General features: G+C 39.8%; 2 protein-coding genes across 4 annotated transcripts; one reads left to right on the top strand and one right to left on the bottom strand.

Moving 5' to 3' along the window:
- Positions 1 to 364: 364 nt before the first annotated feature.
- LOC311067172 (uncharacterized protein) lies at positions 365 to 17,567 on the top strand. 2 transcript variants are annotated; one of them, XM_084088841.1, is made up of 9 exons: positions 375 to 546; positions 723 to 817; positions 1,466 to 1,541; positions 2,003 to 2,032; positions 2,130 to 2,350; positions 6,217 to 6,349; positions 7,744 to 7,858; positions 8,578 to 8,817; positions 14,948 to 17,567. In XM_084088841.1, exons 2-9 carry the CDS (start codon positions 746 to 748, stop codon positions 15,003 to 15,005), a joined length of 945 nt encoding a protein of 314 aa, XP_083944967.1. In that variant the 5' UTR covers positions 375 to 546; positions 723 to 745; the 3' UTR covers positions 15,006 to 17,567. The 2 variants fall into 2 exon arrangements, with proteins under 2 accessions (XP_083944968.1, XP_083944967.1); XM_084088842.1 differs by lacking the exon at positions 2,003 to 2,032 and having other exon boundaries at positions 365 to 546.
- A 1,772-nt stretch (positions 17,568 to 19,339) lies between these two features.
- zc3h12aa (zinc finger CCCH-type containing 12Aa) lies at positions 19,340 to 32,471 on the bottom strand. Of its 2 annotated transcripts, XR_014603188.1 has the most exons (7): positions 32,347 to 32,471; positions 30,133 to 30,566; positions 28,184 to 28,323; positions 25,002 to 25,236; positions 24,799 to 24,905; positions 21,045 to 22,151; positions 19,340 to 20,915 (listed from the first exon to the last, which is right to left on the bottom strand). XR_014603188.1 is itself a non-coding variant. In XM_084088840.1 (6 exons), the coding sequence occupies exons 2-6, from the start codon at positions 30,474 to 30,476 to the stop codon at positions 21,265 to 21,267; spliced, it is 1,713 nt and encodes a 570-aa protein (XP_083944966.1). In that variant the 5' UTR covers positions 30,477 to 30,566; positions 32,347 to 32,471; the 3' UTR covers positions 19,340 to 21,264. The 2 variants fall into 2 exon arrangements, 1 of the variants encoding a protein (XP_083944966.1); XM_084088840.1 differs by having other exon boundaries at positions 19,340 to 22,151.
- Between the last annotated feature and the right edge of the window lie 28,477 nt (positions 32,472 to 60,948).

Genomic DNA, 60,948 nt, shown 5'->3' with positions numbered 1-60,948 from the left:
TTTCAAATAATCATCTTGTTGTAACTACATAAATGATAAACAACTCATTAATCCATGGTTTCCCCCAGACTGTGAATGACATATAAGCATCAGTTTGCTTCATAGTGTTTATGTGACATGGATCACACCTGTAAACTAATCTTTTAACATCACTATAGTACATTTGCATTTTAAAATTGCCTGCTGTTTATAGTGATTGAATCACCAGTGATAGTGTCCAAGACTTGCAGTTTGTTACTTTTATTTTTGTTTTTGTTTTAAGGGGTAATCTAAATATTATATTATAACAGATATATGGACTTGGGAAAAATAGGACCAGGAACCAAAATTAGTATGATGGGACGCAAGAGGAGCACGTAACCCTGTCACTAATCAGATTACACAGGATTATGTCTCTAGGCTCGATGCCTCTGCTGAAGTCTTGGTCTGTGAACATGCCATCGGATGACCAACTGAAGAGAAACAAACCAACACACACTTTTATATCCACTGAAGTTCAACAGGAATCTTTATTCAGACACCGAACCATTCAACTGTTGTATCAAGGTATTTACCTGCTTCAATGTTTTTACAGAAGTAAATAGCAGAATAGATTCCTCTCAAAGCCACAGCGGTTGGCAGTCATTAAACGGTTGCCGTTCATGAGTCTTAAAACCTGAGTCAGAATTTAAGGATGTAATATACAGAATTATTCTTGAATTAATTCCATGTGTGTATTGCAGGCACCATGTGAAATCTCCATAAAATGGCTACGTGTGTGTGGTCAGCAGTCGCCTGGACTCTCAAGGGCCTGTTGTGCACATGGAGATTTTTCTGGGTGATTGTGTACTCTTCAGTTAAAGAAGACCTATTATGCCCTTCTTTAAAGTCTTGATGTTGTTTTCAGGCTCTACTAGAACAGGTTTTCCTGCTTGAATGTTGATTATTCTCCTCATATTCTCCATTGTTGCGGCTCCTCTCTTCCCAGTCTGTCAGTAACGCTCTGTTTAGTTCCTGTCTCTATGAAGCCCCTCCTTCTGAAAAGCACACTGTGCTCTGATTGGTCGGCTGGATCAGTGTGTTGTGATTGGTCGAGCGGTTCGAGTGTGTTTGGGAAACGTCCCGCCACTTACCATAACCACCAGTTTCAACTGGGGCCCCGCCCCTTTATTCTGCGTATGAATTATTTAAATGAGGAATATTGTGACGTGTTTGTTCCCAGAAGAAAACTCAAGACTACAATTGAGGCGTTTAAAAAAATATTAGAGATATATATATATAAGAGAAAATAAAATATATCTGCTGGAGGAACTTTGTAACTTTGTAGAGCTTTTTCATGCTCAAACAGCAACATTACACACTAAAGAAAACATGGAAAAAAGCATTATAGGTCCTCTTTAATGCTAAAGTAAATACATTGTATAATTTTAGCTTATTCCAGTTATTACTGGTAAATTGAATCAAATGTTATTTGTTTGTACTGTAGGTCAGCCCATATTGTGCTCTAAAATCTGCCCCATGGACGGAGCATGCAGCTGATACTGACCATAAACTGACCACAGGTAAATCCAAACATCAAGGATAGAGCAGTCTTGATAAATTTTTTATATGCAAAATCTGCTGATTGTTTTACAATTGTAAGGTAAATGTTTTAACTCTACCAATACATCATAACATGTGGATAAGGTATCTGTAAATGCAAGACACATGTTATGTGCATACCTGTCCAATAGATGGCAGGCTAGTTTTGTATGAAAAATAGTCTGACAAAATCACATTGCAGAACTCATAAATTAAGGGGCCTTAAAGGAAAAATTAACATTCTGTCATTGATTCCTTGGACCTCATCTCTTACAAAACCTCTATGACTTTCTTTCTTCTGTGGAACATTATATTGTGAAGACAATTGTGAAGACATTATATTGTGTATGTTTTTGTCCATCCAAAACAACACTGACATTCATTGTATATTGAGGATTTTTTTTTATTTTTATTTTAAATACTGATTTTTGTGTTCCACAAGGAAACCATAGAGGTTTCATACGACATGCAAGTGAGACATTTTTTTTTCTTTAATTTTTTAGGTGAACTATCCTATTAAGAGTTTGATTTGCATTTGTCAAAATATTAAGCCTTTCATAAATCTGTAGTTGTCCAAGGTGTCAAGCATCTCGCAGGGACAGATGTAAACACAGCCTCTGAGAAGAAGGCCAGAGCAGAAAACTGTGTTCAGCGTGAGCGCCTGCACAAGAGACTGTCAAAGGCTGAAGGGGAGATCCAGGAGCTGAAGACAGAGATTGCAAATCAGAGAGCATCATGGGAGATGCGGTTTGTGGAGCTGCGAAGGAGACAATGTGATCTGAGAGACCAGGTATGTGTGTCTGATAATATTTCAGAAATGAATCTAACTCACAAATCCCTGTGACACCTGATTGCTGCTTTGATCGCCTGGCCCTTCGTTTAAATGCTAAATGTTGTACGCATGCTTTTTTGATAATGAGTATACTGTAACTGCTTCATTAGGTAATTGATGGGGTTGGCAACTGGAACTAGCAATGTTCAAAGGTTGCAGTAAATACTCTCCTCCTATTAATGTTGTGTCTAAGAGGCAAACTTCTACAAATGCACAGGTCTCACGTTATATTAGTCTTTATATGTAGTCTTTAGTCTTTTACGTCTTTATATGTACTAACATTTAAATCAATCATTTGATACAATCCACTTATTGTGTACATGCATGGTTTTACATTGTACTTATCTCTAGAAGAGGGAACGAGTATTGCGTAAGTTGCTTACGCTACGGGAAAGTTGTCTTTTCTCGAGATCTGAAGCCAAAAATTATCCTTAATTTTGTATTTATTGTCAACGCAGTGCGGCAGCCAGCAGACCATAGCAGGCTGTGTAAGCGTGCTCATTGGCTGTCCTGCAGCAACTGCAGCAGCCTACCAGTGAGCCCTGCGTGACGTCACGCCCAATGACTGGGCAGAACATACATATCACTTAAACTGATAACAGTTTAGCCTGCAAGGCGGGAACTTTCAGGTTATAAAATCTCAAGAATGTAGAGGGGGAGGCCCAGCCTGCCGCCATACAAATGTTGTGAATAGAAATCCCGCTGGACCAAGCTCACGACGAGGCCAAGCCTCTAGTGGAATGGGCTCTGATGCCCATAGGGCACTGCAGGTGTTTGGACGCATAAGCTGCTGCAATAGCGTCCACTATCCATCTGGACAGGCTCTATTTCGAGGCGGCGAGACCCCTGGTGCGCCCACCAAACGAAACAAAGAGTTGCTCAGAATGCCTGAAGGCGGCGGAGCGTGTGATGTAAACTCTCAGCGCCCTGACGGGGCATAAGAGGTTATCACTGTCCTCGCTATCGGATGCTGGCAGAGCAGTCAGGGAGATGATCTGTGCCCTAAAGGGAGTGCCAATCGCTTTGGGGACGTAACCGTGTCTCGGTTTGAGGATGACTTTGGAGTCATTTGGTCCAAACTCAAGACATGCGGGGCTAACAGACAGTGCGTGTAGATCCCCCATGCGTTTTACTGACGACAGAGCTGTCAGAAAAACGGTTTTGAGCGAAAGGTATTTCAGATCCACGGATTCTAACGGTTCAAAGGGAAACGCTTTCAGGGCCTCTAGGACCAGAGAAAGATCCCAAATAGGAACCGAGGGGGGCCGCGGGGGGTTCATCCTCCTGGCTCCTCTAAGGAAGCGGATGATAAGCTCGTTCCTTCCTGTTGCACGGCTGCGCGTCGTCTCCGCAAACGCTGCAATAGCCGCAACATACACTTGAGCGTGGAGGGGGGCCTGCCCTTGTCCAACAGCTCTTGTAGGAAGGAGAGCACCCGTGAAACCCCACATGTGCGTGGATCCAGACTCTTAGTAGCGCACCATTTAGAGAACACTGACCATTTAGACGCGTAGAGCCTTCTCGTGGAAGGAGCTCTAGACTGCGTGATTGTGTTTACGACCCCTTCTGGCAAATCAACGGATATCCGTTGATTATCCACGCATGCAGAGACCAGCGCTCTGGATGGGGATGCCAGATTGATCCACCGGCTTGAGAGAGAAGATCTTTCCTCACCGGGATCGGCCATGGGGCTGAGTGCGACAGCCTCACTAGCTCTGGGTACCAGATTTGGTTTTCCCATCGCGGGGCTATGAGGAGCACTGAGTGGCGCGTTTCCCTGATCCTCTAGATTACCTGTGGTAACAGCGAGATCGGAGGGAAAGCATACAGTGGGCAGCTGGGCCAGGTTTGGGCCAGCATGTCCTTGCTCTTTGAGAAAAACGTCGGGCAGTGGGCATTGTCTTTTGACGCAAAAAGGTCGACTTCCTCCCTGCCGAACAGGCGCCACAGTAGCTGGACTGTCTGGGGGTGCAGGGACCATTCTCCCGGGGGAATGTTGTCTCTGGACAGTCAGTCTGGGTCGACGTTCAGGTGGCCCGGCACGTGCGCGGCTCTCAGCGAGCGCAACGAGTGATGAGCCCACACGAGAAGGCGTTCTGTCAGTTTGCAGAGATTCCTGGATCTGACACCGCCCTGTCGGTTCATGTAAGACACCAAGGACATGTTGTCCGAGTGGACTAGCACATGGTGGTCCCGTATATGCGGGAGGAAGCGCTTGAGCGCGTTCTCGACCGCTATCATCTCCAAACAGTTTATGTGGAGGCATTTCTCCTGGTCTGACCACAGGCCAAAGACCGGTTTGCCCTCGAAAAGAGTGCCCCAACCTAAGTTGGATGCGTCCGTCGAGATAACTTTTCGGTGCGAGACGGCTCCCATTGTCACTCCCCGCTGGTACCAGTCGGCCGCTAACCAGGGTCTCAGTGCTGAAACGCAGCTCTGAGTCACTCTGATTCGTATGCCGCCGGACGCCCAAGCTCGGTGAGGTACTCGAGCGTTCAACCAGCGTTATAGCGGGCGCATATGCAGTAGACCCAGCTGAAGCACTGCTGCAGCTGATGCCATGCAACCCAGCATCCTCTGAAATGTTTTTACAGGTGCGGCGCTGCCCAACTGGAAAGACGCGGCCAGGTGTCGGATACGGCGCGCATGCTGTGTCGACAGCCGGGCCGTCATTGCCACAGAGTCCAGTTCCAAACCCAGAAAAGAGGTTGACTGACTGGGCAGTAATGAGCTCTTGGTCCAGTTGACCGTGAGACCCAGGCTTTCCAGGTGGCTGAGAAGCACTGTACTGTGAGAGATAAGTTCTTCCTCTGACTGTGCTAGAACCAATCGTCCACATAGTTCAAAATCCACATGCCCTGACCCCTCAGGGGAGCGAGAGCCGTGTCCATGCACTTGAATGTGCGGGGTGCTAAAGACAGGCCGAACGGCAGGACGGTGTACTGAAATACTTGACCGTCGAAGGCGAATCTCAAGAATGGCCTGTGACGGGGTATTATCTGGATCTGAAAGTAAGCGTCTTTCAGATCGAGGGAAATAAACCAGTCCCTCGGGCGAATCTGCGCGAGGATCTGTCTGGTTGTGAGCATTTTGAACGGTCTTTTCATACGAGCTTTGTTCAAACATCTCAGATCAATCTGAGAGCTTCATCCTTGGGCACGAGGAAATAACGGCCGTAAAAGCCTGAATCGCTCAGAGAAGGGGGTACCGGTTCTATAGCCCCTTTGCACAGAAGTTTCGCTATTTCTGCACGAAGTAGGTGTGCTACTTCCCCATTCACTCTCGTCTCGGTTTGCGCTTGAAAGCGCGGGGACGGCGAACGAACTGCAATGAATAGCCCTCTCTTACTGTGCTCAGCACCCATTCTGACGCACCCGGAATAGCTTCCCACGCTTTCACATTTCACAGAATGGCCTCCGGGCTCTGATTGCCGCGTTCCGCGGACTCGAGAACCTGATTCGGAGGCGTGGGCGCAGCGCGCGCGCTCTCGGTGCTTGAATACGGCGGCTCACATGCAGCGATCGCTGGCTGGTTTACACACAATGTCCCGGTGGCATATGACGGGGAACATATTGTGCAAGGAACGGCGCCGGGGTGAAGTGTTTGTCTGTATGTGTGAGCGCTCGAGGGCGGGCACAGGACTTACATTTGACCGGTAGCGAAAGGCCGTGTAACAAGCTATTTAGCTGTATCAAAATAAAAAATTAATTAAAGCTAAATTATTTAGGACTAAATCCATAAAATGCCATGATGGGAACCCCTAAAAGGTTGTATATACAGTATATGAAGCGCCTGATTTCAATTGTGTGATGTGATCTTTTCAGTTGAGCGCTGAGATTCTGGTGAGGTCTGGATTGCTGTACAGAGACACCGATTCAGATGATACAAACGAGGTCTTCGTAGAGTCTGGGTTGGAGAACGGACTGGATTCTGAGGAGAAGGAACATGAATGTTCTAGTAAGAGTTTCGTGTTTCTTTGGTGGACTGGATGTCAAAACTGTCCTGGTGTTACACCGTGTCCTAACCAGACGAGATGGGATACGATTCAAATGACAAGCATTTTAGTCTCTCCACCCCAGATCATGTGACATGACTACCAGACGCCAATCAGAAGAGTGTGTGGGCGGAGCCTCTCTGCAAGCGCACTGCATATTAATATTACACCATTTTAATATTATTAAAATTACTTACCGAGTGACAGAAGCAATCTTTGTCGAACTTGTTTGCTCACATTGAGTGAGCTTGAATGTTCTTGTTTCCTTTAATTTAATTTAAAGGTGACATATTATGCCCCTTTTCACAAGATGTAATATAAATCTATGGTGTCTTCATAATGTGTCTTTGAAATTTCAGCTCAAAATTCCCCTCAGATCATTTATTATAGCTTGTCAAATTTGCCCCTTTTTGGGTGTGAGCAAAAACGTGCCGTTTTTGTGTGTGTCCCTTTAAATGCAAATGAGCTGTTGCTCCGCCCCCGTTCAGAAGAGGGCGAAGCCTTTACTCTGGCAATAACAAAACAGGCCAATCTCACTCATCCAAAATCTCAGAAATAACAGTAGCGAGTGCAGCCTTACGGAGAGACTCAGGAAGAGTTTCACTTTTAGACGTTTCTGAATGTTAGTGGACACATTTATGTAGCTGATGTGGAGTTACATTGATCTCATTGACTTGCATGTACATGTTTAACTTTTACACAAGTGTCCACAGTTCCTGAGGTCTTTATAAGACAGCGGTGACATGTTCTGGTCAATAGTGTTCAGTGCTCGTCTGTGCTCAACCACAGAACAGTTTCAGGCTTTGCTGGATCTTCTGCCATTGCGTTAGAACTGGTCTCTGTTGTCGCTCGCGAAACCAAATGTCGGCTGGTGTGTGTAAGTGTGCAGATTAAGGGCCGGTAATATTATAATAAGATCCTCTTCATACGTCAGAAGGGGAGCGAAATCTGATCGGCTTATTTTTTGACATGCTTGCAGAGAAAGGCTCACCAGAACAAAGTTACTGGGTTTCAGTTTTCACGTTTTCTGGGTTGGTAGAAGATGATAGCACTTAAACACGGTAAGTCAAATTTTCATGATATGTCCCCTTTAACATCTGAAGTGAATTACCCATTGTTGCTCTCAGTATGGCTATAACTGTCACACAAAATTATATTCAAAATCACATTAGATGCCTTTAACATTAAATAAAGCACAATGTTGTTGTTTCAGCCGGCTGGTAAGGACAAAAACTCTGATTAACATGGAAAAGGCGCATTTTATCGTGTGTCACCGGGTCATGTCTGGTTAGCACACGGTGTAAGGAAAATGGAAATGAATGAAAAAAATTGGACCATCTCTTCCACCTTTCCATAGGTGGTCTCAGTCTCAGACAGATTCACCAGCAGAAGGGACCTGACATGGGATTGCTTAGTCATGGTGTTACCGGCCCATCAGACTCCAGAGCCACTTCTGCCATGTCTAACATCAGGTCTGGTTTATAATGTTTTAAAGGTGCACTGTGTAATTTTTAGTGGCATCTAGTGGTGAGGATGTGAATTGCAGCCAACAGAAGTTACGGTGGCCGACAGAAAGTGATGTCGTCATCTGAGACAGCAGAGAGTAGCCAGTTAAGCAATGAAGTTTCTTTACAAAGATAAATTAAGAAATTATGTTTACTTAATTATTCAGTAAAATGATATGTTATTGCAAATAATATTGTTATTTGTTCATCATTGTGTCAGTGTTTTATTCACTGACTTTAGCTAGCTTCTTTGCACGAAGAACAACATAGTGACGAAACGCGTTTGTCCGTTTAGGGCCACCGTAGAAACATGGCGGCGCAAAATGGCTATTTTAATGTAAGGAGACCTGCAATGTATGTAGACAGAAACGAAAAATTCTAAGGTAATGAAAACATAACGGTTCATTATGTAAGGTCTTTATACACCACTGAAAACATAGTTATGTACTGTATATGATATTGTATTTCTGTCAACAGATCCTCCTAAATCTTACACAATGCACCTCTAAGCTTGACATGTTCATTCTTCCATTGTCACAATCAAGTGTTCCAGAGAACTGTGTAATAAATTGACTCTGGAATGCAGTGATTGGCCAATTAGAATCAAGAATTCCTGTGTAACAATCAGTGATACATTTAAAGAGTTCTATTTGTGCAAGTGTCAGATGTTTTGACTCTTTCCTCAGTGTAAGGTCTTGGAGGAGTGGATGTGGACCTCATCGAGTGTTTGTTCCCCACTCTCCCCTGGATCTGAAGATCGGGCACAGGGTCCGAATCATGTTACCCTCGGGACGGATCAGCACTGGTACCTTACGCTACCTGGGCAACATGAGGGACTCTCCCGACCACCATCTCGGCGTAGAACTGGAGTCGGCGGATAACGGACAGCATGACGGCACCTGTGGAGGGCACTGCTACTTTGACTGGTATGAGACTGTTTTTGGCCTTCAGCCATTTGGATGATGGGAAACTTGGTTTTAAATTGATGAAAAGACTAGCTAATTACTGATGAAAGATGAAAAGATGAAAAAACTAGCCCCTCACCTGCGCACCACCGTGAGGAGCCGACACCGCAAGGACACAACAGGCAGACAGCCAAAATGGGATTTAATAAGAACAAATACTTTATTGATTTAAAAGGTCTATTAAAGAGCAGTCTTTGCTCCGTTGGCAACGGGACTCCAGAGGTGAGTATAAGGATGACTCTTCTTCGCGGGACTCAGTTAGAGAGTGGAGGATACATATGACTCACAGATTTAGCAGGTTCTTCACTAGCCTCAGACAGAGAATGGAGGATACGTATAACTCACAGCTTTAGCAGGCTCTTCACTGGACTCAGACAGATAATGGAGGATACGTATAACTCACAGCTTTAGCAGGCTCTTCCCTGGACTCAGACAGATAATGGAGGATACGTATAACTCACAGCTTTAGCAGGCTCTTCAGCTTTAGCAGGCTCTTCCCTGGACTCAGACAGATAATGGAGGATACGTATAACTCACAGCTTTAGCAGGCTCTTCAGCTTTAGCAGGCTCTTCACTGGACTCAGACGGAGAGGAGGATACGTATAACTCACAGCTTTAACAGGCTCTTCACTAGCCTCGGACACAGAATGGAGGGTACGTATAACTCACAGCTTTAGCAGGCTCTTCACTGGACTCAGATGGAGAGGAGGGTACGTATAACTCACAGCTTTAGCAGGCTCTTCACTGGACTCAGACGGAGAGGAGGGTACGTATAACTCACAGCTTTAGCAGGCTCTTCACTAGCCTCGGACACAGAATGGAGGGTACGTATAACTCACAGCTTTAGCAGGCTCTTCACTGGACTCAGATGGAGAGGAGGGTACGTATAACTCACAGCTTTAGCAGGCTCTTCAATAGCCTCGGACACAGAATGGAGGGTACGTATAACTCACAGCTTTGGCAGAGCAGAGGATAAGTATCTCACCAGCGTGGCTGTACACTCGCAGGGCTCAGACAGATTGATTTCCCACTCCAATGTTCTCATCAATGATTCAAAGGAAGAGATAGGAGAATAATCGATACTTCACCACAAAGAAATTCCTCTTCATGGATGATACCAGAGGGAATCGACGTGTTGGTGATCCAGGCCCACCACTGCCTCGGCAAACACCCCCAAACTCGTGTTCTGTCACAATCTTCACAAACAATCACACGTGAAAAGGGACATGAAAAGCACTGCAAATCACTGCACTCACAGAATTAAGGCTCTGGCGTGGGGCTCCGTCCGCCACTCACGCTGGAAACTCGGGGGAAATCAATGGTAAAGCATCAAACACATTCTAGAATAGCAAGCTTATCCAAGATGTCCATTTCAATGTCATTCCCTTCCAGACGTTCACTACAAGCATCAATTGCGCTATAATCCAGTTCCCAATGTCACTTATCTTCCTCTGCCGCCGACTTTCTCTCCACTCTCCCGTCGAACTCCAGCCTCCTAAGCGTACCCTTTGCCCGGCTTCCGGTCACTCGTCACGTCTGCTTCATAAATCCCGCTATGCCCCAACACAACGCAACATGACCCAACCCGTCCAAAAGACTCGACCGGGGCTCAACCCGCCACTTGGGTAATGTATTGCCTTTTTATCCTCCCTTCCATCAGCGCGTGTTCCGATCACAGCGCCCCATGTTCTCATCCCGCACCGGTTTCCATTAACTGTTGATGAGCCCCGTCATCGGCCGCTACACCCGGAACCGGAGACTCCCCGGGTCCCCCGGCCTAAGTCTTCCCTCCTGGAAACTCTGACTCGCATCAAACGTTCCGCTTCAAGTAATCTGTCACCCGTGACACTGTAAACATTCAAAGATGTTCACGTCTTCGGAATTATGTGTTTCTATAAGGAGACAATATCAACGTCAAAATGAATCTGCATCAGTCAGTTCTCTGGAAATTCTGAGCTTGCAAGTCGTAATTACGAGTTCTACGAGGACACGAATCTCATTATTACGGTAATTAGAACATGGTGACAAGATCATTTATAGATTATTGTCACCACTAGGGCCGAGGACAACCACCACTCCGGAGGAGCTACACCAAGAACACCAAGAGTCAGACAACGACGTGATATAAAGCTTGATTCTTTTTATTAAATATAAAAACATTTTAAAGGAATGTCACTGCCACAGAACTCTTCGTAAGGGCCACTCGTCTTAGCAGGGCTTCTGTGGAGGAAAACTCCAGTCGGCCACCAGTTGGTCTCTTCCTTGCTCGGAGCAATACAAGGGGGAGAGAAGGGATAAGGGACGAATACCTTCGTCTAAACGACAGCGGGGGCTGGGTAGCTCTGCTCACAGGACCACAATAGAAGGAGGGAAGAAGGGGCGGGAAACGGATTGGTCCAGAGGCCAGGACCTGTAGATGGCAGGCAGCAGACCAACGTAAGTGGTGGGCAGGACACAGGGGGACCACGGGTAAGAATCAGCGGACGGGAGGGTTTCTCTTCTAACAGGACAGCATCAGATCACTGAGTGTCACCTCTCTTTCACAGGACGACGGGGATGGGACAGAGAACCAGACCCTTTTCGTTGGGGAGCAGAAAGTAATAGGTGGTAGGCTGAGAACAAGGAGCTACAGGTGGGTGGCAGCAGACGATGGGCTTTCTCTTTTCACAGGACAGCGGCGACATGCAGTGGCGGATAACAGTTTCTCTGTATTCACAAAACAGCAATGGTGAGTTCAGAATACAGCAGTTAACAACTGAGTTTTCTTCCCACAGGACAGCAATGGCAGCACGCAGTGGCGGATAGCAGTTTCTCTATGTTCACAGAACAACAGTAGTGAGTACAGAATCCAACAGTTACAACTGAGTCTTCTTACCACAGAACAGCGATGGCAGGCAGCAGTGGCGGTTAGCAGTTTCTCTATGTTCACATTAATTCTTGGTTCCCCACCGGGCTGGACGATCTCCGACTGAGCTTTCAGAGTGCTGGTAACATCAAGCTTTCAAACACTCGTGCATGTATCAAACCACTTTAGATCTTCACACGTGCTCACCTCAATCGTCAGACACTGCAATGACACACCACTTAAAAGTGAAAAGGGTACCTTCACCTCAGCTCGTCGGGCCGGCAGATCCACTATGGTGATACGTTCAAAGGGAGACACCAAGTTCGATCAACATTCCGTAATTCAAAGCACACTCGTGCCTCCAAACTGCCGCCTCTGCCTCTCGTCTTCTCGTACCTCAATTTTGATCAATTCCGCTCTGCTTATCTGCACCTCTTCTCTTCAAACTGCCACTTCTCTCTTCTCAAGCCGCCGTGCACACTGAACCCCAGACCGCCACACACACTGAACTTTTCGACCGCCACACGCACTGAACTCCTTCTTTTCCAAACGCCACTCTCCTCCTCCGCTTCCGCTCTCTCTCGCCCGCTGCCTCCGTTCTGCCCCTCCGCTCTGCATCTCCTCTTCAACACGCCGCTTTTAAAATCCCCCGTTCCCAACACGCGCTCCAATAGCTGCTTGATTATCCGCTGCAGCTGTCGCTCATCAACATGGTCGGCCATGACAGGTCACCGGAACCGGCCTGGTGTTACACCGGAACTGTTTCCCCAAGGGAACCCGTTCCGTTTGTTATAGTTCCTATTCGTCACTCTGTGACATTATCATTTAAATATTATTAAATTATGTAAAGCGCTTTGAGTACCCAGAAAAGCGCTATATAAATGTAATGAATTAATTAATATGAATTAATTCAATATTTAAAGTTTCAATGAGGAGACTCATTATTTCATTTCACTCATTATTATCATTATTTTAGTATTATTAAAATACTTTTATAGGTTTTTCATAATATTTTGAATTAGTTTTTATTTTTGTATTTACCATTTCCATTTTAACTTTAAAGTTTTCTTTTTAATAATTCTGTTATTTCTTTTTTTTTGGTCATTTTTATTAGTTAAATATGTTTTATTTCAGTTTTAGTTTTAGTTATTTTAGTACATCAAGTTAAATTAGAAATGTTGCTTTGGCAACTAGATTAAATATTTGATTTTATTTCAGTTAACATTTATTTTATTTAAAGATGCAAAAATTATTGTTTTTATGGCTTTAGTTTTAGTTGTAGTCAACTATAAAAACCTTCTTTTAAAACCATAGTTCTCAACATTTTTCGGCCAACATTCATTATTTATATCCATCACCACTGCATCAAATTAAATGTAAACTATGGTCTTCCCTGAATATTAATGTTGATTATTTTTCTGTTTGTTATTATTATTATTATTATACCACTAAAAAAGAATGTCACTGAATGCCAAATAGCAAATTTGATTTGACTGTACAGTTGGAATATCATTACATCATTAGTTTCACAGGGAGCAAAAAAGCCATGTGAATATTTATGACTGAACACTGGAACTGTTTGGTAGCTTATCACAAACTGCAGTCAATCAGCAAACAGGAAGTTATCTTATTTATTATTCCAGGGGAAAAAGCTGAAGGGATTGTTTAGTGATGTCAGTATTGATATCATGTCTGGATGTCATTGTGAAAGCTAACAGAAACAAACACTGAATTAAAGACTCAGGTTTTTAGCAAACAGAACCCGTTCTCATCAGTGACGCTGTCTGTTCTAGCGCATGCAGACAGTCAACAGATGTTCAGGTCTGTTCTGATGTAATCCGTGTGATTGTGACAACAGTTTTGAAAAGTTGCGTCCAGCCAGTGTTACAATGTTGCAGACCATTCTCTTCTGCAAGTACAAGTTTCATCTCCTCTCGCCGAGAATCTTCGGTGTAAACTCGACCCACAAGAACACCTCTGTTCTCTGATTACCCCCGTTGAGAAATACTGTTTAAAGGGGTCATCGGATGCAAAATTCACTTTTAGGCCATGTGTCCACCAAAGCGTTTTTTCACGCGGAATTTTTTTTCCAATTGTTTTCAATGGGAGCACCACGTTTTTAAAGGGATACTCCACTTTTTTTGGAAATAGGCTCATTTTACAACTCCCCCAGAGTTAAACAGTTGAGTTTTACCATTTTCGAATCCATTCAGCCGATCTCCGGGTCTGGCGGTACCACTTTTAGCATAGCTTAGCATACATCATTGAATCGGACAGGACCATTAGCATCTCTCTCAAAAAAGTGACCAAAGAGTTTCGATATTTTTCCTATTTAAAACTTGACTCTTCTGTAGATACATCGTGTGCTAATGATATGAAATGATATGACGCAGCGTCTGAAAACTTAGTCCCGGTCACGTTGGAAGTTACCGAGCTGGGGACTATTTTCAGGCACTGCGTTATATCATTACGCCTGCTGGACTCATGGTACGGCAGCAAAGATTCTTGATTATTACGCAGGAAATAATCAAGAGAGTATAGTTTAGAGAGTATAGTTCCTAGCCATATCAGCCTAGAAAATCGCAACTTTTCCTTTTTCCGTCGGTCTTAGTACACGATGTAACTACAGAAGAGTCAAGTTTTAAATAGGAAAAAATCGAAACCCTTTGGTCATTTTTTTGAGAGAGAGATGCTAATGGTCCTGTCCGATTCAATGATGTATGCTAAGCTATGCTAAAAGTGGTACCGCCAGACCCGGAGATCGGCTGAATGGATTCGAAAACTGTAAAACTCAACTGTTTAACTCTGGGGGAGTTGTAAAATGAGCCTATTTCCAAAAAAAGTGGAGTATCCCTTTAAAGGGGTAATCGGATGCAAAATTCACTTTTAGGCCGTGTGTCCACCAAAGCGTTTTTTCATGCGGAATTTTTTTTCCAATTGATTTCAATGGGAGCGCCGCGTTTTTAAAACGCCATGAGTGTACGAGTTGCTCATTATCATTTAAAGAGACATGCACCGAAACGGGTCGCTGTGAACAGAGCTGTTTTTGAGGAGGTAAAAGGGTGTTGTTTTACACAACCATTGAGGAATTTTAACCAAAGTATGTGACAAACTTTACATGAAGACCCTAAAGAATCATCCCAACTTGTGGAAAATGGACATCCGATGACCCCTTTAAAGAAATACATGTCTTCATTGCTCTTCTTTTCTTCTGATATTTCTTTTTCATTTCCTCTTTCTCTTCAGTGACCCTGGACATGGAGCATTTGTAGCATTCAGTAAATTGTTGATGGCTTGGGAGTAAATCAGGGACACTTGAGTGAAGAACTGCAGTCGCACAACAGTTCGCCGTACGGATCCACTGCAGAGATGAGATATTTTCAATAGGATCTCTCCATTGGCTTTTGGGTTACTGCCGAATATAAGCTCTGTGACTAACAAAAATTTGTGATACTCGCATGTTTTGTTTATCATGATAATCTTCATGAATGAAAACAAGCGCAAACAAAATTGGCAGAGGTCAAAAGTTGAAAATGAACTACACCACAGTCACATGACTTCCACGTCACCATCATTACACTTCAACAACACCTTCAGTCTTTATCTAAAAACACTTTCCCTGAATGTTTGAGTTAGAGCGCGATTATAAACACAAAGAGGTCGTGAAAGTAGATGAGTTTATGACGTTCGATGACAATACAAAACAATATTTATTTATAAAGCACATTTAAAAACAACCAAGGCTGACCAAAGTGCTGTACAGAACAGAATCAGAAATATAAATGAAACTACCAATAAAGGAACACACAATAACACTTGTTAGCAACCGCCTTTTACAAGACAAGTAAAAGATTCAAAAATTACATTATTACATACACATTTATTATACGTCAAAGAATATAAAATGAAAATATCTTGAGACCTCAGGACGATGGAACAGGAAGTGTTAAAATGCAAACTTGTTTGTGGGTTTTGGCTCACAGAAATATGTCATCCCTGCAGCACTCAATTCACGTGTAGTCTAACCAGTACAGTAACTTCTTATTATCAAACTAGTGACCTTATTGAACTTCTATTAGTGTCCTCAAGTGAAATAGCAAAAACGATGACAGTTTTCCCGAACCCTCTCAAAAGCAGTCCCAGCCCACAATTGTGCAGTTGGATGCACAGAACAATGTTTTGGGCCAATCAATCTATAAGTAACTACTGTACCTGTCTTTGCTCATTTAGCTTTAATAGGAGACGACACACTTGCAGAGCAAAATCTTTTGGGAAAGAACAGGACTTCAGATGTTTTATGGGTTACTCTGAGACCTGTTACCAGAATCTGCCAGCCGGATCTCAGGAGGGGGTGATTTCTTATGAATTTATATGATATGGATAACGTATGGATTTTATAAGAAAAATGAACTGCTCTTCGTGTGTTGGTCAAAAATGACAAAATTCAATGAAATAAATGTACTATATTTTAGTTTGATAATGTTTTTTATTTAATATTTTGTATTTTTAGGGGATTTTATGGTACTAAATTATATTTATGCTGTATTTATAATCCATTTATTCACTTTTTGATTATAGACCTGAAAAATAAATATACAACTTAAACTGTTGTAAATCTTGAACGCTTTAGAGCGACAGACTTCAGTTTGATCTCTTTTCAAAGACGACACTTGGTATATTATTGCCTGAAGTGAAAAAGTTTTAAAAAGTGAAGTTAAAAAAAGTAACAGAATTTTACGTGTATTGTTATGAAAAGTGCACAAAAATACTATTTTCAATTTTTATATGAAATATATATTTTCAAAATCTCGTTTTACTCTAAAACTGCAAGAGAATCAAATCCATTAATTGGCTTTACAAGAACAAAGTTGTGTTCCAAATTTGAGGTTGATATCTCAAAAAATATGCTTTCAGTCAGATTGTGTTTGGCCGCAGTACCAAACGCTTCCACTAGATGAAATTCGTCTCCCATTCATTTCCAATGCGCTCAAGTTTTTTTTTTCAGGACCATTTAACCTTTTCAAATCATGTCCATGATTATTATTATTTTTTTTTCACATAGAAAGTGCCAAAACCTTTGCTAAGTTTCGTACCATTCAGACGAAGTAAAAAATTCTATTCAAAAGTAACCGAGGAGCGCCAGAGGGGGTCGACCCCTAATCGTCAGCGGGGCGTAAGCAGGTCGTACAAAAATTAGCCACCAATTCTGCAGAATTCTGTGATTTACTGATTTTTTTGGACATCAGCACATTCTCAACAGTAGCTTAAGAGAATGATCAAATCAGCCAAAAAATTGACATACAAGGAGAAGGCATGTGTATAAGTGTGATGCATGATAAGCGATGAACAAATTCTGTGGAATTTTGCAGCCACGTATGCCAGACAGGTCTACTTATTGCCAATATCCGCTAATGCAAATCAAAGAAACACCCTATTGAACCGGGACAAAGTTGACTTTTAAACAGTCATATGAGGCCATCAGCCACCTCTCATTTGCATTCTACTCTTTTAGGTTTAGGTTCAAAATACCCTGTATTTACTACAGCCAGCTATGATCTGCAGGATCTAAAGAGTTCCCTGTATGTCGAACGATGTGTTCTGATGTTTCATTGCTTTGGACCTTCATGGAAACTGAGAGGATGTTAAAAGGTTTAATTTTGTATTTTACCCTAGATAACCTATAATGCTCATGTTATCAAATGTTTGTTAAAGATGCAATAATGTGACACATCTTGCAAAAGTGTTTGCTTTGGCTTTTGCCTTTTTTGGTTATTTTAGTCACCTAACTTCCTCTTACTAAGAAAGGAAATAACATTCCTTTGGATTGACATAAAGTAATAAACAATGATCACATGGTTTACAAGGAGCTGCATGTTTTGCATATTTATAATGCACTTTTTGTTGCTTGTGAACTTCCTTCTTCCTTGTAGAGGCCGATGAATATATAGTCAGAAAGGGTGGGAAGGAAGGAGACCAAAAGCCAAATTTGACATTGAATGATATACACATGGATTCAACATTCAAATCAAACATATTGTTTTCTCTACATAATTTTTGTATATATTTAAATGTGAAAATGTCATTATTTATAAACTGCAAATAGCTTTTGGCAGTAAAAGCAAATTAGCAAAGGTTTTGCCCCACACACTGTGTATGCAGGCGGATCGTTTAACATCAGGTAGACAGAAATAAACAACTATTTGAAATCGGTATAAAAAAGCAAGGAAGTATAACTTAGTAGCAAGGAAGTATAAACTTTCTGTTGAATTTAAAGGTGTGTCTATAGTAATGGACTAAAATTAGAGCTCAAGTACATACTTAAGATGCCATAAACTTTGCCATCAATCACAATTAAAATGAAAACAGAAACTATTTGACACAAATGTTTTATTTCATGACAACATCATGGTTCCCCAGCATGTCAAAACATAGTCAACATGAAATACTCGTGTCTGTGGTATTACTTGTGGTATCTAAAACTGTTCAAACATATTTCAATAACTGTTCTTAAATTGTTGTGCATGCAGCTTTTTTTAGAGCTAACACCTATTTGTATATGCTTGCATGTTTTAAAACTTAATTTGTAAGATTGCATATAAAAGCTCAAGTTATAGTGAAACCAAAAAAGTGAACACGTGAACAACATTATATTGACTATTATTACTAAACTATTTATGGCACCACTGGTTGAATGCAGAGGACTTCTGAAATGAGGAGGCAAAGTCCGCTCTATTTCTGTCTTTCTTTTCTTTTTTAAAAATTACTGTGATTTTCACCCACCAATTTTGAAAAAACCCTGGATGGAAACGACGAGATGCGCATAAAGGCTAAAAATGTAAGCGCTCAATGAGGCGGATATTTTTTTATCCAGTAAGAAGATGTTTGAAACACATTTACCGAATAAATCCCTCGTCCCCATTTGACTATCCCTCATCAGAGGCTGTGATTGGATAACTGGACTAACCAGCGGACCAATGGCATCGCAGCATCTCAAATGTTGGTTTGGTGTTTCTGAAACGCTGGAGTCAAAGTTTAATTCATTAATAAAGGTTTAATTCCCTCCAGAAGCGTCTCACACGATTGTGTTCCCAAACACCAGCATCCGAACGCTAGAGAACATGACAGCGTTTACTGTGTTTCGTCTGACGCTCTGAGACAAACTCATTTATGATGGAGAGGAATGATGGAAGAGCCATATTGTAACAACTTCCATTTATATTATATATAAATGGACACAGCATTTTAATTTGTGACAGCAATGAGATGCACAAAAAAGAAAAAAAAGAAAAAAGCTAAGTACACATTTATCATTTTATTTTGATGAATGTTTATAGATATTTTGCACCAGTTTCCTAGGAAGTTATGATTTTGTTCTCTTGAACACATGGGATGGAAACGCTGCTTTATTCACAAATGTTTTTTATGTGATATTCCAATTTTGCACATAAGTTAAATTCACAATTTTGGATGGGAACAGCTACCGTCTCAAGATTTTCTCACACATATTTTTTTTTTACTCTTTTTCTATTTTTTATTATTGGTCAGTGTAATTATTGATAATTTCACCTTGGAGTATAGCACTTTAATTTGTGAGATCAATGAGATGATGTGCACCAAAAAAAAAAAAGAAGCCAAATACATATTTATCATTTTATTTTAATGATTGTTGAAGGGACAAGGAGCAGGAAGTACATCTTTATTCATTGCATTTGCCAAAGCAACTCTGAGAACTTAATTCCTCACATTAGTTCACATTAATGATTATAAGGCACTGGCAGGTAATAAACATGTTGCACGTTGCTACTTGGACACCTTGAACTAAACGTGACAAGCTGTTACAGCTGAGTATGATATTTTTAGAACTGAAACATTAAACAGAATGACAACAACATAATGCACACAAGCTCATGTTAATGGAACATCTTTGCAAACAGATGCTAAAATTAGACCGTCTCCTCTGAAGAGAAAACATGAAACTGGACAAACTCATGCTCAATGAAAGTTCAAATAGATACTAGCCATTCAAAGACACAAGTGTGATACAAATTACACAAAGAACTATATGCTAATTTGAAAATAGTGGATAAAACATCAGTATAATTATAATAATAATAATAATGATGTCATCATTATGTTGAATTGACACATCTAAAGCCTAATTTTTTTCTGATATATTTTTATGTCAAGGCTTTGACATCTTTTGACACGCATATAAACGTAAATCATGACTAATTAGTGCACAGAATTCACTATTCTCTTGTTTGAGAGCAGACGTTTGAATATTGAGATGACTAAAGTCAATTTTGCATAGCAGGAAATATGTGAGATGTCCTTTGTACATTCAAATTGTCAAAATCCACAAGCTGAACATTACATAACTGAACCAGATTGATAAGAAACGTAACATTAAAGCACAATGAAATATGATGTCCAGTACTGTGGCAAGATTCTGAAAATGCAATGTGTCGAGTCAAATTGTAGTGCTTGGCATGAGTACTATTATAAAAACGTATCAGGGGATTCCCATCCCTAACAACTAAAAGACAGAAGTACAATAAAAAGTCTGCAGGAGACAAGGAATCACATCTATTACTGTTTAAAGTGATTATGTGGTGGAGTAGAATTGAATGAACAATTAGCTGCAGACTTAAGAACAAAATTACTCTGAACATTGAAAACAGGGCTGGCCCTTAATGACTGTAATTACATACAACTACATTTACAGAATTCTCAAATTACATTTCAGCTTCTGTCCAAACCAAATCTGCAGCCTTTAAGACAAGGTACAGTTTGCTACACGTTAGGAGCAACAATTGATGCAATGTGCATCAACCTCTTTAAAAACAACTAGACACACATTTGACTTTGTAGTCATACGTAGTTACCACATGTACTATGTGATAAGTCATTTAGGTTTCTGAGACTTTAAGGAGCCCCAGTCTGAAACCTCAAAATAAAAAAAAACAAAAATAAAAAACCTCAAAAGATGAAAACACCAGAGTTATTTTTGGGCATTTTTTTTTCTGAGAGTAAGACCTATGTATGGGCAGGGTGTTCTTTATTTTTGCCATTTTGCCTTTAATGAGATAGGATAGTATAGAACATGGGTGTCCAATCCTGCTCATGGAGGGCCACTGACCTAGGGGTAACATGGTACACAGTTGTCACCTTTTAAGGCAGAGGTCTTAAACCCTACTCCTGGGGACCTGCTGTCCTGCAGAGTTTAGCTACAACTCCAATTAAACAGACCTGAACCAGCTAATCATGGTCTTACTGGGCATTCTAGAAACTTTCAGGTAGATGTGTTGTGGCAATTTGGAGCTAAACTCTGCAGGACAGTGGCCCTCCAGGACCGAGTTTGGACACCCCTGGTACAGAGAACTGACAGCAAGTGGGGGAGAAAGGAGGACAGGATCGGGAAAGATGAAAGACAGTCTGGACTCAAACTCGGGTTGCCGAAGATCCCATGCACTTCCCATGAAGTTATCGGCTCTGACGTGATTCTTTCTTTTGAGAGACTATTCATGCATTGCCTTTTTTGTGGTCCCAAAGTTTCAAAGAAATCAGAAGTCTCCCCTGGACTTGAGTTTGAGAATCTCTGCAGCCAGCTGTTGTGCATCTTTCAGCTGTGGGAACATTTCCATAACTTTGTTTACGTGATGTGGATTAAAAATTGCATGAAGCCTCTTCCTGACCTCCTCTCTTTCTTCCTGGAAAGCGCTGGACTGTGGCATGGCTGAGTGCTGCTGGCTTCCGTAGCCATTGGGAGACCTGTGCGAGCTAGGGCAGGGTAAAGGTTCGGGTAAACTGCTCGCCTGTGGTAAGTAGAGAGGGTAAGACCAGCCCCCATAAGCAGGAAGACTGTAACTCTGGATAGGGTTGGGAAGAGGTAGGGAGCTGTAGGCACTATAGTTGGGTTGAAAGTTGGAGTAAGGGCTCATGTTGTCGTAGTAGCGCTGGCCGCCTGCAGCTGTGGTAGGGATACCGGACAACGGCGGATGACTCGATCTCATCATATGCAAGTCGTCAATGCTCTGGGATGGCTCTGAAAAGCCAGAGTCGGAACTGAAAATGGACGAAGGGTTTGTTGGGAAAGGTGCTTGCAGACTGGTTCTGTCAACCAGAGGACTGGGCTGTCCCACTGGGGCCCTATTTAAAGGCTTTTTCATGGACAAAATATCATCCCAGTAATTGAGCATGACACCCCTGCTGTCAGAGCTCTCGGGCTCCAATTTGAGCTTCTGTTCAAGTTCTTGCTCCAAGGAGGGAGAGCTGGACCCAAACCCGGGGTCATTTCTTGGGCACATGCCTCTCCCGGTTATTCTGCTGTCCTCTTTAGATCCAGACAGTCTGGCATTCTCTCGAAGCTCGTCGGCTAGAGAGCGCTGTGACTGGTTAGTGCGCTCTGGGTGGTAGAACTTACACTTGATCCCATATGTGCACTTTTTTCCTGAAGAGTAAAAAGACAAAAGTGTTGTAAAGTCTATTTCAGGGTTCTTCAAATCCAACCCTTGATCAATTGACAGCCCTAGTATTTGACCTAACCCTATTAGAGGTCTTCAGTCCAGCTCCTGGAGACCCAATGCCAGACACAGTTTAGCTCTACTCCTAATCAAAGACACCCGAGCATGCTAATCAAGGTCTTGACAGCTACTAGGAAATTACAGGTAGGGGAGTTTGATCAGGATTTGAGCTAAACTTTGCAGAGCAGTGATTTGAGGAACCCTGGTTCTTCCATTCATTCAATTTGAATGTTGACATAAGCCACGTTTCCACCGCAGGAACTTTCCCTTTGGGCTGGTTCTCTGTGTGTTTACACCACAGGAACCAAGGTCTAAATTAAGTTCCGGGTAAATATTTCCCCCGCCGAAAGTCCCTGCTTGTGAGGTTGTACTTTTTCAAAGTTCAGGAACTTTCAGGGGTGGGACTTGGGCGCTGAACATGCTGATTGGTTGAGTTCATGCCGCATTTTGATTGGTTGACTACACCCAGCATTTTATTTCAACCACCATTTTTTTTTAATCTGTTGCGGCGCGTGCAGTACCAGTTGTTTGCTATTCGAATTAACAATGGAGTTTAAAAAATACGATCGATGGACCGACGACGAGGTTTAGGCTTTATTAAGCTTAAATTCAGAGGATGAAATCCAGCGGGAACTGTAAAGTAGCAAGCAGTCCTATGTCACCAGACTAATTTGCCTAATCTTGAAGGTACTTTAGACCGCGGTGGAAATGCAGTTTCCTGTTTGACCTGACAGCAACAGGTCTGGGGGGAAAAAAGTTCCCGGGACAAATTGTTCTAGGTAATTTCGGTGGTAATGCGGCTATAGAGGCCAGAGGTCTTCAATCTTGCTCCTGAAGCTCAATTCCAACCTACTCCAACACAGCAATATGGAGGTGGGTTTGATTTAAAGTTGGAGCTAAACTCTGCAGGACAGTAGGTCTCCAGGAGCTTGACTGAAGACCTCTGATATAGGGTTAGGTCAAATACTAAGGCTTTCAATTGATTAAAAATGTAGTGACTTAATGAATTACATAAAATGCAGATATTTTAACGGCACCTATTATGCTTTTTTAATTGAGCTTTCCTTTCCTTTCATGAAGTATAGCTGTTTGTGCATGTAAAGGATCTGCAAATTTACAAACCACAAAGTCCACACTAAAGGAGGTTAATCTATCCAAGAAAAAACACGTGCCTGAAATGTCTTGTTTGTAATCCTGCCATTATTTCTGCGACTTTGCAACGCCATCATGTTACACATTTGCAGAATTCCCACCTACTAGCTGCTTTGGCCCACCCTCAATAAACTATTGGGTGAGTGATTTCACGTCGAGGAGCAAAAACATTCAGAGCAGACTGGGCTTTTCGAAAAGGTGTGTAATATTAAAGATTACAATTAACAAAGGAGCCCAAATTTTTTGATTTAGTTGCTATTTATTTTTAGATAGAATAATGAACACTCAAAAAAACAAAGAAAAAAAATACTGTAAAATTGCACCTAGGTTTTGCATTAACTTATAAATCCAATTATAAAGTTAATTTTCTACTCCAATTCAATTTTAGAAATATAATAATTTACATAGTGGCTGTCTTAACCTGTTAGTAATGTCTTGATTATTTAATGCATGTTTAAATAGATTTGTCATGAAAACAAGTTAAGTAAATATAATGAATAGGCTATAGTGCATATACGAAATGCTTCTCTCTAGAGTTCAATCCTCTAGTGCAGTGGTTCCCAATTCCAGTCCTCGTGACCCACTGCTCTGCACATTTTGTATGTCTCTCTTATCTGACACACTCAGTTCAGTTCATGGAGTCTCTCCTAATGAGCTGATGATCTGGTTCAGGTGTGTTAAATAAGGGAGACATACAAAATGTGCAGAGCAGTGGGTCCCGAGGACTGGAATTGGGAACCACTGCACTAGTGAACTAACCTGCTGTCGACACTAAATGCCTGAGGTAAATGTAATGCAAACGTGAGCTATCAATAAAACAGCTTGAGAATAATATCTTTCTGCAGTAGAAACACTGGTTGAGAGATGTAAACATATCGATCAATCGTGTCTTCTTCTTCTGCGCTTTTTACTGTTAGCAAACAGTGTTGCATTACTGCGCACGTCCCCTTTTTGGATTGGAGTGTGGATCGCCTGTGACTGACTATATTCGTTGTGCGATCACATGGACCGAACCGTGACGTCCTGTTCGGGACGAATACATGTACCCCTACACTCCTAATATTGGTATAAGAAAAGCCTTCTGACTGGAAAAGTTTAATACTAGCACTGAAAACTATAGACTTAGAATAGTTGTTTTAGAAGTCAATATATTGTTTGTTTTGTTTCCATATCATTGAACAGATTTCAACTTCAAGATTATCACTGGCCTACAGAGTGTTACATTCGGCTTCAATGTCTGTGATGGCAGGAAAATCCCTTATTATGAAACATGTGATGAGTCATTGGGCATGATTGATGACATCCATTTATTATTGGGCTATATTTTTAGAATTAATTGCACACAACTGACACATTAACTTGACAGCCCAATAAACATATTTCAATCAGTGGTTTGTGGTTAAAAATTGAATAAATATTTACCATATGGACAGAGTTGGCGCTTGTGGTCAAGCAACAATGTATTTTTCCGAAGAAAATTATCCAAGTTGGGTCCGTGACGGCCGAGTGGGTCATCAGGTGGCATGAACCTGTGCAAGATGGAGTTATGATGGTTAGAATCATGGATAGGAATGAGAGGACAAGTTACCAAAAGTATTAGAAAAAATACTGATGTAATAACATACTTGTCATTTACAAAGGAGTACATAAGCAATCTCTCCTCAATGCAACGCTTCCACTCCGGACGTTCACTTTGCAGGTCACGATACGTGTCGTTGGACACTATAATGCCATCCAGTTCATGAGCTAACTTGATAATAAAGCGATCGTCATAGCAGACCACACGCTTTCCTCCAATCCTTCGTGAAGGTGTAAACACGAGAAACTTCTTCCTTTCCAGCTCTTCCAAAATATACTGATCTGGAAATAAAGAAATAAAGAAATGTTTAGGAATAGCTTAGGAATGGAGGCCGTATTTCTCATTGCCATGTAGGGTTGGGTATCGTTTGAATTTGAACAATTCCGATTCTTATCGATTCCTAATTTGGATTCCAATATGGTAAAAAAAACCTTAGATATCATTGACATTTAGTCTTATTGTAAAACATTTAATTGTAGCTGATTATCATGAACACAAATCTACAGGCTAGAGAACACGTACACAAGGAGCGTTTGCCTGTGGTTTAAAAATACCATAGAAGAACAACTAGCCTAACTTATATAAATGTCAAGCATTATTAACATTATTATTGTAAACACTCAGTAATTAAAAAAAGAACAAATAAAAAAAAAATGCAATCGCAACGAATAGATACAAGTGAACAAAGATACGATTGAAATAAACAGTGTTTTAAGATTTTAAAGTACTGAGGTAGAAACTTTAATCAAATGTACAGTAATACTGCTCTTTATAAATAAAATATACATTACAAATATAGTTACAAATTTTATTCAGTCAAGAACGAGTGAATTTTCTCTTTGTCTTTTGTCGTTTGATTAGTGTTATTATAGAGACGGCAGCAGGAGTATTAGTGTTATTATAGAGACGGCAGCAGGAGTATTAGTGTTATTATAGAGACGGCAGCAGGAGTATTAGTGTTATTATAGAGACGGCAGCAGGAGTATTAGTGTTATTATAGAGACGGCAGCAGGAGTATTAGTGTTATTATAGAGACGGCAGCAGGAGTATTAGTGTTATTATAGAGACGGCAGCAGGAGTATTAGTGTTATTATAGAGACGGCAGCAGGAGTATTAGTGTTATTATAGAGACGGCAGCAGGAGTATTAGTGTTATTATAGAGACGGCAGCAGGAGTATTAGTGTTATTATAGAGACGGCAGCAGGAGTATTAGTGTTATTATAGAGACGGCAGCAGGAGTATTAGTGTTATTATAGAGACGGCAGCAGGAGTATTAGTGTTATTATAGAGACGGCAGCAGGAGTATTAGGCTGCTGTCACTTTAGGTTTTGCCCAATATAATCACACATGCCTGCAGCTCTGAAAACAGCGCGCCAGTCGTCTCGCGCTTGAAAAGTCATATTGAAATGCTCACAAAGGAATCAAATTTTTTATTTTATAACAAGTACCCGAATCCTGACCTCAAGTATGGATTTTCGATTTCCAACCCTATTTGCCATAGGACATTATTTACCAATTGCTGACAGAATGATCACACCATAACACCCATCAAATCGAATGTACAACTTAAATACTTAAGTTAAATAACTTTAGTTTTTGCGTTTATTTATGACCCTGTATCACGATCTTGAGACTCATGTCCTGTTTCATTGTTACGTTGCATTTTCAACTGTGTACTTGTGTACAATGTGCATTAACTGAATGCTCAACAATACTGATTCTCTACATTACAGATACAAAACAAATGGTTATTTCCCTACATTAGCATTTAATATCCACCACAAGTGGCCATATCAAATTCTGCTTTGGGGAAGTTATAAACTATAAGATACCATATAACACAGGCTATCAGTTGTGAAACAGGAAAGAGGCACAGCACTAAACTGGATTAAAGATTCACAGTCAAACTGTGGGTAATAGGGAAAGCTCTTGAACTTCCTGGTGGGGAATTCCCAAGTGAGACCTGCAGGAAACTTAACTCTTCCTTATTATTCTAGTTTTGTTATTACTGTTCTCTTGCCCGAACTGACTTGAGGAATCTGAGCAGGGGCGTTCACAACAGAAGAGAGATAGTCCAGGGACATAAACAAGTAGATTATCATCAACTACAACAACACCCCAGTGCTGTTGAACAAAACATGAATGTTTCTAAAGTCCTAAAACAAAGGTCATATTGTTGTACTAGTGCCAAGATGTACAGAGGGACAAAAACTAATGAACAGGAAATTGTTACATTTTTACAAAACGTTGCAATAGTTGAAAATACAACCAGCTGAGATTTTTTGTGATGTAAAAACTTAACAGCATACTTTAATGTAGTTAAAGTAAATTAATGTATGCTTCAGCATTTTAAACAGCACTTAACAAAATGTAAAATAAGGACTTGAGTCTTTTGTATTAGCATTATTATTTACATGAACTGTCTGAACAAACCAATACATTTTGTTTGATTATTGCTTCAATACCTCTGTCTTTTTCTCCATACTTTTTCAGCAAAAATATAACAAAACTTAGTGAGGTTTACGCTTAAAACAAGGACAAAAAAAGAACAATTGCCAGTGGATAGTATAAATAAACTTAATTCAAGCTAACTTAATTGAAGTCATATGGTCTAAAAGTACATTTTCTCCCCAAAGGATGTCGAGACACACACACACACACACACACACACACACACACACACACACACACCTCAAAAGTTGGGGGTCAGTAAGATATTTTTTTATGTTTTTGAAAGAAATCTTTTCTTCTCACCAAGGCTTATCAAAACTACATAAAACAATAATATTGTGAAATATTACTCCAATGTAAAACTGCTGTTTTCTATGTGAATATATAGTAAAGTGTAATTTATTCCTGTGATCAAAGCTGAATTTTCAGCATCATTACTCCAGTCTTCAGTGTCACATGATCCTTCAGAAATCAGCATAATATGATGATTTGATGCTCAAGAAACATTTAAAATTATTATCAATGTTGAAAACATATATACATATATATATATATATATATATATATAAATCCTTTGTTACATTATAAATGTCTTGGCTATCACTTTTGATCAGTTCGATGCGTCCTTTATGAATATAATTGTGAATTTCTTTAGAAAAAAAAAACCCTCCCTGACCCCAAACCTTTAGTCTGCAGTTAGATAGACTGGTTTCTCGGAAAAGCGAAAACACCCGTGATGACTAATTTTTACCAAAGGTGCTGAGGGAGTGTCTCTACCTGAAATAGGGACATCAGGCCTGGGCTGCTCTTTTCTCCAGGAAGGCACAAACACAGTGATATTTCTGTGTCCTCGGTCAAGGAAGTAGTGGACTGCCAGCTCAATCCCTCGGCATGAAAACACTTCCTTGTTCCCATGACTGAAAGAGAACGAGAGAGAGAGAGAGAGAGAGAGAGAGAGAGAGAGAGAGAGAGAGAGAGAGAGAGAGAGAGAGAGACAAACAGAGAGAGACAGAGAGACAGACAGACAGAGAGAGAGAGAGAGAGAGAGAGAGCATTAGTCTGGCATATGGCACAAATCATTAAATATGCATGTCAAAAACTGCTGGTCTGTGCACGTTAAGTTCCCTCTGGGGTTTAGTAACGTACTGCTGCTTTTTCAGCATCTTGCACCATTAATGTCACGTTTCTAAGATGCCATATCAGATTAAAAAATCCTGTGTCCTGTGTGAACCTGTGTGCGTGTGTGTGTATGTATATATATATATATATATATATATATTTTTTTTTTATTATTTATTTTTTTTAATCGTGACAGCTCGAATAGTTTTAGCATGTTATTGAAAATGAAAATGTTAATGTATTTGGTCTTGATGGATTAGATCTGCTACATTTCTGCTGTTGATTATTGTTGCGATTATATGCTGCTGCTGCATAAATAGACAGATAAATCCCAGATCTATGCAGGTGGAGCTGGGGAGGTGGAGGGGTTCATTCAGAGGAACTCACTGCAGGACTAGCTTACAGCAAACACTGAACCAGACTATTTAAATGTTGAGCAAGAATCTCATTGGCTGCAGGATCAGCAGAGGCCAATCAGCTTGTGCCATGATGTAATGACGTGTTTGCTTGCAGATTGCATGTAAAGGACCAATCAGCCTGCGTCAAATTGAGTATCATGATTTAACTTATATCAGATTTGAATTCAGAAAACTCAATGAACCTAAAATGATTAATTTCAGCTCTGGAAATTGGAATAGCTTAAGGCAATAATGCAAGCAGAAGCAAGCTAAAACACAAGCTGATTTGCATAACCACAAAACAGAAAACTACAAGACAACTGGAAGGCGCACTGCAGTTACTGACAGATGCCTGTCAGAGATGTCTGAAAAAGAAAACCCGAGATGGATATGATGACAGAATTGTTTGCTTTGACATCTAACAATACATACAAAACTGCAATTTTCATTACGTCATGATACATGTTAACACATATGCAAATAATGTTATAACAAATAATGCATAAGCAACCTTACACATACAGTAATTGTAAAGTGTTGCAATTGACTATTAAATCTCTTTCATTCAAGGAAAAAATGTCTTCCACAGAATTCCCTACTGTGACCTTTGCAGAAAGCGTGACCAGAAATGTCGCTGAGTGAGTATGCCTAGTTTACTGGAAGTGAAAAGGTTAAATATAATTTGCATATTGCAGAACAGAAAGGCACAGACAAACAGGAAGTAAACTCCTTTTCAGAAGAAGCAGGTTTCGGGTTAATGCCCTAAGGCAACGTGAGCAATTCAGTATGGGAAGTGGTAACTAATATTACAATCAACAAACTACTTACTACTTTTGATCTGATTTATTAAACAATTACAAATAATGAAAATGCACTTTTGCAAGTGCATTTATGCAATTATTTGGATGAGATATTCCCTTTTTAAACAGTTACAGCGATCTGAGGTGGAGCGACATTTTAAATAAATGTGTAATAAAAGTAAAAGCCTTGCATAGTTTGGGAAAAGTTAATTCACAACCGCGGAGCACTTTTATCCTGAACTTCCCTTTGTAACCGCAACTTGTTGATACTTGTTAAACTGGCAAAGACTAAGAGAATTCTCTTCCTACAGAAAGTCTATTGAAATAAATAAATAAATAAATAAATCTGGCTCCATTAGATAATTCTCTTCCTACGGAAAGACTACTGAAAGCAGGAGCGACTCCTCACCTCATGGCCACGTTACTGCCATCAATCACTATAGGCTTCAGGTCACTTTCGGGTTCATTGTTGTCCTCCAGCGTTGATCCCGGTCCCCTGGATGAGCTTCTTCCACACTGGGGCAAACCATCATCACTGTCGGAGCTGGAGGAGGGCACAGCCTTCGCCCCGGACCGCACCAGTTCTCCCAGTACAGCGTTGGTGTCCGTCCCCAGTCCCAGCTTCCTCAGCGCGGCCTTCACCTCTTCAGGAGAGTAACCCAGCTTACGGAAGAAGTCCACCTTCATCTGCAGGTCGTGTGTGTCTCGGCTCAGGGCCGCGGGTGGATGATGGAAACACCTCGACTGCTGCATGCTGGCGTATGACGGGTGTGTGTTTCAGTGGGAGAGCTCCTGTGTCGTCCATGTGCTGCAAACACATGTTGCTCTTGCTTCTGAATCAGGCTGAAACATCAACACATAAATGCTCTTTAAAATGCATGCTATGAATTGTAATTAAACATGTTATAGTTACATAAATCATCTTATATTTGTATTTATTATTGATGACTTGAAAGAATGAATGTATGAATGGAGAATATCTAGTTTAGGCCTATATATATATATATATATCATCAATAATTAAATGGATTTTTTAAAATCACAATGGTCCAGTGCATGCAAAATACACATATTAAATATAAATATGTAATAATTACATAAATGACTTTTACAGTTGATACAAAAGTTGATTGTACTTAATTTTGTGCAGCACTGACTTGCTATTTTGCTCATTTTATTTATATACGTTCACTATACATGTAGTGTCTTTGTCTTTGTTGATGTGGCTTGGACAGCCTGACGTGTGTATAGTGGAATATATTCATTGCTGAATCTGCCTCTAAGACAGAGTGAGACAGATTGAGAGTTAATTGTGTTATTATTATAATTATTATTAATTTCAATACTCACTTGTTACTTGGCAATAAATAAAATAAAATTAACTGAATATCTTGAAAGTGTTTTCAAACTTTCCTTTTGTTTCAAAGAACTGCATAATTATCATGTATGTATATATATATATATATATATATATATATATATATATATATATATATATATATATATATATATATATATACACACACACACACACACACACACACACACATAAGGCCTACACTAGATATTCTCCATTAATTCATTCATCCATTCTTTCAAGTCATCAATAGGCCTAATTAAAATATAAATAAAATAGATAGAATTTTTTTAATCACAATGATCCAGTGCATGCTAAATACACACGCTGTAAATATATATATATATATATATATATATATATATATATATATATATATATATATATATATATATATATATATATATATATACATAAAATCGATAAGGAATGACAACATATGTTTTTACATTACTTTAACTCATTAAAATAAGTTAAGCAAATTAAGCAAACATAATCAAACTTTGTGCAAGTTATATGCGTCAACTCATTTTTAAGTCAGTTTTATGTCATTTAAGTTATGACTCATACAGCTTAGTTGACTGTACTAACAAATTTAAAGCAGCATTGTCTTGCTATTTTGCTAACTTTTATTTTATCATAAAATAATTTTTTTAATAAATAATAAATTTTATCATTATACGTTCAATACACATTTCTTGTCTTTATTGTTATGGCTTGGACAGCCTGGCGTGTGTACATAGGAATATATATTTTAAAGAGGCAGAAAATGGCTTTGAAATCCATTCCCAGACTGTCTGAGGGGCTAAAATCAGTTTATTGTCTTACTCTTTATCAATAATGCTCGTTAATTAGCATTCGATTTCACTAACTGGAGCAAAATTAAAATTGTAGGGATTTGATGCAGTGATCATGTAGTAGGGGTGAACTTTCTACGCACAAGCAGTGATAACCTGTCTATCTGATTAAATAAGAGACAATATATAGTGCATTTAACAATAGTAAACTACACATTTAACAAACAATACTAAACTCTACAATACTTGTCAACCGCGCGCGCGCGCGCGCTCGTGCTCGCGCTGGCCTTCTCCGGACTCTCCGGTAAAAACACCGGCTGGTATTTTGTTTAATGAAATACTAAAGAAAGCTATTTTTAAAATAAGAATAATAAATCGTTGCTGTCATGTAAACAGATGACAGAGTTTACCTCTGTTTGTCTCAGCTGTCAATAAACACCATTTATAAAATAGAGTAACCCAGACCTACCATATTGTCCAAACGACGAGTCCAGTGATCGATAACACGCGTCTGAGAGGATTATGAAGAACTGATCTGCGGTTCAGTGACGTGTTTTAATGTAACACCTTTATTCCTCTACTTCCTGATTCAGGTGTGACTCGACCTGTTCTCCTCCCCCAGAGAGAGAGAGAGAGAGAGAGAGAGAGAGAGAGAGAGAGAGAGAAATTACACTGGCAAATGAACACCTTTACATGAATTAGTTTACTTTTATATTTATATTTTCTAAGCCTAATTTATTTTCTGTTAGATTTTTTATTTTGTATTTCATCTTCATCTTCATCTCCTGTATTTCTGTTTTAGCACCTTATTCACTTCCTGTTGTCCTTTTTGGTGATTGATCTATTTCCTTGATCAGGCTTTGGTTAAACTGTAAATGTGGATAATCAATCATTGCTGAATCTGCCTCTAAGAGAGAGTGAGACAGACTGAGAGTTATAATTACCATTAATTACAATACTAATTCTCAGATACTTGTTACTTTATTATTGTATTTTTGGCATAATTTAAAGCAATATATATATATATATATATATATATATATATATATATATATATATATATATATATATATATATATATATATATATATATCACTGATACATATAACCAGCTGACAGGGTAGTAAACAATCAATACATTAAATTAACTGGGGATCTTAAAAGTGTTTTTTCCAACTTTCCTTTTGCACATTTCTGCATAAAATTTACATTTATGTGTGTGAAACCTTTCCAAATGAAATATGATCATATGGGAGGTGTTTTTATAAACATACCTTATATCATATTTTATGATCATCATGACCTAATACTTTTTTATCAAAGCAACTGTGGGTTATATTACACTTATGAGAGAGAGAGAGAGAGAGAGAGAGAGAGAGAGAGGTATCAAATTTATTTAAGAGATGACTTTATAGGGTGATTTGTGTCTCATGTGATTTCCCTCATGTCTTCTAAATAAAGACAAGGAAACAATATTACTGTCATCATCTGTTGTTTCCTCCTTCTTTTGTCTGTGAAAGCGTTTTATAGTGATTATTTGTATTTGCATGTGCAGTTTGCAACTGACAGATACCAAACAAAAATGTTTCCAATGCCAATAAACATGTAATGTGTTTAGTGTTTGAAACAAAAATATATTTTTTTTGTGTGCTTTTTTTTAACACCAGACCATGGGAAAACTTTGAATCATACCCTTATACGGACTGAATATGATGTACATGATGAGTCATATTTACAAAATCAATTCATCATAACTTCCTGGGTTTTATTTCAGGAGTATCAATATCATACTACAAAATGCTCATTATAAAACCTTGGACTTCACTGCATATAAGAGTGTTAATAAAACACACAATAGAAGTTTAGTTTTGGGTGCTATGACCTAAAATCTGTTTCACAGTATTGCTTTGGCGGTTTCACCGTATATGACAGTTGGTTATTTGTTTCTTAGCATGACTTGGTCTTTATATAAGTTTATAATGGCTTATTTTACTGCCAGAAGTACATAAAAACGACTTCCATGACTCAAGCGACTTCAGTTGCATTGTTACACCAGTAGGTGGCGGCAAGTGACTGTCTGATAAGTGAACGCCTCCTGGTGGTGGCTGGCTGCTGGCCGTTCATTCATCGCGACTTCAAAATAACAGTTTAAACCCTCATGAGTGTGCGTGTTTTGATGTCCACATGTTATTGTTCAAGAAATTACAGTGGCTGTAACATTTCTATCATAAATAAGTGGCCAAATATTAAAGGGATGATCTTCCGTCTGCCATTAACGAAGTGGAAAGAGCAAACATACGGGAATTTTGGCGGTTTCTCACAAATGTGTCGCTCAAATACACACAAGAGAAATACATAAACTACTGCTGCGTTTAATAACGTCATTTAACATGCACCGTTTCACATGTAACGCATCGTGTCACACATTAAGCTTGTGCGTGCAGAGAACTCAAAATGGCGATTGAACGGTTAATGCAACAGATACACTGTTAACTATTTGACTAAAACATAAAAATAACAAGCAACTCGCATTGCCAGCGTGTTCACACATTACAATAATAATACAATAAAGCAGATCATACGGTGCCTCACGTCCACATTCAGTTCTGCTGCGGATTATGGTCAAAACAAATATCTTACATGTATTTTTTAAGCTTGAACCAGCTATTATGGCTCAGCCTAACTGTGCAAAGGACGCCAGTCTGTCTGTATATTAAAAGTTAGCTAGCCGAAACTTCACAGTCCATGCAAAACTACGGGTTCACAATACAACTACGATTAGCGGATTACCGGTTTCACAAATTTGTGTTTTTGTAGTTTACGGAGCCCCGCACATGACATGCTAGTACATTTTTTTAAAACATTTTATTTTGCGTTCATTTTTCCACTGTGAAGGAAGTGGAGACACACGGTCTATCCTTTTTTACAGTATATGGTCGTGTCTTCATGAGCGAGTCATTCAATGTGACCCTTTATAGAAAAATATTATATGGGAAATAAATCATAAATCTTTGAAACCTGTCAACACATGCAATTTATCTGGACTCTGATGCCTCAGCAATGTGACAACCCAGACAGCAACATCGTGTCGGCCCCGATCCGGCCCACATCTGGTACACGCACGTGTCTGGGAATGGGGATTAATAGTGTTGTTGTACTCATGACCAGTGTTGTGGGTAGCACATTACAAGTATCTTGAGTTACGTAATCAGATTACTTTTTTCAAGTAACTAGTAAAGTAACGCATTACTTTTACATTTACAACAAAATATCTGAGCTACGTTTTTAAATAAGTAACACAAGTTTCTTTGTTTTTCCATTTATTGACTGACAGCTCTCCTGTCCTCATTTTAAGATAATCGTAAGTTCACAGGGTTTGTGTGTGCTGTGTAAACATGATGGTTATTGTAGTTTTAGAATAAATATGAGCAGCCATTTACTCATCTCACTTGCAAAAAAAACCCCCAACAGATTTAGTATTACTCAAAATTAATAAAAACAGTGAAATACAATCTCAGAATATTACACAAACCTGCAATAATTATATATTAAATTACACAAATATATTTTATGTATTTAATCACTTTATTAACCACTGCCTTTGCTGCTGACCTTCAGTGATCCATGTCAACCGTAACAATAAACAAAAGTGACTTTAGATAAACATCACATTTGTGTTTAATGTTTTATTGCTGAAGTAAGTGTCCTATTCTTCAATCCTAAATGGCTTAACAACTGAAGAGTTTTTTAAAACTGCGCCCTCTACTGTACAGGTGTGAATTTACATTTCTTTCAGCCTGAGGCTTAATCAGTTCACTTTTGGTGTAAAAGGGCCTTTACATTTACCAAAAAAATAACTTTTTTTTGTTGTAAAAAAAAAAGCCCAGCCCAGGCGAGAAAAAGTAACGCAAAAGTAATGTAACGGATTACTTTCCATTAAAAGTAACGAAGTAATGCAATAGTTACTTTTTTACGGAGTATATTTTTTAATTGTAATGCATTACTTTTAAAAGTAACTTTCCCCAACACTACTCATGACTGGTCTCAAGATCATTTTTTGAAGCTCTTGATCTTGTCTTGGTCTCGACCACATTTGTCCCGCTCTCAGGATTTTATAGGTCTAGTATCAGTAAACGGCCATACCGGGACAATCTGTGTGTGTGTGTGTGTCGTGAGGAAGTTCTCATGAGTAAGGTCACTGATATGTCCACAGGTTAATGGTGTGTGTTGAGCGGGGGTCCGGGCGCTGGAGAAAGCAATCACTGGGGGTTTGCCAGTCCACTGCTCTCACTGAGGTCCTGTGTCAGCGGGCACAGGTGTCTCCGGTGCTCATATTACAGCGGGGCAATGAGCTACAGCAAACAGAGATGAGTTTCCACCGGCACACAGACATCACACCGCAGGCGTTCGCCTCGAAGGGTGAAGTCAATGTCACCTTCAACAATTAGACACTCCGGATGTCAAATCACTGCAAACAAAAGCATCTGAGATCTAACTGCAGTCCATCTAACACCATTGCATTTATATATTTTTAAGTGTGCGTTGCATATGATAAACTATGTTTATTATGGCATTATAGAATTAAAATGTCTCACTCTCAAAGATCATAGATTACAAATGACCAATGTTTATAAACATTTAATATATACAAAGTCCATCTAATACCATTACATTTCTATTTTTTAAGTGTGGCGTTATCTGCATATTATGAACAGTTTATTATGACATTATAGAATTAAAATGTCTCACTGCCCTCAAAGATTATGAATTATATTTTGAATGTTTATAAACATTAGTCATTTGTAATCTATCTCCGTTCAGAGTTATTTTATAGTGAACACAAGAGGGCAGTAAAATCATATGATACTGAATCGACCGTAAGTCTTAAACAGCTTGTGTTAATGAAGTGCAGTGGTCAAAATATCACTGAAATCTCAATTGTTATTGTCTTTGAAATAAATAAAAAAATAGGGACAATATGTCTTTTGTGTTACGTGTGTTATATATTATTTTTTTATTATAATTAATAATTATTATAATATTTGTCGGTCAATCTATATGGTTTTACATGCACCAAAAAATTACACTATATGAGAAACAACTTCAAATAGCAAAAGAGTATAATATATATTTATTATAACAAAATTATGACTTTACAAAAATAAAACAAAAGTAATATATTATCATATGATAAATAAAACAGTAAGATTATTTAACTTTTTTTATTTTACTTTTTCTAATTGTATTTAATATTTTCATTTTCATAAACTTTGAACACACTATATATAGTAATTACAACTTTTAAAACATTTTGTTTAAAAACATCTTTTTAAAAAGTGTGTGCTTTTGGAAATCGACCTTTACTGTCCCTAACACGCTTGTTATTTTGCATTTTAGGCTCATATTGATAACAAGCAATCGTTATTCTTTCTGCAAATGTAATTGTTGAGATGATTATTTTTTCATTCAGGCTATTTATTCATTTCGTTGTGTACTTTCACCCATTAGATCTGTGTGAATTACTGCGGTGTATTGGTGGAACATTTCGGGAACATTTAAAGCTGTTTGTAAAAGAAAATCCCTCGTTTAGAGTGCACTACATACAAACAGTATTAGTTTAATTTCACATCACTTCGTGACTTGCTTTGAAACCCATAACAGTGGATGATTAATGCTCTGCTCTCGTCCAGGTTAAGTTCTACATGGTTAAAGTCAGTATGAAACTGAAGTTGCGCTGGTCTTTTCTTCCATATCGTGTATATCCGAGTGAATCGTTACAGGAACAAAAACAAATGTGGGCGGGGCTTGATTTTGTCAGTGGGGAATTGATTGGATGGTTGTGCACCATGATTTATCGGTGCACATCATTATTGTGTTAATAATCTTGAATCAGAATAACTTCCTCTTGCAGCATCTCTTCTCTTCTCTGATGACGAGGGCGGAGCTATAACCTGTCACTCACATGAGATCCACCAATAGCAAACCACAACCCTCCAATCAATTCCACAAAGACAAAATCAAGCCCCGCCCACATTGGTTCTCGTTCCAGACATGTTTCACTCTGATAAGTGGCACAATGGGGAGAAAATACCAGCGCAACTTCTTTTTCATTACAACTTAACAAAAAAGACATGAAAAGAATATTTTTTTTCAAGTATTGTTAATTAATTGATAGCCCAATGTTTGCAACAATTACCTCTCTTACATATTGAAAAAAAAAACCCATTAAAATAAGAATTAGCCTATCACTTATAAAGAGTTTAGTTTTGTATTGGCGTATCGACGCCTTGTGCATGCATAATTGCATATAATAAGTTATAGGGCTGGGTAAAAAATATCGATTTCTCGATTTTAATCGATTCTCATTTTTACAATCCGATATCGATTCTTAAATCCCAAGAATCGATTAGGATAGTCATCCTGTTTTCAGTCGATGAATGAATGGAATTGTAGCGCGCATCCCATCCAATAAATCGCAATAATCTTTGTGCTTTGTTACTATTGATATGAAACAAAGTCTCATTTTCTTACGAAATTCAAAACCATAATTACCGTTTTGTCGCTGTGGCGTGAGATCGCTCTGGCTCAGCTCTAGAGAAGCAGAAGCACATGATCTTCTCTTCTGCATTAATAACACCAGTTACAGCGAGGAATAAACATAAATGAGCATCTGAAAGTGTGTTAAAAGATAGAGTACAACTTATCGAAATCCGTATCATGTCACATGGAATCGCTCAATCATTTACCTCAGAAAAACCATATCCAGTGACCATAAACTCATTATATTACTTTACAATTATATGCTGTTATTATTGTTTTTTTCCTCTGTGGGACACAAAATAGCAATGTTTGCGCAGCTCTTTCCCAGGCAACAATTCAAAATGGCCATCGCTTTCAAGCTCCGAATTTGGTATCTTGGCGTTTGGTGTAACTTGATGTCAGGACTGAACCTGAACGCAAGCGAGACAGATTTTAGCTAACGAGATTTAAGCGTTTCGGTAGAGAAGTGGATTATCAGTTACTTTAATTTATAGTTTTTAGTTGTTAAGTTTATAGGAATAGAGAAATATGAACATTTTGAAATTATATAACTAACATCATATCATTTTACAATTATATTGTCATGATTCCTGTCTTGTGTTCCCCTTGTCTTGTGTGCACTTTTGTTATTTCCTGTTCTGTGCCATGTTTTGTAGTCCTTTGTAGTTTTTCTTGTTAATTAGTCACTGAGTTCATTTGTCCCAGCTGTGTCTCGTTTCCCTGATCTGTTCTCTGTGTATTTAAGCCTTGTGTTTTAGTCCGTTCCTGGTCTGTTGTTGTCGTGTTATGTTTGGTTGTTCTGTTCCTGAGTCCTGTTCCCTAGCCTGAGTCTTTATTTGTCTAGTTTTGAGTTTGTTTAAATAAAAGCTGCTGGAAGTAGATCATGCATCCTTCCCTGCTTCAACCTGCATTTGTGACATATATGCTGTTATTAGCATGCACAAATGCTACAATTTTCTATACGTCATAATCGTTTGTTAACAAACATGTATTCATTACTTCAATTTTTAGCTACCTGTGATTTTGTATATGTAGATTTCTGAAATACATAACTAAGACAGTTATCTCTCATAACAGATCTCTCTAAATTGTAATATGGGCCAGCTATATTTTAGTTTTAGTTTTATCAATCATTGTTTCAACCGTGGAAAGATTTCATTAAAACGGCTTGTAAACAATGTCATGTAACGTCACATTTACCTCAGAAAAACCAAATCCAGTGACCATAAACTAATTAGTCAGCTATAAAAAGTAACTCTGGAGCATTTTGCTAAATATATGCACCATAATACATATTCATAATAATTGTTAATGTTCTTCAATATTTAATGCATGTTTGAATAAATCTAGCAAGTTTTTATGACAGCCACCATTTAAATGTTTATATTTCATATAACTTTATTATTAGAAAAATAAATAAAAGTGTAATTTAAGTTTTTATACAAATCAGTTCATTTTTACCTTCAATATTATAGTAGGCTAATGAAGCCTATAGGCTACAACTGACTCCCATAGTTTACAGCATTAGTTAAGAGATTTGAAATTTGCCATGTATTTATTGTACCTGATATCCAAAATAATCAATATCGAAACGAAACGAATTGATTCGGAATCGAAATCGAATCGAATTGCAAGCTTGTGAATCGAAATCGAATCGAATTGTGAAATTTGTGTCAATACCCAGCCCTAATGAGTTATATTAAAGTCGACATGAAATCAAAATTGACTCTATTTACTTTCTTAGCGCATATTACTAGTCTTGTGGTGAACGATTAATCCGTGCAAGTTAATACACAGAAAAAAATAGTTCTTTAATCAAAATCTGAAAAGTTACTTCCGGTCTGGAATGGCGTTCCTTTTGACGGCTTAACCGTTAGTCTGCTATGAGCAGAGATGAAGAGGAGGAGCGCTAAAGTAAAACCCTGCCCTCTGTTTCACTTGGAAATACGTCACAACAATGGAGAAAAGTCGTTTGCAACTTCCAGTTCACGGGGACTTTAAACAGTTCACAGGTAACAATAATGGATCTGTACTCACATCGCTTAGATCTTCACTCAACCAGTGCGAAAAAGTTCATAATAGAAAAACAAAAAGTCAAGTCATGGTCCTCCTGACACTGTTCTTGATCATGATCTCGGTTGCTTGCGTTCAGAAAAACAAACTCATCAACATGAGAAGATTTTAGGATGATCTTTGCAAAAAATGCCTTGGGTCATTCATAAACGATCCGTTCGTTGTGTCAGTCACGTGACAAATGACAGAAAAACTCGGAAGGTAAAGTAAATATTTATGTTCCCTGTAAATTATCTTTGACTGCATTGTAATGATTTCTTAATGCAGAATATGATCAGGATTGCGTAGGTGGATGTGTTCGGGGAATTTGGTAGTTAAAAGTAGCCTAGCCTAACATTAAAAGCCACTTAAATGAACGAAATGACTCGAATAAAGATTAGTTCATTTTGATGAACGACATGGAACGAGAGAGCCAGTAAAATGATCAGATTCTTCTGACAGCGCCGCCTAGTGGCTGAAGTTTTCGACTACACAAATGTAGGACTAGTCTAAAGCCCTACTCAGGTGCAAAGCTTTGTTTGTAGCTGTGTGTTTAGGACAACAAGGATGTGTCTGTTGCATTGACCTCAAATTTTAGTCTCTTGTGATTGCAAGAATTAAATTGAATTCCTCTGCAGAAAATATAAATGAAATAAATTCAATATCATCAAGATCCATTTATCCCAGACCAGTCAAACTGATCAAATTACGGATTTGCTGCTGTCCGGATCTTCACGTAAAATATTAAAGAACTGTCAAAACTATGTTTCAGTTTTTTTTTTCATTTATGGTTTTAGTAATTAATGTTACCAAATCACCCATAACATTTGTTTGTGCATAGTGTGTGAGAATGAGTCTGCATGTGTTTGAGAGCCCTCCTTTATTTAATTAATGCAAATCCTGTGATCTTGTGATGCTAAGCCAATTATTAACATGATGTCTAAGAAAAAAAATATTGCAAAAATCTGTTATAGAAACCATGGCTGATATTGTGCAACTCCAGTGGCTGGTATATTATATTATAATGAAACATAAATTCCAGCTTTTGAGTTTTCTCAAATTCATCATAATTTTTTCATACATTTTACCACAAAAATGAAAAAAAATGAAATCTGCCGATATTATTTGCCTTGTTGAAATATCGATTGACCACTACACGTCTTTTCATCTTATTTTCTGCCTATAGAGCACAAACTGTTTTGTTTTCTGACATCTTTTATTTTAGGCAATGACTGCTTCAGTGTCACAAAACCAAATTTTCCCATGATATCTTAAAAAAACTACATGACAAAAGAATGCAATCCATTTAACCTGAGCAAACTGCCACTGCCTTGGTGATTCATCGTTCATCACAATGGATCTGCTGTTTGATTTCACAGAAATCGGGCAGGGCCGCTCATTTTACTACAGCGTGACTTAGACACAGTCCTGGTCGTTTCTCACTTCCATCATTCCTTCCATCCATCCATTATTACATCCATTGTGTCTGTTCTGTATTTGCATAAGCAAACAAAGATATGCAATGGCATTTATTATATACAGTAATCACTGAGAGCTAAACTGATGCATTGTGAGACAGAGAGCAGATTAAACATTCATTGTAAAATGTCAAAGTTTTTTTTATTTTCTTATCACTGTTTGCATAATTGTATTACATTCAGTTAAAAAGCTTACTTTTTGTAATGTAAACTTCAGTACTTGTGGTATATACTGTACACTGTAAAAAAAAAAATCTGTTAAATTTACGGTAAAAAAATATGGTTGCAACATTTTAGGTTTTAGAGACTTAAATGTATCTGTTATCTGAAATAATGTCAATTTACTGATTGATTGAAGTATTAATATCTGTTTTGTACCATTGTAATACACTGACAACCACCAATCACAATGGTGGTGAGTCACATGATGAACCAAAGCTCATCACAAGCAACTGTTACGGGTGCTGGGATAAAAAGGGACCCAAGAGCAGAGGGTAGAGCCAAGGGGGTACCTAGAGCAGGCAGAGGTCAAAACCAGAGGCAGATCCACAGCCCCGGGGGTAGAGCCAAGGCAATAGTCCAAAACAAGAGCAGAAGATTGAAACCGGGTGAGCAAGCCGAAACAGGATTGAGTACAGGGACTAGGCAAATCAGAGGGGAAAACATCTCTCCTCCGGACCGTACCCCTCTCAATCAACCAGATACTGGTATCCCCTGCCCCGACACCTGGAATCCAGAATCCTCCTGATGGTAAAAGTGGGGGTGCCCTCGACCATCAGGGAGGGAGGGGGGAGGAGGAGGAGGGAGGAGGAGGGAGGGAGGGAGGAGGGAGGAGGAAGGAGGGAGGAGGGAGGAGGGAGGAGGAAGGAGGGAGGAGGAAGGAGGAAGGAGGGAGGAGGAGGAGGAGGAGGAGGGAGGAAGGAGGGAGGGAGGAGGGAGGGAGGGAGGAGGGAGGGAGGGAGGAGGGAGGGGGTTAGAGGGAATAGGAGAAGGAGATGAAGAGAGAGAACAAATAAAAGACTTGACACAAGATACATGAAACACCGGGTGCACTCGACAAAGGGGACGTGGGAGCCGAAGCCGAACCGCCACCGGGCTGATCACCTTAGCAATGGGATATGGCCCAATGAACTGCGGTGCCAACTTCTTGGATGGCACCTTAAGAGGCAGGTCCTTGGTGGAGAGCCATACCTTTTGTCCACAGATGTACCTGGGTGCCTTAGCCCGGCGACTGTCCGCCAATCTCTTGGTGTGTTCCCTGGTTCTTAGAAGTGCATCGATTGATAAATGCCTGAACTGATGGAACCGCAGCTTCCGAACCCTGTGAAGGAAACAGAGAGGGTTGATATCCAAGACAGCAAGAAAAAGGAGATAATCCAGTAGACGACACCGGCAATGTATTGTGAGCATACTCAACCCACATAAGCTGCTGGCACCAGGACGAGAGATTATGAGAAGCCAGACAGCAAAGGGTCCTCCTGAGGTCCTGGTTCGCACGCTCGGTCTGGCCGTTGGTTTGTGGATGGAATCCTGATGACAGACCAGCAGTAGCGCCATTCTGTCGACAGAACTCCCTCCAGAAGTGGGAGACAAACTGGGGTCCCCTGTCCGAGACCACGTCCTCCGGAAGTCCGTGGATCCGAAAGACGTGGTCCTCGACCGCCCAGGCAGTCTCCCTGGCTGAGGGAAGTTTAGGGAGAGGAATGAAGTGGACTGCCTTGGAAAAGCAATCCACTACAGTGAGGACGACCATATTGCCACTGGACTCCGGTAATCCCGACACAAAGTCCAGCGAAATATGGGACCAGGGATGGGATGGAATGGGAAGGGGCTGGAGCAAACCAGCGAGTACAGAACTGGAGGATTTGATTTGAGCACAGACCGAGCAGGCAACCACAAAACCACGAACATCCCCCCTCCATGCCTGGTCACCAGAAACATTGGTGGATAGCAGCCAATATTGTCCTCACTCTTGGGTGACAGACCAGCCTGGACGAGTGACCCCACTCCAAAACCCCTGGCTGAACCGACTCCGGAACAAACCAAGCCATTTGACTCGTTTGGCTGTTTGGATATATTCCAAGTTCCAGTGGTCGGTCCAGACCAGACACGGCTCCACCGAACCCTCCAACCAGTGGGGCCCTTCCCCTAAAGCCAGCCGCACTGCCAACAACTCACGATTGCCGATGTCGTAGTTCCGTTCTGTGGAAGACAATCGGTGTGAGAAATATGGACAAGGATGCAATTTGTTGTCAAGAGGGGATCGTTGAGACAGAACTGCTCCAACACCTACCTCTGTTATTTTAATAACTCCGGATCCTACCTGGCAGTTCGTTGTGGAGGTTGATGCGTATCAACCTCCACAACGAACTGCCAGGTAGGATCTGGAGTTATTAAAATAGGTGCAGATGAAAACCGCCTCTTAAGTTTATCAAAGGCCGCCTGAGCAACTGAGGACCAACAAAACGGTTTCTTTGTGGAGGTTAATGCTGTCAGAGGAGCCGCCACCTGGCCAAAATTATGGATAAACCGCCTGTAGAAATGAGCAAATCCAATAAAATTTTGCAGTGAATTTCGGTTGCCAGGTGTGGGCCAGTTGGAGACGGCCTCTACCGTCGCAGGATCCATGCAGATCCCCTCCACCGAGACGATGTGTCCCAAAAACGGAACTGACTGGTTGGGGAAGGAACACTTCTCTGCCTTAGCAAACAGTTGGTTCTCTAACAACCACTGCAGCACTCGTCTGACGTGCTGAATGTGTACCTGGAGTGAATGAGATTTTTTTTTTTTTAAATCAGGATGTCATCCAGATACACAATGACAAATTTGTTGATCATGTCTCTCAGCACGTCATTGACGAGCACCTGGAAGACGGCTGGGGCATTAGTCGACAAAAGTGGCCCATTTCCGAGCCCGGCCGGCAAGACGGGAGATGACAAACGCCACTCTGGCTGAGTCTGAGGCGTAAGTGAGGGGTTGCAGAGAGAAAATCACCTCACATTGAATAATGAATGCACGACACACTGTAGGCTCACCGGAATAAATAGGAGGATTGTTAATGCACGGTTCGGCGGTGACAGTAGAACATTTGGTGGCTGGCGACACAGGATTACGTTCAGTCTGCATCCGGCGAACAGTCTCTGTAAGCTCAGTGACTCGGCTGACTAACGTGTCCATGGTATGATGAGCAGCCGCCAACTCCCCCTGATGCTGTCCCAGCAGCGCACCCTGCGCTTCCACAGCCGAGCGTAACTGCGATTGATCTGCTGGATCCATCCTGGTCAGTTTGTACTGTTACGGGTGCTGGGATAAAAAGGGACCCAAGAGCAGATTACTCAATTTATTGTCCAAAAAGCAAAGAAAAAAAACAAAACAAATATAAAATGGAAGCCGAGCCACCAAGCAATAAGGGCAGGACAGAGGCGAAATCCAAGGGGCAGGCAGGGGTCAAAACCAGAGGCAGATCCACAGCCCCGGGGGTAGAGCCAAGGATCGAAACCGGGACTAGGCAAATCAGAGGGAAAAAACAAGATTACATAAACAGACAAGGCATGTAAGCTAGGCACGACTCAAACAAGATTTTTAGGATAGTAGTGAAACGGACGGAAACCAAGACACACTGACAGAGAAGCAAAGAAAGAGAGAAGTATAAGTAGTGGAGAAAATCAATGCAAAATCGGAGACAGGAGTGTGTGTAAGGAGAGCACACGAGCACTGATTAGAATGAGGTGCAGCTGTGATGGCAGAATGAGAGAAACTGACAACCAAGACACAAAACAAACACAACAGAAATGCTGATGATCAAACCAGAGTCCTGGCAGTAGCTTTTCCACAAGATAGTTAATACTAATAAAAAAAAGTTGCACAGTGTCATTCACACAAACAGTAAACACCATCATGGTAACACACATGACATTAAAAATGCAATTATCATTGATTTAACAACATTAAATGTAACACAAAACCCTAATGTACATAACTGATTAGAAAAAAACTAAGTAAAACTATTAAGGAACTGTCATTTCAACAAAAATACATCAAATATGAAATGTCACGCAGGGAATTGTGGGAATGTCAATATATGGTTTTTCACAGTAAATTATACGACTTGTTCTTTTTCACTTCCAAAATTGTAAATGTTATTGTATTTTACTGTAAAATTACCTTAAATGTAAGGTTAGATCTATCAGAGTTATTCACCGCATATATGGAAACTTTCTGTTAAAGGAACACTCTACCATTTTTTGAAATAGGGCTTATTCACCATCTTTCCTACATTTAGATAGGTGGGCAAACGCATTTTTGTCTCAGTGCATGCATTGTTTTAGTTTGGAAGCGCCACCGCCAGCTTAGCTTAGCATAATGAATGGAATCCTTTGTTGCCAACTAGCATGTCGTGAGTAAAAGTGATAAAAAAAACAAAACAAAAAACTATTACTTCTTGTGGCCTGCGTATTCACAACGAGTACAAATAGCAATGCAGATTAAGACTAGGCGATTTCCTAGGCAGATATTGACTTGGGACTATATTGGGGTGAAGCACAGACGAAGCACTGCTACTTGGGCGCAGAGATATCACACTCACCACCAGTTCGTGTTGACTCTCATCCTCACGTCCTCAGGCTGTTGAGCGATCGCAACCTCCTCCTCCTGTCGTTCTATTTCCAAAGCACGCAGCTCCTCTTCTGAAAACTCTGGTTCATAGAGGTATGGTTCTGGATCTTGACTGTCTGAGATGTCACCCTCTTCGTCTCTCACAAAATCCCCCATGTTCATCGCCATTCACTATGTCTACTGTAGGAAAAATAGCCGGCTACTATTCACACCGGTATGTTGACGGAAGTTGGGGGATTTCAGGTGTTGCGTGATATCTCTGCGCCCAAGTAGCAGTGCTTCGCCTGTGCTTCCCCCCAATATAGTCCCAAGTCAATATCTTGTTTTTTACTCACGACATGCTAGCTGGCAACAAAGGATTCCATTCATTATGCTAAGCTAAGCTAGCGGCGGCACTGCCAAACTAAAACAATGCATACACTGAGACAAAAATGCGCTTGTCCACCTATCTGAATGTAGGAAAGACGGTGAATAAGCCCTATTCCAAAAAACGGTGGAGTGTTCCTTTAATCAATTAACAGTTTTTCACCATAGCATTTTTACAGACTTTAACCATTTAAAATCACAGTCATTTTACACAGAACTACACAGTGTGTTTAGGGGAAGAGCGGGGTAAGCTGTGTCATTTCTTACTTTTCTGTCTTCTAGTCAAGATAAAGAAAAGGGTAAAGCAAATAATATTTTAAACTGAATTTATGAGATCTCATCCACATCTCATCTACAACGCCACAGAAATATGTCTTGTCGAGAAAAAAAAAAATCACAACCAAACTAAAGACATTAGATTCTGTCTTTTTAAAAAACATGAATATCAAACTCTAATGTAAATTAAAATTCAATTAAATGAAAAACTCTTCAATAAGAACCGTTTTTTTTTAATAACATAATTAAATAACCATAAATAAACATAACCGTTTATAATAACATAACATACAGTTATTGACACTTCTAAAATCACAAAATTGTGTTTTTTTTGTGGCAGTTTTGACTAAAATGCAGTACGGAACCACCATGGGAAGTTCACATGATGAGAAGCCATTAGCACGCATCTCTCCTCTATTCCCAGCATGCATCTGGACTAGGACAGAACAACAGGAGAGGTTTACAATTAAATTGCCAGTAGCTGAGATGGATGAATACTGTATGTAAGTCTTTGTACAAGAGAAAGATAACATTTATTGACAGTCATTAGAAGTGACAACTCTTCCTCAATTCAGATGCTAAAGGAACAGATGAAATAAAGGAATGGAAAGAGCCTCATTTTCTGCGGGATAATGTGCATGGCTTCAGGCAACATCACATTAATGTGTTCACCTAAAATAATTTATTGATATTGAAGACTACTCGGTTAAGAAAGCAGCCTAAACCACAGAGAGAGCTGTAATTCTTTCACTTTATCAGGCCTCAGAATTATATCCAGCGTAGCTTCCTCTCTTTTGATGTTGTAACTAACATTATCGTCTCTCTGCAAGCTTCGCAATCATCCACCACCTTTTTATCTGTCTTATTTGTCATCGCCATTTATTGATGTCTCATAAATGGCAGGCGTTTCAAGCGGATCAAAGAACAGCCTAAACATTCACACTTCATGTGGAGTCGGTTTCGTTTTTTTGGGGGGGTTTTTGCACAGGAAAGTCTCTCTTTTCAACAGGAGGCGGTTTTGACCACAAACACTTTCATTAGAAATTGAAGAAAGGAGTTGGATCTTCTTTGTGATCACCAGAACAAAAGCTTAAAAAGCTTAACTACACATTTTTCTAAATTATTAAACGGCTTACTTGAAGAATATATATATATATATATATATATATATAATGCATTATAAAAGTATTTTAATGCATTAATTATGCATTGTAACACACTGTATGATTTCATGTATAATTGTATCCAATGCTTTAGTACAGGGGTGCCCAATCCTGCTCCTGCCGATTGACTGTCCTGCACAGTTCATCTCCAACCCTAATCAAACACACCTGAAGCAACCAATTAATGTCTTCAGGATCACTTAAAAATTAAAGGCAGGTGTGTTTGATTAGGGTTGGAGATGAACTGTGTAGGACAGTCGATCGGCAGGAGCAGGATTGGGCACCCCTGCTTTAGTACATTACCATACTTACGTTACGCCTTTAGAAAGTATAATACATTAAAACACGACAAACAACCAATTTCAGATGTAACAAGGAATCTGCAAATATTATAATGCATTTAAAAGTTGGCTACAATTATTTATGAAAAGATATAATGCATTATATAATGTACATTATGAATGCATTATATAATAGCTGGTTGCCAAATATGTTTTACCCTATTTTTCTCTAAAGTGTCCTATGCAGTTGTATTTAAAATCCAGTTGGCTACAAAACATTTAAAGGGCATGCCCTTTTGGTCATTTGGTCAAGGCTTTATGCACTCTAAAAAAATCGTGGGTTATTTGTTTCTACCCAAATCCTGGGTTGAGCCTTTTGGGTCATTTTTTAGGGTTATGTTTTCAGTGTTTGGGTAGTTTTTGTGTTACCCAGATCCTAGATCAGATATAATTACCCAGTGTTTGGGTAGTTTTTGTGTAACCCAGATCCTGGTTCAGACGTAACAACCCAGTGTTTGGGTAGATTTTGTGTTACCCAGATCTTGGGTCAGACGTAACAACCCAGTGTTTGGGTAGTTTTTGTGTTACCCAGATCCTGGGTCAGATATAATTACCCAGTGTTTGGGTAGTTTTTGTGTTACCCAGATCCTGGGTCAGACGTAACAACCCAATGTTTGGGTAGTTTTTGTGTTACCCAGATCCTGGGTCAGACGTAACAACCCAGTGTTTGGGTAGTTTTTGTATTACCCAGATCCTGGGTCAGATATAATTACCCAGTGTTTGGGTAGTTTTTGTGTTACCCAGATCCTGGGTCAGACGTAACAACCCAATGTTTGGGTAGTTTTTGTGTTACCCAGATCCTGGGTCAGACGTAACAACCCAATGTTTGGGTAGTTTTTGTGTTACCCAGATCCTGGGTCAGACGTAACAACCCAATGTTTGGGTAGTTTTTGTGTTACCCAGATCCTGGGTCAGACGTAACAACCCAATGTTTGGGTAGTTTTTGTGTTACCCAGATCCTGGGTCAGACGTAACAACCCAATGTTTGGGTAGTTTTTGTGTTACCCAGATCTTGGGTCAGACGTAACAACCCAATGTTTGGGTAGTTTTTGTGTTACCCAGATCCTGGGTCAGACGTAACAACCCAATGTTTGGGTAGTTTTTGTGTTACCCAGATCTTGGGTCAGACGTAACAACCCAGTGTTTGGGTAGTTTTTGTGTTACCCAGATCCTGGGTCAGATATAATTACCCAGTGTTTGGGTAGTTTTTGTGTAACCCAGATCCTGGGTCAGACGTAACAACCCAATGTTTGGGTAGTTTTTGTGTTACCCAGATCTTGGGTCAGACGTAACAACCCAGTGTTTGGGTAGTTTTTGTGTTACCCAGATCCTGGGTCAGATATAATTACCCAGTGTTTGGGTAGTTTTTGTGTAACCCAGATCCTGGGTCAGACGTAACAACCCAATGTTTGGGTAGTTTTTGTGTTACCCAGATCCTGGGTCAGATATAATTACCCAGTGTTTGGGTAGTTTTTGTGTTACCCAGATCTTGGGTCAGACGTAACAACCCAGGGGTTGAGTTATTTATCACAGGCTTTTGCGACCTCTTCAGGAGAGAGCAGTGCAGCTCCATCAAAATGGTGCATGTCTTCGATAAATTAAAGGTTTGTGTACATTTTTTTGTATCTATATATTCATTATAGTTCTGTATATCGTTTAATTTTATGCAAAGCAACATACAGGAGCGCGATGTGAGTCACCTAAACAAGTGTGACTTTCGTGTCAGTCTTTCACGTGATGGAAACGCCTGATGCCTTGGATACAATTTTATGATTTTATACAAAAAAAGATACAGAATATAAATACGTATATTGTTAAAATATGTTCTCAGAACTGTACACTGATTGTTTATGGACAGGTTATGGAGTCAGTCACCACATATTTCGGCTACGAGTCTGAAGTTAGAAGTTCCCCCGCTGAACACGACACAAGCTCCGGCAAGAGATCCAGCGAGATCCAACAGAGGCTGGTCGATTACACTTGAATTACTTCTAAATGTTTAATTTTTACTTCTAATATTTGTTAAATGAGCTTAAATGTATGCAATATGTATTCAAAACTATATAAAATAAGCTATACTGTAAAATATGATAAATAATGGAATTATCATGCAAACCAGTGGTTGTGTGAAGTATTTTTTTTTTCAAGTTTAGAGGATTTAAGTTAATCCGCAGACATTAATTCATGTATGAAGTAAAAAAAAGAAAAGAAGAAGCTAGTACTTTAGTAAAAATTAATCTACCCATTATTCTAGGTTAAACCAACCAAATATGCTGGGTTAAATAAACAACCCAATTTGCTGGGTAAAATGTGCTCTGTCCTATATTTGACCCAAATTTGGTTGTTTTTAACCCAGTGTTTTTAAGAGTGTGAGTGGTTGACACTGGTATGTGCTGAGATGTTGCAATGTTGCTTTGCTGATAAACTCCACAAATGTGAGCAAAGGTAATTCTCGCAAACCCCGCTAATAAAAAAGGGCCAGTTATGATGGGTGGACAAGCTCACTGTGATTAAAGCAGCTTTGCAAGTTAAACAAGTCTGCGTCTCTTACCTGGCTGTCTGTGTGACAATGCAATGTTTCAATTACAGATTACATGGAAAAAGGGCATTTGAGCAGCGAGACTAACACGCCAGTCTAACAGTGTCCAATTAAAAAGGAGAATTACTCTATTATTGCTTTGATAGATTATCTACTCCTGAAAACGGCAAGCTTCTCGCTGGTTAAAGGTGGTGGTCTGTCAGGCGTGAAATCAATACAAGGCACATGCTTCCCTGTGGTCTGAATAATAATTGTTTTACATCACATCACAAATATTTTCTTTTCCTCTAAAGCCCCTTTCACACAGAGATTCCAGAAAATACACGGATAATGTGTCCCGGGATTTATCCCGGTATATGTGAAAAACCGCCCCCCAAAAAACCTTGCATCACAATAAGCTGTGATGGTCAAAACATTTGGTAACTAAACAGAATTCTATTAAGTTTAGTGACAACATGTTACAATGCTTAGCTACATGGTAGAAAGATTGGTAGGCTACTGTTTTTTATTATTGCTTAACATCTTGATTCAATATCGATTCATTTGGATAATTATTAGGTACAGTAGATACATGTTAATTTTTCTCAAGAAAAAAAAATCTCACTAATGCTGTAAACATACAAAGAGCCCTGTCAGCTGGTATTATTATTTAAGGTTAAAAATAACAACTCAAATGAAATATAATGTGTTTTTTTTTATTATAATAACAACTTTATAATATTTTAATGATATAAGTAAAAATATAATATGTAGCCTAATATAGTGGACATATTTAGCAAAACACTCCTCTCTATGGCTATTTTTTCTAGCCTATATATGGTCATTAAATGGCTTTCCTGAGGTAAATGTAACGTTATGTGACATTGTTCTCCAGCTGTTTTATTGACCTCTTCGCTCACAGTATTTATTTGAATGGAAGAAGCCAGAAGCTGCAACTGACCCCAACCCAGGGGACAATTGCAACATGTTAAAAATACCTTAAATCTCACTAATTAACTTTAGCTTTTTGTCTCAATGAGCATAGAATTCTGAAAATATTAACTGTTTTAGGCCTACTATAATATTATAGTATTATTTATTTATACAATAATATTATTGTAGCCTATTATTTATTTATTTAGTCATATTTATCAACTAACAGTTATTGAGTTTTGTTTGTTTATGTGTAGAACACAGGCCTACATAGATTCAGTGTGCAGGTGTTACAGATGCTATTCAATCTCTCCATATTTCAGTGTCAGACAGGAAGAACTGAACAATTTGCAATGCAACAAACTTTTATTAAACATGCAATTTATAACTTGTTGCAACCGTCCCCAACCCTATCAGCCATGACAGAACATCATACGCCTGCTAGACACACTGACTTAGACACATGCTAACCATGTCACTTAGAAGTCAACACAACAATAATTCAAACTAAGTAAGTTTTGATTAATTCATACAAAATGTCAGCACAGTATGACAAAAATACATCTCATGAAAAAATTTACTTTCATACCTCCAAAACAAGTTTTGTTCAATAAATGCAGCAGCAGATGTTGAGTATGTCTTCTGTCTTCTTGGTGGGGGGAGGGTCTAACTGAGCATGTGCAGTGTGAGTGTCATCACTCTAGCTTGTTTCTGATTGGAGGAATAAGACTTGTTGGAACTGTCCCCAGTCTCCCCTATATTTTGGTAAGTTGTACACTATATCTTTCAACATACCTATTGTTCATTCGGGTTTATTTACTAGTAGTAAAGAAGAGTAACAGATGATCGGTTCACGTGCGGCTTGAACTGAGGCGCTACAGCGATCTATCACGTCACATTTACAATTAAGCGCCAAAACGGTATTTATTATTTTAATTTAGCAATAAAATTGACAGAATCTGAGAACTGATCATTTGTTTAATATCATAAGTAACCTGCTCTGTCTTGTCTGTCGGTGTCAGTGTCCTCTTTGCTTTGCGATTTTTCTCTGTGTGAGGAAATGGATGTGTGGCGTGAGAGCGTGTGAAAAGTGTCAATTGCGTGAGAGTTGGCAGCCCTGTCTTCGTCATTTCTACACGAAGTCCATACTCCCCAGTAGCGCCACTGGGTTTGTAGAGTGGCTCGCTCCCCATAATAGTGTCGCATAGGTTGTAGAAAGGCCCGTGCGATGGCACGTGCATCATCAATACGACACACCCCTTACGGCATTGGTCCTGGCTTTTGTTCACACAGGGCGCGTTCCGCGACTGATCCAGGCGATGTTACAAGGTCCTCATCCCGGCATCGATCCCAGGACATGTTTGCGTTCACACACAAGGCACTCTAGCAATTTTACGGCAATTTCCCAGGATCAACGCGCTGTGTGAAAGGGGCTTAAAGGTGAAAGGCTGTATACTGTAGGCTATGCTGCATGATACTCGGGCCTCCAGTATATAATTGACACGCACTCTGAAGCCGGGGATTTTCACGCATTTCCACAAAACACTACCAGCCAAAAGTTTTTGATCGGTAAGAAGTCTCTTCTGTTCACCAAGGCTGCATTTCTTTGATTAAAAATACCCAAAAACTGTAATATTGTGAAATATTATTACAGCTGTTTTCTATGTAAATATAAAGTAAAGTGTAATTTATTCCTCATTACTCCAGTCCACATGAACCTTCAGAAATCATTCTAATATGATGATTTGATGCTCAAGAAACATTTCTCATTATTATCAATTTTGAAATCTTTTATTTACATTTTTATTTCAGGATTCTTTGATGAATAGAAAGTTCAAAATAACACCATTTATCTGAAATTGAAAGCTTTTTTAACATTATACACTGTTCAAAAGTTTGGGGTCAGTAAGATTTTTTATTTTATTTTTTGGGATAATGAAATAAAATAAACCAATAAACCAAATTGATCAAAATGTACAGTTAAGACATTTATATGTTACAAAAGATTATATTTCAAATAAATGCTGTTCTTTTGATTCAACAAAGAATCCTGAAATAAAAATGTAAATTTTTGCAACATTGATAATAATCATGAAACTGGGGATTTTCATGCATTTCCACAAAATTATATGTATTTGAAAAGTGTGCCCTTTGTCTGAATGGTTATGAGTGTCGAATGAGAGCTACTGCTGGAAATAGCGCATGCTTTTCACTGGCTAGTGTGAACTTGAACTTTAAACCAGTGCTGCTTTGAAACTCAGCCTAAATGAAGAGCTCTGTGAAACGTGGCCTTGGGGGCGATGGGGGTCTGGCTATGACCCAGTTAAATCCTCGTGGACGGTGGGCACCAACACACTGAAGAAGAGCTGGAATACATTAATACCAATGCAGCGCTCTCCGACCCAACTCGCAAATCAATACAACATTCAAATATGCGGAGACGCATATGAACAGGGCAAAGCTTCATTTAACCTCTTCTGCTACTGCTGTTAAGAGTAGAGTTGAGAGTAAATGCGCATAATGATGGTGTTTCCGCCCACCCGCTCTTCCTGGCTGTGAATATTGTGTGCATAATTATTCAGGGCTGAAAAATCATCAAGAGTACTAAAGGCTGGCAAACGCCAAGAGTTTTATGTGTCTGATAAGTAGTACACATGACTTAATGGTAGGGGTGTAACAATATATCGTGTCACAATATATCACAATACAAAAATGCAACAATATGTATCCTGTATAGTGACAATATGTATTGTGTATACAGTAATACAAAATAAAAATTACTGTGAGAAAAAATTCAAGTTTTTAGAGTTTAAACTACATTAAACTACTATATATAATGTTGAATATAATGTATAATTGTCATACTGGTACCTCCATCTGTAATACCACCAGTGCACCACAGGAGGGAGCTGTCACCGGGTATTGACTTCCGGGTCACAAACACACCTGAACTGTATCATGTTCATTAGTCTGGCTATAAATAGCCCAGCTCGCACACACTTGACTTGCAAAGTCTTGTTCTTCCTTTTTGACACAACTCTGAGTGTTTTACCTTGTTTTGGATTTCTCTGTCTATTGGACTCGGACTCTCTTGTGGTTTTCCCATTTGCTTTGTTTTGGATTTGTTTGCCTCGTCTAGACTGCCTGCCCTGTTTACTGCCCCTGCCTGTATTCCTATACTGTTTTCTGCCTGCTGTTTCATTAAACACTCTGCACATGGATCCACATGAGTCTTCATCATTACAGAAGACTTCGCCACCATTGGATCCAGCGGAGCCTCCGGTGCACGTCACGCTAGCGTCTCAGGCAGCCATGGATGAGGTTTTAGGCCATCTTCGCCAGCAGTCAGCCACTTCAGCGGCGACTTCAACCGGAGCTGCTGCACCCGCTCCTCCCACTCCCTTGAGCCCTCAAATGCCTGTTTCTGTGGCCAGAAATCCCTGTCTTTCACTCCCTGAGAAGCTTTACGGCACACCGGGTCAATGTAAAGGTTTTTTACTTCAATGTTCTCTATATTTTGCTCAGCTGCCTCAGACTTTAAAGTAGCATTTGTGATTAATCTGTTGAATGGCAAGGCCCTTGATTGGGCCACAGCGATTTGGCAACACGATACCACCATTCATGGCTCTTTGGATGTTGTAATGGAAAATTTCGATTTTCATTGATTTACAGTTTTGATTTTCATGTATTTTCAGTAAGACATTGAAATGACCCTTAGCTGGACCATGGTCTGCCAGCTTTAACTGACTGATGTGTGTGTGGTTTTTTTAACACTGGGTAACAGTTGAGACGTCAGGAGGAGGCAGATTGAAAAGTCGTCCAATTTAGAACTTATGAGTTTGTAAGAATAAACTCAGCAGGATTAGATCACTAGCAGAAAAACCTTCCCTTGTTTAGATAAGAGCCTGTAAGCAGAAGACCTTGAAAGCAGGTATAAAGGCTGCTCTGCCCTTCCTCCCTGGTCGCACTTGTTTCACAGACTGTACTGGTGACTTCTGTGTGGCAACTGGGCCTTCTTGCAAGAATAAATACTTTTTGAAAAGACAATTTGACTCAGAAATGTCTCTTACACAGTGACGATTGTTTAATGAATATTTTTGCCACAACAGTGTGTTTACCTGTCGTCTCCGTGACGTTTTTGAACATCCAGTGGGAGGAATTAGTGTGGAGGATCGTCTCTTTTCCATTAAACAAGATACTGACACTGCAGCTGATTATGCTCTTGGATTTAGAACTCTGGCCGCACAGAGTGGCTGACCTGACGCTCCACTTAAAACTCTCTATCGGCGTGGGTTATCGCACTCCCTTCAGAGCGAGCTTGCCAGTCGCGACGAGCAATTGTCCCTGGAACAATTCATTCAACTTTTAATTCGCATTGACAATCTGATACGAACCCGAAGCCCTATTTCCCTGCCGTCGGAGCTCCGCACTCACAGTGGAAGCGATCTCTCAGCTCATGAGCCCATGAAACTAGGACGCACTCGTCTGACTCCCGCTGAACGTCAGTGTCGGCTTCGTATGGGATTATGCATTTACTGTGGTGAAGCTGGTCATTTTCTCTCCACCTGCCCAAAACGCCTCGAAACCAGAACTGCCAGTCGCTCCCCGGTGAGTTCAGTTTCTAACTATTGTCTTACCATGTCTGCTATTATCAGTTACAAGGGGAGTCAAATGGTGGTTTCTGCTCTCATTGATTCTGGATCTGCTGGAAATGTTATTGATGTATCTTTGTTTAAAAATTTGTCCATTGATACTGCCCCTTGTATTCCTCCTCTGTGTGTTACAGCACTAGATGGGCATCCACTGGGGGCAGGCTCGGTGCAGGAAGTGACTAAATCAGTACAGCTTCCGTCCCGGGTCCAAGAATGTCAAGGCGGATGCGCTGTCTCGCATGTATTCTGGTGGCTCTTGCTCTGAAACCCCAACTAGCATCCTAGCCCCATCCATTTTGGTAGCACCAGTTTGTTGGAACATCTTTAATGAAATTTCTCAAGCATAGCAGGCTGACCCCACCCCACCCCACCCCACCCCACCCCACCGCACCCACTTGCCCAGAAGGACGTATTTATGTTGCTCAAGTTCTTTGCAACAAAGTCGTGCAGTGGGTACATACTTCGCTTAGCTCCGGTCATCCAGGAGAGAGTCGCACTATCCAGCTGGTGAGAAACAAGTTTTGGTGGCGCTCCCTTGCATCTGATTTGACAACCTTTGTAAAGAACTGTGCCATATGTGCTCAAGTAAAGACCTCTTGTCTGCGTCCAGCAGGCTTCATCCGTTACCCATTCCCCATCGACCCTGGTCTCATTTGGGTGTGGACTTCCTCACAGATCTCCCTCCATCTCAGGGGAACACCACAATACTTGTTATCATCTGTCGGTTTTCGAAAGCCTGTCGTCTAGTGCCTCTCAAAAAGCTACCCTCAGCCCTTGAGACTGCAGAGGCACTGTTTCAAAATGTTTTGTTTTGTTTTGTTTTTTTGGCCTGCCTGAGGACATTGTTTCGGATCAGGGACCTCAGTTTACCTCCCGGGTGTGGAGAGCCTTCTGTGAGTTGCTAAAAATGTATGTGAGTCACTTCGGGCTAGGATATAACCACCTCAACCAGGATATAAGCCGTTTCCTCCGCAGCTACTGCTCACAGAACCAGAATGACTGGAGCCTCTTCCTGCCATGGGCTGAATACGCCCAAAATTCTCTCCGCAAGCAGTCAACTGGCTTAACTCCCTTCAAGTGTGTTCTGGGGTTCCAACCACCTCTCTTTCCTTGGTCTGGTGAGCCTTCTGAACTTCCAGCTGTGGATCATTGGCTTTGGCACAGTGAACAGGTCTGGGACGCCACACATGTACACCTTCAGCGGGCTATTCGTCAGCAAAAGATCCAGGCCGACCGTCATCGCCGTCCATTTCCCACCCTCCGCACTGGACAGTGGGTCTGGCTGTCTACCCGAGACCTCCGACTCTGACTCCCATGCCGAAAGCTGAGGGGGGCCTTCCTGAACAGGATCCTGAACAAACCCTGTTCAGGATCAATTGGTTCATGGAAATTGCAGGTCTTGTTTTTAATATCTATCTCCAGTATCGCTAGCAAAGCATCAAACTGAGCCACTGACATCCTAAAGTAAACTTTGAATCTCTCGGGATAATCCCGCAGCGAACTCTCCTTCCTCTCTACGAAATCTCAGGATTGGATGAACCCAATATTTCCTCTTTCTCTTTTTATGAAGAGAGAGGACAACAAAATCATCCTCACTGCTTGAAGACACCATTTTGTATTGTTTTATGATTTTTTTTTTCCGCAACAGATTAATTAATACGCATCAGACTCAGTGTTCAAGGTTTCTGTGCGTGACGTAGGCGATTTGTAGGATGATGAATACGAAAAAACCCTGTGAAAATTTCAGACTGTGTGCAAGGACCATAAGTCGGCAGAATTTTTTAACACACACACCAGCAATTATCAGAACTGCAAAATATCAGAACAAAGCAGAAGAACAGAAATGCAACGGCGACCAAAGACAAGACTTCAGAATAGAACAAAGGGGACTATAAATAGACAAACATAATGTGTGTGACACTGTGATGACATTTAATTGTGATGAAAAGTCTGCTGACAGTGACCTGATCATATTATTGCTGTGGATATGACACAGATGGATTGCTTTTTGAATGCACTGATTTATCAGGGTTGTGACTGTGACAGTCGGCCTCTGTCACATATCCTGCTAGATATCAAGATTATTTCAGTATTGTGGATAACAATTAATGGTTCCAGCAGGACTAGGCTTTGCTGGGTGGTTTTTAGATGATAAATAGATTAATTGTCATTGCATCTGTGATTTCTCCAGCTGTAAATCTGTTTTTGTGTTTTTCTGTCTGTTGCATGTGTCAGCTCATGACAAACTGCAACAATTACTGCTAATCACTGTAACCTCATCAGTAAATGTTTTATGGCTTTATTAAGTTTCCTTTCTCAAAAGGTCAGACAGGTCTTTCTCATCAACTCATAACCATAATGGATCAAATTAAACAAGTGAATGTAAATTGCATAAAGTTGTTTCTATTTGCAGTGTTGCAGTTTCACATTATTGCTTTTTGTTACTGCTGCCAAAAGTTGGTGAAAGGAGAACATTTACCAGCCATTAAGGTTTCTTACCAGCCATATTTTTTTGTAAGTAAAGTGGATAAAGTTGGTTTGGTCATGGTGGACTAGATCAGCTTACACTTCTAATGCAAAGCAAGTCTGAAGATTTACTCCTGCTAAGAAATTACACAGAGACATGCTGTTGTGTCTGTGCAAACAGACATACAAAAGATCCCACCAACAAAGCTGCATGAACACAAAACTCGACCCAATAATGCATATCTATACCCACTAAGACGTTTATGCTGCTTCTGCAAAGATCCATGTTAATCGTGTGTATGCGAGCTGTGTTTGCCAGGACCAGCTTTGCTGTAATGCTATGGACTACACACCCCGGTTAAAACAGCAGGTTTTTGTGATGTAAATAAATTAAACAAAGTGTAATGTAAAAAACTAGTAATAACTAACTGCATAAGTGTTCACCCCCCTGAACTGATACTTGGTAGAAGCATCCTTTGATTTTATTACAGCACTTTGTTTTCTCTCTCTGTTTGGAGAGGAGTCTGTCAGCTTGACACATATTGACTTGGGAATATTTTCCCCCTCTTCTTTGCAGAAACATGGTTATGCACTGACGTCACTTTCCCACAGGAACACACTCCCTCAGCCGGACTGAGAGGCAGAAGAGCTGCTGAGTGACTGGATTTAATAGGGAAAAGTTGGGAAATTGTTGACGGCCTGTTCTTGATAATGTCACTGTTGTACCATACTTTCTCCACCTGATGAAGACTGTCTTCACTATTCCGTGTTTTATCTAATGCCTTGGAAGTGTTTTTGTAGCACTCAGTGATCAGTTAATGCGTCATGACACTTGAACTAGCAGAAACCAAGAAGATGTCAGAAAATCTCACAAGAACAACTGAGATATGTGGAGTCAATCAGAGTCAGTTCAGGTGAAGACGTGTGCATTATTTCACTTGAGCTTGATGATTAGTTTTAACAGGAGTGTGGAGACTTTTTATATGCGCTGCATGACTATCTGGCTGGCTTGACTTAATTAAATAGCTTGTGTCTTTTCTCATAATATGTCCCTGGACCAGGATAGCCCAAAGCCTATTTGCTTGAGCTGGAATACCTTTAAATTAACATTTCAGGGTCAGTAAAAGGTTAAAGAAAAAGAAAAAATGCAGGGCAAGACAGAAAATGCAGTGCAGACAGATCAAGATGAGTTTGCAGTGACGGTTTTAAATGCACCAAAAGTCCTGCATTCATCAAGATCCAGTTATGACATTTTAATAAAACATTACAGGGTCAATTTAAAAACAAACAAAAAGATTAATTGTTCACAATAAGATCTATAACATGCATTTAGAAAACAGATGAATTTTCATGTCATGGCGACTTTAAACTTATTTGACACTATTTGTGGCATAATTTTATTTACCGCAAAAAATTATTTAATTTTTTTTTTATTTAGACCATTTTGAGGTTAAGGTTAGGCAGCTTTAATGCAAGTCCATTTAAAATCAGATGCTTATATTTTTACAAAAACCTCCTTGAATTCTTCTGTTAAAAGCTGTGTATTCATTTGAGTTGTAAAACTGTTTAAATCAAAACAATTTTTAGGGTTGGAGTTCTGTTGTCAGGCCAAAAGGTGTAAAATTGGAAATAACTTTAAAAGAGTAAAGGTTGTGTTTTTTCCACAGTAAAT

Source organism: Abramis brama (assembly GCF_963993115.1).
Source record: "Abramis brama genome assembly, chromosome: 17".
Classification (NCBI taxonomy): domain Eukaryota; kingdom Metazoa; phylum Chordata; class Actinopteri; order Cypriniformes; family Leuciscidae; genus Abramis; species Abramis brama.
Note: the sequence above shows the minus strand (reverse complement) of the source record. Positions and strands in the feature narration are given on the sequence as shown.

Excerpts from the sequence above, each read along its gene's own strand:
- LOC311067172 (XM_084088841.1), top strand. The coding sequence starts at position 746 with ATGGCTACGTGTGTGTGGTCAGCAGTCGCCTGGACTCTCAAGGGCCTG. Across the intron at positions 818-1,465 it reads GCACATGGAGATTTTTCTGG|GTCAGCCCATATTGTGCTCT; the intron begins GTGATTGTGTAC and ends TTTGTACTGTAG. Across the intron at positions 2,033-2,129 it reads AGGTTTCATACGACATGCAA|TTGTCCAAGGTGTCAAGCAT; the intron begins GTGAGACATTTT and ends ATAAATCTGTAG.
- zc3h12aa (XM_084088840.1), bottom strand. The coding sequence starts at position 30,476 with ATGCAGCAGTCGAGGTGTTTCCATCATCCACCCGCGGCCCTGAGCCGA. Across the intron at positions 24,906-25,001 it reads TACTCCTTTGTAAATGACAA|GTTCATGCCACCTGATGACC; the intron begins GTATGTTATTAC and ends CATCTTGCACAG. Across the intron at positions 22,152-24,798 it reads GCGCCAACTCTGTCCATATG|GAAAAAAGTGCACATATGGG; the intron begins GTAAATATTTAT and ends TTTACTCTTCAG.